Source organism: Xenopus laevis, chromosome 1L (genome assembly GCF_017654675.1).
Source record: "Xenopus laevis strain J_2021 chromosome 1L, Xenopus_laevis_v10.1, whole genome shotgun sequence".
NCBI classification, from domain to species: Eukaryota; Metazoa; Chordata; class Amphibia; order Anura; family Pipidae; genus Xenopus; species Xenopus laevis.
Window position 1 is genome coordinate 194576064 of NC_054371.1, and position 72089 is coordinate 194648152.

Consider the following 72089-nt stretch of genomic DNA (forward strand, 5'->3'; position numbering starts at 1 on the left):
AATCCATTTCTCAAATAAGCAGAATTTTTTATATTCAATTTTGAAATCTGACATGGGGCTAGACATATTGTCAATTTCCTTGCTGCCCCTGGTCATGTGACTTGTGCTCTGATAAACTTCAATCACTCTTTACTGCTGTACTGCAAGTTGGATTGATATCACCCCCCTCCCTTTTCCCCCCCCAGCAGCCAAACAAAAGAACAATAGGAAGGTAACCAGATAGCAGCTCCCTAACTCAAGATAACAGCTGCCTGGTAGATCTAAGAACAACACTCAATAGTAAAAACCCATGTCCCACTGAGACACATTCACTTACATTGAGAAGGAAAAACAGCAGCCTGCCAGAAAGCATTTCTCTCCTAAAGTGCAGGCACAAGTCACATGACATGGGGCAGCTGGGAAATTGACAAAATGTCTAGCCCCATGTCAGATTTCAAAATTGAATATAAGAAAATCTGTTTGCTCTTTTGAGAAATGGATTTCAGTGCAGAAGTCTGCTGGAGCAGCACTATTAACCGATTCATTTTGAAAAAATAATTTTTCCCCATGACAGTATCCCTTTAAGTAATTATAGCGTGTTATTCAGCAACAGCTCTCAAGTTTGCAATTTCGTCAATCTGACCATGAATAAGATTTTGGAATATGAATAGGAGAGGACCTGAATAGACAGAGGAGTAATTAAAAGTTGCATAAACTTTACATTTAGGGTAGAACTACATAGTGCACTTCAGTGCGTTCCGACGCGATGAGAGGAAATGCAGGCGTCATGACGGATGCACCGAATCTAATGTAAGTAACACAAATGTCGCATGTAGAAGCTGATTGCATCCGACATGAAGACGCAACATGCAGCGTTCTCATCAGACAGTCGTGTACAGGTCGGTTATGGGTTGAGGAAAACATCGATCACTATTACAGAGCATTTCTTTTTTAAATGGGTTCAGTGACCCCCCATTTGAAAGCTGGAATGACATTTGGGCAGAAAAACTGAATTAGACAGCTGTTTTCATGGATCTAAAACCTCAGTATGAGCTCCTAACCAAACGCTGAGCCACAAGTAGACCAAAAAGTCAAAATAAAACCACCCCTTTGTGATAAACACCACTAGCACCAACACAGTTATAGAGAACCTATATTAAAGAAGTAAATTAAAATGCAGCAGGTACCAAGACATATTCACAATGTAAAACAGATTTGCCTTCTTTCAGCTTGGTGTGTGCCAGGTGGAACCAAGATGTCGAGTCTGCTTTCAGTTCTCTGTATTTATACACAACTACAGTTCTGTGCTAAGTAGTATCCAATATATTAATTGTACCTACTTTGTTTTGCAGCTTTTACGCCCATATAATATGGAAGACTTTTCACCGTTTTTCGCAATTCTTGTTTTAATGCGAGCATATAATCTTGATCCTCTCCTATTCTCAGTGGTACAGGTTTGTATTCTATAGACTATGAAAAAAAACAGACAGAAATGATTTCGTTTTCCTCTTACCTTTACCACTGCATGCATGTGTGTCTGAGTCAGTTACCCCAGTTAATAATAATACTCAGCGATCTAATAAAAACACTGTTCTGTTATAAAGCATGGGGTTCATTTATAAACAGTGGGCAAATTTGCACCTGGGCAATAACCCATCAGGGATTATCTTTTTTTCAGGCAGCTGCAGGTTGAGAACTGAAAATTGTTTGATTGGTTGCCATGGGTTACTGCCCTGGTACAAATGTGGCCATTGTTTATAAATGAGCCCCATGGTGTGTGTAACCCCAGACTGCTTTATTACAGTTATTTCTGTGAGATGCATGCACTGCCATCAAACTGTTATTGGCTGCAATAAAGCAAACTCTCCATCTTCCTGATGAGTTAGCGTAAACAGCCTTCAGCATGGGATCTTTCTCATTTTCATAGTCTGTTTCTCAAACTTTATTAAGGGGCATATTAAACATCTGTAGAAAAATAAAGCAAAAACAAAAATGATTTCCATTAATAGCTGTGAAGTCAAAATTTGTACTAAAATGCATGCAAGCCTGGAAAATGTGTGGAAAAACAGGCACACCATATCATGGCCATAAAATTCTCAGGTATGTTAATGCAATGGTTTGCCTGGATAAGGACTGTAAAATGAAAAAGGATTAGACAGGGCAGATGGCTGTACTGCTATGTCTGGCTAGGCAATGCATAATGAATTAATAATACACAACAGCCAATTCATCCATTTTAAAGTTAAAGAACACAGGTTTTATAGTGGGCATTTTCTAAACTTTATTGGCCATGGGAATTATCGTTCAAAGTCTAAGACTTTTTTGAGGTTTCGATCCCCCTTTGAAGCCAACATTTGGTCCCTTTAGCTCATAACACAGTAATCAAAAATATGTTTTAACCCAATTGTCACCTTAACTAACATTCAGTTAGGGGCCAGGAATACATAGAAGAAATAGTCATTGTCCCAATCAAACCCACCTCTTTGGAGTGGGGGCAGCCGCCTACATTTGCTGAAATGAAAGAAAACCACTGAAAATGTATTTTCTTGCATTACATAATCCATATATAAAGATTACTTACAGGAAAGATTGGCAAGGGTGTTAGCTGAGTCTCTGGCAGAGTTTCACCTCTTGAAAAGCCAATTGCTTGGATGTCAAATGTGAAGGCAGCCCTTCCTCTCCCTTTGCCAGCCATTACTAATGTATGGAAAAGAACAAATAATAACAATACAAATTAGATTAAAACTCACTCTGATAACTAAACGGTTATGTGTTATAAGGTTTGTGCAGGATTTTTTGGCCTTGAGCAATCAAGTGGCTTCTGAAACCTTAAATTTTTTAAAAAAAATTCTTTATATAGGAACATTTCCCAGGGCCCTTTTACCTGAATTAGGTCTACCTGGGCACCTGAAATGTAACAACGGATGGCAATATTTCCTGTTTGCACATCTGCACTTTATTTTGATAAAATGATACAGTTACTTAACTCTATGGGCTATAGACAAAATCCAGAAGCACACCAAAAAATAGTTGCTGTGTGAAAACAGGTGATTTATTTAGCCCATAAGCATTTCACAGACAAGGCAACGTTTCGGACCCCTCCGCACCCTTTATCAAGCCTTGTTTGGAGTGCTTCTGAATTTTGTCTATACTGACTTCTTTCCCCGTGCAAGGAAAGGGATTTCTGGTTGAGCACCCACCACTTTCAACAAGTCGAAACATCACAGGTAGAGCACTCAATTATGCAGCATTAACTCTATGGGCTAAGCATCCATGGTGCTGCCCTGTCCTGTTAACTAAGTGCAAAAATCCATACCTTCTTCTACCCAGTTCCCTGAACCACCACTAAAGTTGCAACAGATTTTTAGGTCATCCAAATGATCAGCCCAGTGACCAAATGGTTACTATCCAGTATGGTAGTGCATATTGGTGTTCCATACTGAAAACACATCATAGGATAATTAAACCTTAGCGGTCGCTCCCCTCCCGTGCAAGCTGTGTAGCTTTTAGTAGCCTGGTAAATGTAAAACAAAATAAGTGTCTGTGACTGTGGTGGATCAGGGTGTGGCAATTCCCATTCTATTTGTTGGTAGCGCACTCTGCCCAGGGACCAAGGTGACAAATGGGTTAATAATTGGGGCCCCTTGGGCAGAAGGGCCCTGCTAACTCAATAGTATGTGGCCCTGTAAATTCTGATGGCAACCCTGGCCCAGCCCATCACAAGAGCAACAGGGAAGCTTCAAGGATTGAAGTATAGCCCATTACACTAAATTTTTCATTTACCTACTGTGAAAAAAGAAAGTCCATATTTAAGAGTGAAACTAGTGCAATATAGTAGCTTAGTCCGCTTGTTTCTGTGCTAATAACAAACATTATATGGCAGTTTGGTTAAATATACAAAATTACATTTAAAATATGATGGGGAAGATATAGCTAAAATAAACAGTATGGGATCCATTATCCAGAAAACTTTGAACTACAGAAAGGCCCTCTCCCATAGACCCTATTTTATCCAAATAAAATGGTTTCCTTTTTCCCTGTAATTATAAAACAGTAGCTTGTACTTGATCCCAACTAAGTTATAATTCATTCTTATTTGAAGTAAAACCAGCCTATTGGGTTTATATAACGTTTACATGATTTTCAAGTAGTCGTAAGGTATGAAGATCCAAGTTATGGAAAGATCCATTATCAAGAAAATCCCAGGTCCTGAGCATTCTGGATAACAGATCCTATACCTGTGTTTATGAAAAAAGGTCCTGGCAGCTGCAATTCTGTGCAGCTCATGGTAGTATGAACAAAACAACAAAGTCTGACTTTTCTCATTAAAGCACATTGATTCCACAAAATCGTGTGATGTTGAGTGCTGTTACATATTGCAAGTCTATATGACCAACGTCTCCTGTGCAGTTCTGCCCTCAGAGAAAAAGATGGCTTGTGTCAATGTATGAAGGCATACACTATAAACATATAGAATATAGGTGTGCCCTAAATGCAGCCCCCCAGCTCTTCAATTACATAGCTTTCCCTTTAAAATAAACACTTTAAAAAAAAAGTGTCCAATATCTGTAAAGTTCTAATCAGGTGTATTTATTTCAACTTCCCCTTTAAGTGGCCACAATGAAATACACCTGCTGGGGTCTGCACCTATTTAAGCACACCAGATACAGCTGCTAGAATCTCCTGGAAGTCGTCAGCTGATGTTGAGGTTCTAGTTTAAACAAAACCAGAAGGGGCAAAGGCAACATGGTAAATATTAAAACCTGTACAGGTATGGGATCCGTTATCTAGAAACCCATTATTCAAAAGGATGTCTGCCATAGACTCCATTTTATCCAAATTCTGAAAAATTATTTTTCTTTGTAATAAAACAGTAGCTTGTACTTGATCCCAACTGAGATATAATTAATCATTATTGGAAGCAAAACCAGCCTATTGGGTTTATTTAATGTTTGCATGATTTTCTAGTAGACTTAAATATGAAGATTACAAATTATGGAAAGATCCATTATCCAGAACACCCCAGGTCCCAAGTATTCTAGATAACAGGCCCCATACCTGTATATAAGAATATACATTTTTAAAATGAATTATATATTTGTACTTTTTCCAAGGATATGTTAAGACTAATGGCCTTCTCTGTCTTGCCATAAAGCATTCCCTGTCACTCTCAAATAACTTCACTCAGCTGAGTTGCATTCCATCAGCCGGAGGACCCTAGTTGTACTAGAATTAGATATGTTTTAGCAAAGCTGTTCCAAGGAATTAAATTAAAAGGGCAAAAAATTAAAAGCAAAAATTAAAAGAGCAATTATTTTCATAGGTACAGTTTAGTCAAATAAGCTTTACCCTCATTAAATAACACATTTAGATATGTTTTAACAAACCAGCAGCTACAGCAGAAGCCAAAAGGTGCTTGTCCCAATGTATGGATCTGTGCCAATAGTACTAAATATAATTCATTTAACTATAACTGATTTTAAAATGTGTTACAATGTGCTTATATTACCTCATAAACATAATATTGCATTAGAACACTGAGTGATATCATTTTACCTTCAGTCTGATATAATTTCCTGCTGATGAATGACACATAGAACTCTGTGCCGGCTCAGTCGACTAATCTGTGTTCCAATGATACTCACAAGTGAATCATTCACGAGTAAATCCTGGTGCAGAGGGATAAACTAGTGGGGCTCAGCAAGTCCTAACGAGCATCAGGCAGTGTAACCTTTTGTAAACCAATTAGGTTCTGCTCAGTAGTGAATAGGGTAGAGCTTCTCTTTGTCAGTATTCAGGCTTAATAAACACAACATTAAGCAGATCCCAGTGGGGGCTGTACATCCATAGTTATGTGGTCTTAGAGCTGGTGTACCAGCAACTATCAGCAGTTAGCTCTAATAACTTCATTCTACAGCAGCCATCAGTGAGGCTGGAGCCCAAAAAACAAATGCATTATATTTTACAATATGTCTAAAGATAACATGGTGTTAACTGTTTTTCTACTTCAGAAAATCATCAAATGACAAATTCATCTGAATGTTAACTTTTTCCTTTTAAAGCCACAATGGGTTTTTTTTTTCATTAAAAGTTGAAACTTTGCTAGTTTAACTTCATCTTTCTGAATTTAACACTGTTAGCTACATCAACATGGTGTTAAAGGAAAAGTAAACTGTTTGCACAGCAGTGACGATAATAGTCTCTGGGAAGGGACTGTGACTGTGGGATAGCAGTTATATAGCAAGAGATGGTGCCTATAGTAACAGTGGGATAATAGTCTCTGGGAAGGGACTGTGGGATAGCAGTTATAGTAGCGAGAGATGGTGCCTATAGTAGCAGTGGGATAATAGTCTCTGGAAAGGTAGTGTGACTGTGGGATAGCAGGTATAGTAGGGAGAGATGGTGGGGTGCCTATAGTAGCAGTGGATAATAGTCTCTGGGAAGGGAGTGTGACTGTGGGATAGCAGGTATAGTAGGGAGAGATGGTGCCTTTAGTAACAGTGGGATAATAGTCTCTGGGAAAGGAATGTGGCTGTGGGATATCCGATATAGTAGGGAGAGATGGTGCCTATAGTAGCAGTGGATAATAGTCTCTGGGAAGGGACTGTGGTATAGTAAGGAGAGATGGAGCCTATAGTAGCAGTGGGATAATAGTCTCTGGAAAGGGAGTGGGATAGCAGGTATAGTAGGGAGAGATGGTGGGGTGCCTATAGTAGCAGTGGATAATAGTCTCTGGGAAGGGACTATGGTATAGTAGGGAGAGATTGTGCCTATAGTAACAGTGTCATAGTCTCTGGGAAGGGGCTGTGGCTATAAGATATCATGTATAGTAGGGAGAGATTGTGCCTTTAGTAGCAGTGGTATAACAGTCTCTGGGAAGGGACTGTGGCTGTGGGGTAGCAGGTATAGTAGGGAGAGATGGTGCCTATAGTAACAGTGGATAATAGTCTCTGGGAAAGGGCTGTGGCTATAAGATATCGGGTATAGTAGGGAGATGTGGTGCCTATAGTAGCAGTGGGATAATAGTTTCTGGGAAGGGACTGTGGGATAGCAGGTATAGTAGGGAGAGATGGCACCTATAGTAGCAGGATAACAAACTCTGGGAAGGGACTGTGACATAGCAGGCATAGGGAGAGATGGTGCGTTTAGTATCAGTGAATAATAGTCTCTGGGAAGGGACTGTGGTTGTGGGATAGCAGGTATAGTAGCAAGAGATGGTGCCTATAGTAGAAGTGTGATAGTATCTGGGAAGAGACTGTGGCTATGGGATAGCTACAGCACAGTGAGATTGTTAAGTTACATCTTGCCTCACTGTCTTTATAATTTCTTATGTCCAGAGAGAAGAATGATAGTGATATGTTTGCAGTCTGCTTTCTCCTTCCACTGTACCATGACTTATTCTTTATTACTGGCAGCAAGAATATTGATACTGCAACTCATTTGTTATGTTGTGTGTGCTCATCCAATCCACAATTCCAGTAAGGTGGAAAATCGATGAAATAGGCCTTTTTTAAAGTAAATCATATTTTCAGTAATTCAGTTCTCGTATTCTGTCATATTCAGTTACACTACCATATATAAAGGGTTAATACCATGGCATAAACCATATTGTTTTTGAATAATATACCAGTTATGGCTCAATAAATGTTTTTTTACCATTCTTCTAAAATATGTTTTAAAAATTAACTAACTAGTTTTAATCCCCCCATTAGGGATGTAGCGAACGTCGGAAAAAAAGTTCGCGAACATATTCGCGAACTTGCGCAAAAATGCGAGCGGTTCGCGAACGGTTCGCGAACCCCATAGACTTCAATGGGAAGGCGAACTTTAACATCTAGAAAAGACATTTCTGGCCAGAAAAATGATTTTAAAGTTGTTTAAAGGGTGCAACGACCTGGACAGTGGCATGCCAGAGGGGGATCAAGGGCAAAAATGTATCTGAAAAATCTGCCTGTGTGTGCTTGGAAGAGATAGTGTAGGGGGAGAGCTGTTAGTGATTTCAGGGACAGATGATAGTAAGTTTGCTGGCTAGTAATCTGCTTGATACTGCTCTGTATTGGAGGGACAGAAGTCTGCAGGGATTTGAGGGACATTTTAGCTTAGGTAGCTTTGCTGGCTAGTAATCTACTGTTCTCTTTAAACAACTGCCATACGTTGACCTTGTAGGCATTGTTTGCCCAGTTTTTTTGGACGCAGCCACTGAAGCACAGTTGCCATAAAAAATATGCCATATAAATGCTGAAAATAGTAATTTTTCGCCATACGTTGACCTTGTAGACATTGTTTGCCCAGTTTTTTTGGTTGCAGCCACTGAAGCACAGTTGCCAGAAAAAATATGCCATATAAATGCTGAAAATAGTCATTTTTTGCCATACGTTGACCTTGTAGGCATTGTTTGCCCAGTTTTTTTGGTCGCAGCCACTGAAGCACAGTTGCCAGAAAAAATATGCCATATAAATGCTGAAAATAGTAATTTTTTGCCATATACGTTGAGTCAACGTATGGCAAAAAATGACTATTTTCAGCATTTATATGGCATATTTCTTCTGGCCTCTGTGCTTCAGTGGCTGCGGCCAAAAAAACTGGGCAAACAATGCCTACAAGGTCAACGTATACACTACAACAGCGGTGGATACGGATTACGTAAAATATATTATGGCTGCTTGAAAAAAGTCACTCCGGTGTTTTTTCTGGAGACGGTAATATTATGGATATTTAGACAGAATGTGAACAAGGTCACACAGCTAGATGGCGGGTTGAAGAAAACAGTGTGCAAATAATGCCTACAGGGCAAATAATGCCTAAAAGGTCAACTTATACACTACTACAGCGGTAGTAAAATAAAAAAAAGTAAAATAAAAAAAAAATGAATTTTAAAAAAAAAAATTAAAGTTGGTGCTGCTGAACTACTAGGAGCAGCAGATTAGCACACCAGTCCCACTCCCCAACACTGCTAGACTAATAGCACTGGGCTCTTATAATAGTAGTAGTAGTAGTAAAACAACAAAAAAATAAATAAAAGCAGTCCTTACAAGGACTACTGTTATTGCAGCAGTCAGCAGATGAGATCAGAAGCAGGACAGCTGCCCACTGCAGCTACATACAGAGCACTGCAGTAGAAGGTAGATTACTAGCCAGCAAAGCTACCTAAGCTTAAATGTCCCTCAAACCCCTGCAGACTTCTGTCCCTCCAATAACAGAGCAGTATCAAAACGATTACTAGCCAGCAAACTTTCAACTGTCCCTGAAATCACTAACAGGCAGCAGCTCTCTCCCTACACTATCTCTTCAGCACACACAGGCAGAGTGAAAAAACGCTGCAGGGCTTCGGTTTTTATAGGGAAGGGGAGTGGTCCAGGGGAGAGCTTCCTGATTGGCTGCCATGTACCTGCTGGTCTGGGGTGAGAGGGCAAAAAAAAGCGCCAACAATGGCGAACCCAAAATGGCGAACGTCGCGCGACGTTCGCGAACTTCCGGCGAGCGCGAACACCCGATGTTCGCGCGAACAAGTTCGCCGGCGAACAGTTCGCGACATCTCTACCCCCCATATGACTTCCAGCAGCAGTTCAGTAAGCCTTGACTCTACGTTGGATTAGATGCTGCCATTTTTCAGCAGTAGCTTCAGTCCCTACTGAGCAACAAATAATTTGATACATTAGTTGCTGGCATCTTCCTGATGCTGCTGACAGATGCCCGTGTAACTATTGTATTGGGCTGTAACAGTTTAGATATTAAGGGATCAGGTTTACAGAGCTGCTATTGGCAAATAAATGGGGTTGGGAACTAAATGTAAACTTTTGAAAAAATGGGGTAAAAGGATAAAAAAGGCAAAGCAATTATATATATAAAAAAAAAATTTTCTTGGTGATCTGTTTGAAAATAGTAAACTTCCTGTATGTGAACTTAGTTCAGTTTTATTTTAGATTGTAAGCTCTTGTGTTTCCCTGTATGTATAATGTATACACCCATGTATTATACAACGGTGTGAAATATGTTGGTGTTTTATTAATACCAGTTATCCAGAAAGCTTCCTATTATAGGAAGGTCATCTCCCATAGGCTCTATTTTAATCAAATATTTACAATTTTTAAAAATGATTTACTTTTTCTCTGTACAGGTATGAGATCCGTCATCTGGAAACCTGTTTCTCTGTACAGGTATGAGATCCGTCATCTGGAAACCTGTTATCTGCAAAGCTCTGAATTACGGACATTTTTTTTAAAATCACTTTTTTTCTCTGTAACAATAAAACAGTACCTTGTACTTGATCCCGAATAAGATATAATTAATCCTTATTGGAAGCATAACCAGCCTATTGGGTTTTTTTAATGTTTACGTGATTTTCTGGTATAAAGATCCAAATTATGGAAAGACCCATTAACCGGAAAACCCCAGTTCCCAAGCATTCTGGATAACCGGTTCCATACCTGTAATAATAAAACAGAACCTTGTACTTTATCCTAAGAAATAATTTATTCCTACTGGAGGCAAAACAATCATATCAGGTTTAATTTGTTTACATTTTTTTAGTAAACTTAAGACATGGAGATCCAAAAGATGGAACGACCCCTTATCCAGAAAACGCAAGGTTCAGAGTATTCTGGATAACAGGTGCCAAACCTGTAATAATCATAGGCTTCAAACTATCCAGTAACCGCTACTGATGTCCCTGCTATTACATACACTACTCTGGAATTCAGTCTGCCTTCTGTGATATCCTCCTCCCAGTGAGCTGCCATCTGGTCTGCCACCCCCACAATATGTTACTGCCATGCCCTTTAATCTGACAGCTCCCTTTATACACCCCCCCCTTCCATCCACACAACTATAAAGAGAGCCAAAGAGAAAGAGAGACGTACAAAGAGAGCTGAAACCTGTAGTGAATATTAGGAATGTTGTTGTTGTTTAATCCCAAATAAAATACCTAACGATACTACCTCTTCATTAAATTGTATTTGGGTAAGTGAATAGGTGAGCTTCTTCTGCTGTTTTCACAACTACAGGAAATTAAAATTTGCTATTCCCTTACATTCTCCCAGGTTGCACAGAAAGAAATATAGAGAGCAAAAATAAGGGGGGGATTAGTGAAATCACTGTATTAAGACTGCTACCAAACGCTGCTTCTTCATCTTCTAATAGGTAATGATTATAATGTATTTGAGAAGTCAAGTTGCTGCTTTGCTAATTTCTTCCAGAGAGATGATGTTTCAGCCCAAGAAGTTGTCCCAGCCCTTGTGGAGCATTCAGAAATCAGAATCATTGGAGAATCTCTTCAGTAACGTAACTAGAGGGGGGCGGGCCCTGGTGCGGGACACGCAGCCGGGCCCCCTTCCCCCCTCTGTACGCGATTTTCGGCCCGTATTTCAGTGGCGCGAGCTGCCGGGGGGTGCGGACCCTGGTCCACTCGCACCCCCTGCACCCCCGGTAGTTCCACCACTGGATCTCTTCACTTCAGCTGGGTAACAGTAATTACAGCACTCATGACCCATCTTGCTATGATGGCAGCCTTTATATCTCTTCTTTTACTCCCATAAATGATCAAGAAATGTTTACAATCCAGCAATCGTTGTTTCTAAATATACAGTTCACCAGGCAGTCCAGAATCTGGGAGACCTGGTTCAGCCCATGCTCCAGTGTAACTGTTGGCAATAGTCCCTGTGCTCCTGCAGAGAGAGAGAAAACCAGAAGAGAACCGTGCTATGGATGCATCTGGTGTTTTCATGTATGTTTAATGTATACACCTATGTATTATACAACGCTGTATTATACAACACTGTGGAATATGTCGGCGTTTTAGGAATACATGTTAATAATAATACCGGTATGAGAGCCATTATCCCGAAACCAGTTATCCAGAAAGCTTCGTATTGTAGGAATGTCATCTCACAGACTCTATTTTAATCAAATACTTACAATTTTTACATTTTTTCTTTCTTTTTCTCAGTACAGGTATGGAATCGGTTATCCGGAAACTCATTATCTGGAAAGCTCCGAATTACAGAAAGGCCGGCTCCCATAGACTCTATTTTATCCAAATTTTTAAAAATGATTTCCTATTTTTCTATAATAATGGAACAGTATCTTGTACTTGATCCAAACTAATCTTTGGGTCTTCTTCCGGCGCTTCGGCAATTTCCGTGACTTTCGGTGCATGTGCAGTTGTAGTGAAACAGAAGATTGCTCCAACTAGGGATGCGCTGTTACGCAGAAGAGAAGAAGATGGCGAATTCGAATGCACTGAATCCATACCGAGGGGTAAGTAAAGACTTAGGGGCATTTCGCAAAGGTACCACCTAGGCTGGGGGGGAGTCTACATAGGGTAGGGGGGTATGGGTTTTTATTATCAAAGGTTTGGTTCTCCTTTAAGTGAAAGTTTAGTATGTTATAGAATGGCAATTTCTAAGCAACTTTTCATTTGGTCTTCATTCTTTTTTTAATAGATTATTAAAATATTGACCTTCTTCTTCAGACTCTTTCCAGCTTTCACATGGGGGTCACTGATCCCATCTAAAAAACAAATTCTCTGTAAGGCTACACATTTATTGTTATTGCTACTTTGTATTACTCATTTTTCTATTCCGACCCTTTCCTATTCATATTCCAGTCTCTTATTCAAATCAATGCATGGTTGCTAGGGTAATTTGGCCCCTAGCAGCCAGATTGCTGAAATTGCAAACTGGAGAGCTGCTGAAAAAACCACACAAATAATAAAAAATGAAAACCAATTGCAAATTGCCTGGAATATCACTCTCTACATCATACTAAAAGTTAACTCAAAGGTGAACAACCCCTTTTAAAGGAGAACCAAACCCTTTTATATTAAAATCCTGTATCCTACATAGACCCCCTCCCTGCTCCCCCCCAGTCTAGGTGTTACCCTCGGTAAATGCCCCTAACTCTTTACTTCCCCCCTCGTTGCAGATTCAGTGTATCGGAGTACACGGGTGTCATCTTCTTCTCTTCAGCAATCTTCATGAAGTAAGCGCCGTATCTGCACATGGGCAGTTGGAGCAGACTTCGGGTTTATTAACAACTGCGCACACGCCGAAACTCACTTAAATTTCCAAAGCGCAGGAAGAAAACCCGAAGATTACCGAAAAGAAGAAGATGGCTTTTTATAACATACTAAAAGTTAACTTAAAGGGATCCTGTCATCAGAAAACACGTTTTTTTCCAAAACATATCAGTTAATAGTGCTACTCCAGTTCTGCACTGAAATCCATTTCTCAAAAGAGCAAACAGATTTTTTTATGTTCAATTTTTAAATCTGATATGGGGCTAGACATTTTGTCAATTTCCCAGCTGCCCCTGGTCATGTGACTTGTGCCTGCACTTTAGGAGAGAAATGCTTTCTGGCAGGCTGCTGTTCTTCCTTCTCAATGTAACTGAAGGAGTCTCAGTGGGACATGGGTTTTTACTATTGAGTGTTGTTCTTAGATCTACCAGGCAGCTGTTATCTTGTGTTAGGGAGCTGTTATCTGGTTACCTTCCCATTGTTCTTTTGTTTGGCTGCTGGGGGGGAAAGGGAGGGGGTGATATCACTCCAACTTGCATTAAAGAGTGATTGAAGTTTATCAGAGCACAAGTCACATGACTTGGGGCAGCTGGGAAATTGATAATATGTCTAGCCCCATGTCAGATTTCAAAATTGAATATAAAAAAATCTGTTTGCTCTTTTGTGAAATTGATTTCAGTGCAGAATTCTGCTGGAGCAGCACTATTAACTGATTCATTTTGAAAAATGTTTTTTTCCCATGACAGTTTCCCTTTAAAACATGAACCACCCCTTTAAACCCCACTCACAATGAGATCAGAGCAAGGACAGTTCACCTAAAGCTGAAGGCACTTTACTGGCAGACGGCAGTTGCTCAACACCTGACAGCTGAATTCACTGCTTCCCTTTGAATATGAGTGTTTGGATGAGTCTGGTCTGGTTTCTCTCAACAACCACAGTGCCAGGGGTGCAGAATCGCTCACAAGTCTCAAGAATTGTTGCGCTGGGCACTACCTTATGATTTGATACCCCCACATAGGGGTAAATGTGATTCCAAAACAGCTGTAAGAGATCAGGCGCGACACGCTTGTTTCCCCCTCAGAAACTTAGACATGCTTGTTTTCCTCTTAGAGTGGCGGCGCAGTGATTGGCAGATAAACGGGGCGCTTCCTTTTCCTCATTCTAATTGGACGTCAGCACTGTGACGCGTCAAACGCTCTTGAGTCTTATTGGCTAGGAATGTTTGTGAAGCCAGAGGCTCTTGGCAGTTGTGTGGGCGCTGCCCAAGGTGCTGAGTGCGTGACAGAGAGTCCCCCCAGCAACAGGCAGCGGCTAGAGAAAAGCTGCTCTCCGGCTGTGCGGGAGTCATGACCGCCTTGGATTGGTACGCGCATAAGGCCCTGGGGGACGGCGTTTTCTGGATCCAGGAGCGGTACTATGAATCGGGAAACCGAGCCAACATCTGGTTAGTTCGTGGCTCCCACCAGGACCTGGTAATTGATACGGGGCTGGGGCTGCGGAGCCTGCCGGACTACCTGTGCGCTTCCGGGCTGCTCCCTCACGGGCACGATGGGGGGTCGGGGCGGAGGCCTCTGATGGCGGTGGCAACTCACGTCCACTTCGATCACGCGGGAGGGCTGCACCAGTTCGGCCAAGTAGCGGTGCACAGGCAGGAGGCCGAGGCCCTGACCCGGGGAGATAACTTCGAGACAGTGACGTGGCTGTCGGACAGTGAGGTGGTGAAAGCCCCGAGCCCGGGCTGGAGCGCCAGTCAGTACAAGGTTCAGTCTGTGAAACCCACTCACGTCCTGGAAGACGGTAATCGCATTTGTACTGATACTAATCCACTGAGCTTTATCTGTTGTTCAACTGCAGCTCTCACCGTCTGACATGTACTTGTACATAGCTTTATATAGTGTCACTGATCTAGCACAGGCCTCCCAACCTTTGTCCCCTGCCTTCAGCCACATTTACATGCAGAGAAATTCATGCAAACATTTCCTAGGGAAGCCACATATGGGCTGTGATTGGCAATTGGATACACACAGCCTACCAGGAGCTCTGATTACCTGTACAAATGGTTCTATGCAATTAAAGGAGAAGGAAACCCTTTTGCAAACACGGTGGTGTTGTACCCAAAGCTGCAGAGCCCTGTTTAGTTTAATGGCTACACTAGATGCAATGGGGCTTTATAGTTAGGCAGGAGTGCCCCAGAGGTCTCTGTTTTTCAGTAAGTGCCATGGAACCGTGTAAGAGGTATTTTACCCCATCCCCTCCATTGCTAAGGATAACTGTTGCACAGCCAAAGTTCTTTCCACAAAAAGAGATGTACAGTATGTGTTCATTGAGGGCCCAAGAAAGAGTGAAACCCAGACTCGTCACCCCAACTTCTATCCCCTCTATAAGTTCTTGTAGTGTGTCCATCCCTTCAGGGTCGGACTCCGGGGCCCACCAGGGCTACCGGTCCAGGGCCCCCTCTGGCCTCCCCTGCCTTTCCGACCCGTGGCACCCGGCTTGTGCACGACGCTTAATATGCGCCCAATTTTTTTACGGGGACCACCCTACAAAGGGAGGTCGCGGCATTACAGCGTGGCCCACAAGAGCCCTGGGCCCACCGGGTTTTTTCCCAGTGTCCCGCCGTCCCAGTCCGACCCTGCATTCCTTTATTATGTAAGCAAGTATTTTATTTACCTTACTGCCCTAAAATAAGAGCTAAAGCTGTCTTGGTAGGAAGCGGAATAGGTGTACATATGACTATCTGCATATTTTCCTATGGCCAGTAAGCAATTGGCAATACTTAATTTTGCCCTGCAGTGCAGGGGTGATAGGCCTGGATGTTGTAGAGTAATAGGGCCCCATATTTGCAGTAATGATATTTGACATGTACATGGAGTGTGATGCATAATTGTTATTTAATACAATTCTCATGTTTAGCTTAAGCCCCAGAATAAGGTTTAATATAGAATATATGATGCTGCCCAGTTATCCTTGCCACTGTCTACATTGAAATCAACATGAATGATGTTCAGCGAGAAATACAATACACTTGGGATCTCCAGCGTTCAGTCCTCCAGCATTTACTGACAGTAAAAATGTCAGTGTCTGCGGACATGGATCTGAATCCCTTAGCTCTCCAGCTGTTCCAGGACTACAGTTTTCAGCATGCAGGTCATAACAGGAGGTGCAGTTCTATATCAACTTCAGAGCCATCAATAATGCACCTAAGGTCTGTGTGAGTGATGTCAAGGGCATAAAACAAATTAGCTGTAATACGTTTTTATAGGGATCAACAGAGGATTAATTTTATTGGATTGTCACTTAAATAAATTTGCAACTTGGAAGAACTAGAGAAGTAATTTTCCTGTGCTGATGAAGGGTTTATCAGGCCTTTGCCAGTTCGATAGGTTGTAGTGAAAGAGCCGGAAGTGCAAGCAGTGTAAAAAAAGTAGTTTGGGATTTTGTATTTTGTCTTGCTCGCTTTTTGTCCAAATGAACTAGCATTCTTACCTTCAGTTGTAAGGTAAAAGTCTTAATTTTTTGGAACTCAAAGAGGCATCATATGATCCTGATACTGGAAGCTTGTCTGCACCTTTAGCTCTAAAAGATTTGGAGGATTTGATTGGCAGTTACAGCAATCCACTAAGAAGTGTAGTGTTATCCTGTATCTAAAGCTGGCCATAGACACAAAGATCCGATCGTTCGAATCATCGAACAATCAGACGTCCCCATCTCCCGACCTGCCACTAACCTTCAGTTAAAAAAGAACAGATAAGGCGATGTTAAACATGACAAGTTACCGGCCGCTCCATCTCCCTGCTGACGTCTTCTCATCTGACTGGCACCGGGGAGACTTTCTCTGCGTACCGGGACGCGTGTCTTCTACCGGAGGCCTAGTGAGGGGGTTTGTTAGAGGGCAGGATGGATGGCAGAGGGGATCCCACCACCATCCCTTCTATAAAAGAGCACAAGCTCAGTCATGGTATTCTCCATTTTTATTTTCTAACTATCACACGGGGCTGCAGGTAGGGTCGGGGGGAACAATAGGGGACGGGGAGAGACAGGGGACCCGACAGGGATGCAAGTGCGGCGCCCCCTAAAGACTTGCACCTAACCCAGCCCTCCTCTCATTCACTGCACTTCAACTACAGCTCTCTGCTTCAGCCGGCAATTCTCCCACTGAAGATCGTCAGATTGGCAATACACGCATAGATATTATTGGCAGCCAACAGAAATTTTCTAACCTGTCCGATCGACAGAGTGACCCATCTGCATGGCACGACAGATCTCGGGACACTCCACACACGATTCCGAATCGGATCTTTGCATCTATGGCCAGCTAAAGGGTAGGACTACATGGACGTTTCCAGTGCAATCCGACACGCTGCGACAAGTCGCATGCGACAGAAATAAGGCAAGAGATAGAAATGTCGGATGAAGTCGAAGTGTTGTTCCGACACAACACCACTGTCGGATGTAGATGCTGCGTCTGCATCCGACAGTCGTGCCGTGTCAGATCAACGATGCAACTTCATTCTATCTCTTGCCCTATTTCTGTCGCAGGCATTTTGTCGGATCCCACCGAAAACGTCCATGTAGTCCTACCCTAAGGGTATACAAAATATGTCAGGCAATCCCCTTTACCACCCAAAAATTCATTTAGAATCCAATTTGTATTGGATTAAAACCACACTTTTATATTGTAAGAAGAAATTGAATGGGATCATGAACACAGCTGGGTGTGATTGGGCAGACACACCTAAAATGCAGTATGTAAGACTCTACTTATCATATTATGACTTGTATTCTGTTTTGATGCAGTGATCAGCACATTTTCCAGGAAGCTTTCATACAATGAGACATTAGCAGACGATACACCAGAGGATCACTAAGCACTTCGCTTACATTACATGATGCACTTTTCTGCAACAGGATCTTTTAATCATTGATGGATTTACCCGATATTATTCTGGTGATGAACTGGTGCCAGTGATGCCCATTTCATACACTTTTTCCCACAGCTTTCTGTCAGTTGTTAGTGCAGTAAAATGTAAAAGTGTTTAAAGCAAGTGTTGGCATTGATTGAATAATTAAAAAAAAAAGCTGAGTTTATAAGTGTCACTAGTAACCAACAGCATATATCCTTATAAATACACAAAGCCATGAATATCTTGTAAATGATATCTTTATAAACGTCATCAGTTATAAACGGTGAGTAGTGATGTCATTTTTGTCACATGGCTCACTAAAACTTGTGTATTATTATAAATCGAGTACCCCTTGTTGGAAAATATGAGGATATTAGAAGTAATTTAGGAGTTCCATGAACTGTATAAAAGCCTTCGGCCTTGTGTTTTTATATGGTCATGGAACTGTATCCTTATATTTTACAATAGGGGGTACTTTATTCACTATTGCAGAGCAAAGAGTCCATTACAATTGTGCATTTCCCATGATCATGCTACTAGTAATGGGTGATGTAGGACCTGTTTTTGCACTTAGCACCTTGTCCAAGAAAAGTGGAGTGAGCCCAAAACTGAAGTTCATGCAAGTGAAATAGGTAAAAAACACACCAGCTGTGTTACATTGTTCTAAAAATACCACTATACACAAATAAAGAGTTACATTGCCTAACAGAATATTGAGAGTGAAGGTCCAGTTGTACAGGCCAGTGGGAATCAGGTGCATCTTGGCATAGGTCAGTTTTAATTGAAGCAGAATTTAATATAAAGTCAGACGTGTTTACCAACCAAAAAATCGCTCAGAACTAGGCACTCCATAACACACCAAAAGCCAACCCAAAGGTGAACCACCACTTTTTACTCCTACAGAGCACAAAGGGAAAGTTCACCAATTTTTGCCCAATAAAAGAAAATACAGGTATTGGACCTGTTATCCAGAATGCTTGGGACCTGGGGTTTTCCAGATAAAGGATCTTTCCATAATTTGGAAAATACCTTAAATCTACTAGTACATCTTGTAAACATTATATAAACCAAATGAACTGGTTTTGCTCCCAATAAGGATTAATTATATCTTCGTTTGGATCAAGTACAAGGTACTGTTTTATTATTACAGAGAAAGAAAATCTGGATTATTTGGATAAAATTGAGTCTATTGGAGAGCCTTTCCGTAATTTGGAGCTTTCTAGATAACAGGTTTCCAGAAAACGGATCCCATACATGTATATTGAAATGTTTAATGGTTTAGAATTGTTATTGGAAACACTCCCTGTCCCCTTCTATTTATCACAATGCAGTGTCTGACTCTTGCAACAATGTAAAAGAAGCTTGATTATTAAAGGAGAACTAAACCCTTAATTAAAAAAACCCTAACCCCCTACCCTACATTGACCCTGCTTCCCCCAAGCCTAGCTGTTACCCCTGATAAATGCCCCTAACTCTTTACTTACCCCTCGGTGCAGATTCAGGGCATCTGGAGTTCATGGGTGCCATCTTCTTCTCTTCGGTAATCTTCGGTTCTTCTTCTGGCGCTTCGGCAATTTCCTTCAGTTTCAGTGCATACACAGTTGTCAAAAACTCAAAGACTGCTCCAACTTTAGGAGTCAGAACCAGAGAACTGAAGGGGATAAATAAATTCTGCTTCCACTTGCAATTCCATTTACAAATAATAATAATTTATATTTACATCAATATTTATTAGGAAGTTACTTTGTCATTTTGCAAAAAAAATATTTTTGGGCAAAGCAAAGTTTTTTTTAACAGGGGGTTGAGAGGGGTTCAGTACATTGAGAGACCATTCTGTTGGTCATACTGGGCTGGGAGCAGTGCATTCCCCTTATAGGGTTAGAGGAGCATTCTTAAAATAAAAAAAAAATCATAAACCAGGAATCCTTTCAAAGTGATACTGACCCATATTCTGGTATTGATATGAATGTGTCTGGATCACTTTAATAGTTGAACATTCAAAAGCACCTGGTGTGATACCCACACAAATCTGGTACTAATACGTAACTGCCGGAAGAATGTAAAAATACTCTTGCGTAGGCAGCAAGTGCATATATTTAATAGCGTGACTGCAGATGACGCACAGCTTGAAACATGTATTTAGTTATATAAATGTATTGCCACTTAATCACTGCCTACACAAGTGCATTTTTACTTGCTGTCCTTCTACAGCTTAACTCTTATTTATCTGTAATAATAAAACGGTACCTTGTACTTGATTCCAGCTAAAATATGCTTAATCCTTATTGGAGGCAAAGCAAGCCTATTGGGGTTAATTAAGTGATTTTTTAGTAGACTTGAGGTATGGAGAAAACACTAGGGATGTACAGAATCCACTATTTTGGATTTGGCCAAACCCCTGAATCCTTTGCGAAAGATTCGGCCGAATGCCAAACTGAATCTGAATCTAAATTTGCATATGCAAATTAGGGGTGGGAAGGGGAAAACATTTTATACTTCCTTGTTTTGTGACAAAAATTCACGTGAAATCCCTCCCCGTCACTAATTTGCATATGCAAATTATGATTCAGATTCGGTTCGGCCTGGAAGAAGGATTCGGTCGAATCTGAATCCTGCTGAAAAAGGCCGAATCCTGGATTCGGTGCATCCCTAAAAAACACATTATCCAGAAAACCCCAGGTCCCAAGCATTCTGGATAACAGGTCCCCTACCTGTACAGCTATATAACATTACTTATACAGGCACCTAACTATAGGTCCTTGAATTCCCTGGTCAGCATTTAAAGAGTACACTGAGCACTCCACCCACATAACTGGGCTCCCAACTTCATTCAAATGCTTATGGTTAGCTAAGGGCTGCTGTTAACTAATACAAAAGTTAAAGCAGCCCTGCACAAGTGAGCTTACATCCTGCTATTAAAAGGGTGGTTCACCTTTAAGTTAACTTTTAGTATGTTATAGAATGGCAAATTCTAAGCATCTTTTCAATTGGTCTTCATTATTTTTGTTACAGTTTTTCAATAATTTGCCTTTTTCTACGGATTCTTTCCGGATTTCAAAAACTGACCCCATCTAAAAACAAATGCTCTGTAAGGCTACAAATTTATTGTTATTGCTACTTTGTATTATTCTTCTTTCTATTCAGGCCTCTCCTATTCATATTTCAGTCTCTTATTAAAATCAACGCATGGTTTCTAGGGTACAAGTGCCACAAGTGTTGTCAGACTGAACATATTAATACAATATAAATAGACCGGATGAGCTGAAATCCAGTATCTTACTGCCACGAGTGTGAGGAGGGCAATAGAGAATGTAGCTACTGAAATGACAATCCATGCTAGCTTTACCCAACCCATGTACTCCAGAGCTTTGTGTATTAGGGTCAGGGCACACAGGCAGATTTGGGGAGATTAGTTGCCCGGCGACAAATCTCCTCTTCGTCAGGGCGACTAATCTCCCCGAACTGCCTTCCTGCCGGGTAAAACGAAAATCGTACTCGGAGCGATTCTTTTTCCCAAGTCGCCTGAAGTTTCCTTGTGAGGCAATTTGGGGCGACTTCGGAAAACGATTTACATTTTAGCCGGCGGGAAGGCAGATCTGGGGAGATAAGTCACCCTGAAGAAGAGGAGATTTGTCACCGGTTGACTAATCTCCCCCCGAATCTGCCTGTGTGCCCTGACCCACAGGCAACGCAAATTAAGTCATTTTTATGGAGTCAATTTATTTAAATAAAACACTATTGACCAATGAACACTTCCAGTTAATGATATGTTTAGATACTCCTATCATACAGTATTACTACTCTCTTATCTGTCACAGTTACAATGCCTTAATCATCTAGATGCAGAACTTCAGAGGAAGTCATGACTGCTGTAGGTGTTTGCAGTAAGTCTAACAGCCTTATCATGATATGATTATTTGTTTTTTGCAGGTGATATAATCAGCCTGGGAGACAGACAGCTCACTGTGTTACATATGCCCGGCCACTCTCGAGGAAGTATTTGCTTGCACGACAGAGACCGGAAAATCCTTTTCAGTGGGGATGTTGCATATGATGGATCAATGATCGACTGGCTTCCTTACAGCAGTATCCCTGAATATGTCCAATCGTGTGAGCGGCTGAAAGAATTAGTGGACAGAGGCCTTGTAGAGAAGGTGCTGCCTGGGCATTTTAACACATTCGGGGCTGAAAGGCTTCATCGCTTGGCCTCCAACTATATATCAAATGCTGGTGTTTGCCATAAAGTTTCAACATGTGCAGTGAGATCTTTTGCAAGTTTGGCCCTGCGTGTAACTAACTCAAGGAGAACTTAGATCGGTCACAAACTAATGTCAGGAAAGAACTGAAAATAAGTGTTTGCTATGCAAAAATTCTGTTTATCAAACCAAACAATCTAACAGACATTCAGAACATATTATTCTCTGCACTATTTACCACAGTGAAATGTATTTTTGGTGACTGAGTGCTTTGCAGACATATGACTTGGGTACGCATGCAGACTGGATAAGCACTTATTGAAATGCAGTGTGTTTATTTGTATGAGTGTGTGTGTGTGTGTGTGTGTGTGTGTGTGTGTATATATATATATATATGTGTGTGTGTGTGTATATATATATATATATATATTATATTATCACAACAGTACAAAATTAACTCTGCAAACACTTCAAAAAGGGAGACAATGTGCAGAATAATTATTTATTGTAGCCAAAAAATTATTGTTGCACTCTGGGGACTTGCTTCAAACAAGTGTATTTTATTTCATATTAACCTTTGTCAAAATGATACAATCCAATAATAAATGAATAAATAGACGCACTGAAGATAAAAAGGCTATGGGCCACACTTTCAGATTCATGGGTATATACACAATACACCATTCTTGTATGATACTCTAGTGGGAAACCTGCTGGATCCAGAAACTCAATACAGTATTCCCTAGGGGACTTAATTAGGGATGCACCGAATCCACTATTTTGGATTCGGCCGAACCCCTGAATCCTTTGCGATGGTTCTACTGAACCGGAATTTGCATATGCAAATTAGGGGTGGGAAAGGGAAAACATTTTTTACTTCCTTGTTTTGTGACAAAAAGTCACACGATCTCCCTCCCCATCCCTAATTTGCATATGCAAATTCGGGTTTGGTTCGGCCGGGCAGAAGCCTGCTGAAAAGGCTGAATCCCGAACCAAATCCTGAATTCGGTGCATCCCTAGTCTTAATGAATATTTGTCATCAAGGGTTGAATTTCGAATTCAAGTGAGTTTATTTAAAACTCCCATGAACTTGAAATTCGACTAATCTAAATGTATTCATAAAATCTAATTTTTAAAACTCGGATGAATAGAATTGGCCCGAAAACTCAAATCTAATTCAATACGAATTTTAAAAAAACTGCATTTGAGTTTCTTTTCTCCAAAAAAAAAAACTCGAACGGCAGGAAGGCTGCAAACAGCTCAAAATTGATCCCTGGACCTCTCCCATTGACTTAAACAGCAATTGGGCAGGTTTTAGGTGGCGAATAGTCAAATTCGAGTTCTTAAAGGGCCAGAGTATGATAAATCTCGAAATTCCAATTTAAATTCTTTAAAAAACTCCAATTGAATTCGAATAACTCCCTAGTCAAATTTGACAGTTTTGACCTTAAAAAAAAAACTCATTCAAATTTGCAATTCGACCCATGATAAATCTGCCCCATACTCTTTACAGTCTATTTATTCATTGTTATTATTGGATTGTATCATCTTGACAAAGGCAGCTGAAATGTTGATAAAAATTAAAACACCTGTTTGAAGCAAGTTTCCAGAGTGCAGCAATATCTTTTTTGGATATATATATATATATTATATACACATGCATATACAGTATATATTTAAAAATGAAGGATATATATTTATTATTTATTAAGCAGAGGGCCGGGGCACTATCTGCAAGATGTTTGACTGTTCGCCCTGTGGTCACATGGGTTTTCAGATGAATGTAAATACGAATGAGACCTTAGATTGTAGGGATTCACCGAATCCACTATTTTGGATTTGGCAGAACCCCCGAATCCTTTGTGAAAAATTTGGGCGAATACCGAACCGAATCTGAACCCTAATTGCATATGCAAATCAGTGAGGGGGAGGGAAAAAGAAGGATTGAGGATACAGATTTGGTTCGGCCAGGCACAAGGATTCGGCCGAATCCTGCTAAAAAATGGAATCCTGGCCGAATGCAAAACCTGATTCCTGGATTCGGTGCATCCCTATTAGAGTGTAAGCTCCACTGGGGCAGGGACTGATTTACAATCTTTCCAAAGCACTACAGTATATTTTGGCACTATATAAAGAAAAACATGCAAAATGGCTCTTATCTTTTTGTTCTTAGCAAAGGCTAAAAAATTTAGTGGTGAGAATTTAGTGCTTCAGGTTTGGAAATAAAGGTGGGTTCCTGTTTCTTTGATTAAATTGAATTAGCTGGAGCTGCAGTGAACTAAACTAAACTTAATCTTCCAAATAATTTCAAGACATCTATAGCTAGTGATGAACTACTTGTTTCATTGTATCAATTAACTACTGTTATGAATTAATACTGTGGTCCTTGCAGTGCAGTATATAATCTACTATATGATTCGTTATGAAGTCAAGGAAGAGTGGTTGCCAGTAGTGGAAGTGACAATTGTTCTTCCTGACCTATGAGAGAAAAGTATAATCTTTCGGTTTTATTCAATGTTCACATGGCTTTATTGTGTTATGCAGATGTATAACTTACTTTATATTGGAACAAGTCTATATTTGTATTGTGGATGTATAACCTACAGAAATAAATGCTTCATACTAGAGTCCTGCAGTGGGTCGGGTACCTGCGGGTTACATGCAAAAAAAAGCAGGCACCCTGCGGAATCAGAGGAGGATTTTCAGGTGCGGGTCGGGTTGCCAGTCTCATCCCAATTTCTTATCTTATGTAATATTGTCTATATTTTACTACTTTTATAGTTTTACAAAACATGTTTCTGTCCCTGCCCATTTTTGACGATGTCACTTCCGGTTTGCAGCACCATCACTTCCTGTTTGATGGTGGTCGGCAGATAAGGCAGTTGCCGGTCCGGGTAGCAGATCAAAGTGGGTAAATATGCGGGATCTGGTTGGATCCGGGTGTAAAAAATTGGTTCTGCCCAGGACTCTACTTCATACACTAGTATGAGATGGCCCTAAGACACCTAAGGACAGTAGTCCATGTGCCTTCTAAGTGCATGGGACTGTTGTAGGTTCTCCCGCATACAGACAACTAGTGCACCTAAACTAGTCAGATCTTCTCCCAGGGTCCGACTGAGCTGGTGGGACACCGGGGAAAAAACCCAGTGGGCCCTGCAGGCCCAGAACCAAGCCCCACGCCACTGATCTCCCTCTAATTTATGCTTGCTCAGGGAAGGGTGGTTGGCGGCAGCCCCCTTAGGGGGGATGTGGGGCTCTGCAGAGGCCCCTGCAGTTTTGGTGCTGTGCTGTCTGTTTAAGTTGCCTTGTGATGGCATCTTGCTCCGGGGCTAGATAAGAATACATATTCAGGTTTGGAACTAAAGTTACAGAACCATTATGAAGGGGAAATGGCAAGACGGTACCTTTACTTTTATTGGGCTACTTTTCATGCCAAAAGGCCAGCAGTGGTGTGCTCTAAGAAAAGGATAAGGGCAATATTTTTATGGCACACGATATTTAAAGCAGCAACAAAATGGCAAGTTTTTGAAATAATTATGACTTAGTAGGTTGAGAAGGGTGCTCGTGGCATGGGTGCCTTTGAACCAATACGCCTTCTGGCCATGGCTCAGTGAATTCAGAATTTATAAGGGGGAGGGGCTGCAAAGAATGTTCAACAGGTAAATATATTCCTGTTTTATCATACAAACAAAATGCTATGAGTAGGCACAGATAAACTGGGAATTCCCAGACTTCTTATTTATATACAGGTATGGGACCTGTTATCCAGAATGCTTAATATTAAATAAACCCAATAAGATGGCTTTGCTTTCAATAAGGATTAATTATATCATAGTTGGGATCAAGTACAAGCTACTGTTTTATTATTACAGTGAAAAGGTAAATCAATTTTTAAAAGTTGGATTATTTGAATAAAATTGAGTCTATGGGAGACTGGCTTTCTGTAATTCGGAGCTTTCTGGATAACTGGTTTCTGGTTAACGGGTCCCATACCTGTATGTATATGCTTGTCCTCATTTCAACCATCCTATAGCGCTACATGAGTGCACGGTTATGAAACACCACTGTGATGGAGAGAGCATTCATGCAGCTATGGAGATGGAACGGCCCTCATACACTGTACTTAAAGTTGAAGTCAACTTTTTCATTATATTTTTATTAATATATATTTTAGTGTTCCAAATTATGCGATTAAGTAAACTCCCAATGATAGAAACCATCTGCTCTCCAGATTCTGTAGCGAGAGATGCTTCCAACGCCTAAAGGAGGATTTAGATTTTAGAGACCATATTCTGCGAATGTCTTGTATGTTTGTGAAGATTGACTTATTTCTACAGACATGCTAATGTTCTGCATAGGTTTTAATGACAGCAGTATTTGATTAGACTGGAGGCCTTGATGTTCCTCTTACAGTGTTGTGATGGTTGCTAAAATGTTATTGTCCATGTAGGCAGTGAATTCATATAGGGATATATAGTTGAGTAGAACTGGGGTTGTTCTCTTTAACCTCAAAAAAAAATTAAAGGGGTGGTTCGCCTTTAAGGTAACTTTTATTATGTTCTAGAACTGCCAATTCTAAGCAACTTTTAAATTAGTTTTTATTATTTATTTTTTATATTTATTTGCCTTTTTCTTCTGAGTCGCTGACTCCCTTGTAAAAAAACAAATGATCAGTAAGGCAACAAATGTATTGTTATTGCAACTTTTTATTACTGATCCTTCTATTCAAGCTCTCTCCTGTTCATATTCCAGTCTCTTATTCAAATCAATGCATGGTTGCTAGGGTAATTTGGACCCTAGTTACCAGATTGGTTTAGATGCAAACTAAAGAGCTGCTGAATAAAAAGCTAAATAACTCAAAAAAACTTCAATGATAAAAAATGAAAACAAATTGCAAATTGTCTCAGAGTACTCTCTACATCGTACTAAAAGGTATATCAAAGGTGAACAACCCCTTTAAATAAAATAAAAATGATCTAGGGATTGGTCTGATTGCAATCTTGGAGTCAGGAAGGAATTTGTACCCCTCTTTGGCAAATTACAGTTGTTTCAGATATTTATAGATATAAAAGGTTGATCTTGATGGACATGTGGCTTTTTTTAACCTAACTCACAATTTTCCCTTAGCTGTGATGTCATAGGGGCTGTCATACTGGTCTGTAAGGATACAGGGTACTAGAGAAAGCTACATTAGGTAGACTTTTAAGTAGCCAGTGTGGCCCTTGCCTTCTGCAACAGTTCATTTCAAAATGTAAAAATATATATATATATATATTATTGAAAGCTTACAACTCATATTATTTTCTGCCACAAAGGGCAGTTAAAACAATCCTGACACTGTGCTTTCTTTCCCATAATAAAGTGCTCGTCGTTGTTATATTGCATAGTAACAGATCTCTGCCATCAAGATATCTTATTAAAACCTATTATTATTATTAATAAAATATATATATTCTTTATATAATGAAGTGTGCAATTTTAAGATGTATCTAAAGGATGCTCTGATTTTATTAAAAACAATGTGTGTGGTTAAAGAGCTTACTCCTGCTTGTTTCCATAGGCTAACTGAATATACCAGAGAATGGATTTCTGAATGTATTTTATACAGATGCAAACAATGACGTGGCTTTGTTATACAACGTGTGCATTTACTTTTTTCATGTACGTGAACCCCTTTTACTGTATGTGCTAATACAATTAAACTGCACTATATCATCTGAATATAATTTCTATGTACATCCAATCATTTATAGGATTATACATGTTAATTAAAGCAAAACTCTGAAAATAACTATATTGTCTATTAGAGACATCCATATTCATAGGGAGGCTGATTGATAAGACCTGACTAGGATACATACTTTTGTGTATAGGTTGCGGGGACTTGAATTGAAGCCCCCTGCTTTCTGAGAGCTGCCGACTTTGGGAAGGCAGGGTGGGAGCACAGTGGAAGGTATCTTTTGTCCATTCCTTTCCCTTATTGGTCACAGGGTTTAAGTCCCAGTTGAGCTGCTCAGGGATTGGATATCTGAGGTTTGAACGTCCCCTCCAGCTCATCCAATCACCATGCAGCTTTACCGAAACTTGGAATTCTGTGACCAATAAGGGAAGAAAATACTGTCACTGGAAGAAGATGCAGCCACCTGTGCTCCCCTCCATCCTTCTGAAGTTGGCAGCTCACTTACAGCAGGTGGGCCACACTAATGAAGTAAGTGCAACATGGCAGGGCCCCCTTTGCGGTCCCTGTTGTGTGTGTGTGTGGGGGGGGGCCCTGGGCACCAATGTTTTTATAACGTGGTGGGGCCATTGACACCAATTTTTTTTTTACCGTGTGGGGTCCTAGCCACCAATATTTTTTAATGGGGGGCCCTGACCACAAATGTTTTTTTTATGGGGGGCCCTGACCACAAATGTTTTTTATTTTTTTATTAACATGTGGGGACCCTAGCCACCAATGTTTTTTTTTGTTGTTTTTTTTTAGTGTGTGGTAGGGGGTGGACCTGTGGGGTGGGGCTTATGGTGGGCGCAGCCCAGGGGGCCCAGGAAATTTTGTCATAAGGGGACCTGTGATTTCTGATGGTGGCCCCACCTATACCTTCTGCCGCCCCCTGTAGTTACATCCCTTGTGACTGGCAAATCTGTCCCATTTTGCTTCATGGAAAAATTTGTGAAACAGTGAAAAATTCACATATATTCATTTATTTTTTTAGACTTTTTTTTCCACTGCACATGTGCTATTTTTGGGCTACTTTTGAAGTGACTCTTGGCTAGTTTTGGGCTGGTTTTGTAGCCGACTTTGGCTGGTTTTGGAAATTAGACCTGGTAACCCTGGCACCAAGCCAATCAGCATCAGGCTGTTGAGGTCACTGCACAAATGAAAATAGAACAAATGGAAGCTATTTTGGAGTGAGTGTAACTGATCCATACCGAGTAGTGTAGAAAGCATGAGTTTATACAGGGTTGCTGTTTGGAGAAAAAGGGTTACTATTATATTTCCCAGCTGACATCGTTAGTTTCCTTTTACTCGTACTTTACATTATTTTAAGCTTCCCGCCTCAAGTCACACGAGAAGCGCCTTGCTACGTCACTGCCTAGTAACCATCTCATTTTCCGGCACCTCCTCCAAGCGCCTCACTGCTCTCCAATCGCAAGGTGCTGTTAGTGCCGGGCTGACCCTGTTGCTAGGGGAGAAGTTGTAACGGTAGCCAATCGGTGGCGCTGCCCGTTGTTTACGAGGTGGCGCGTAGGAAGTGGGACGGTGGCCTGGGCTGACCAAGGGACTAGGTGCGGGGCAGCGCTGTGCGGCTGTAACGGAGAGATGAGCCTGGCTGTGAGGTGGGTGCTCGGGAAGCAGAGAAGCTTATGGACAAAGGGAGGTGGCTGCCAGGCGCAGTACCTCCAGCTTTTGTTATACTACAACTCTCAGCGCCACATGGAGATGGGGGTAGTTGCTGTTGGACAACAGCTGGAGGGCAGCACCTTGGACCCCCCCTGATTAATAAACTGAAAATAGAAGTGAAACATTAGAGTATATCCTTTGTCACGTTCCCTGATTTGTAAGATGAGGGTATTGCTCATGTACGTGACCTGAAAACCCAGTTGCTGCTGCTGCTGTGGGTAGTGATGTTGAATTAGTGGAATCTTACAGCTGCAGCTTAATCTCCTCTTCTTCCGGCGTCTAATCTCCCTGAACTGCCTCCCGCCGGCTGGAATGTAAATCTCTGGCACTCTGTGCGCTTCGTTTTCCGAAGTTGCCTCACGAGGAAACTTCGGGCGACTTTGCAAAACGAAGCGCTCCAAGTTACATCCCGCCGGTGGGGAGGCAGTTCGGGAAGATAAGTCGCCCTATGAAGAGAAGATTTGTCGCTGGGCGACTAATCTCCCTGAATTGCCACGTGTCTCTGCCCTATCGAGGCAACTTTGGAAAACGAATCATTCCGAGTGCCAGAATGAAAATCGCTGCAGGGGAGGCATTTCTGTAAGATTAATCGCCCCAAAGAAGAGGCGATTTAACGCCAGGCGACTAAATCTCCCCGAATCTAGAATGGCCAGTTCTAAGCAACTTTTCAATTGTCTTCTTTTTTTTTTTTTTTATATAGTTTTTATTATTTGCTTTCTTCTCACTCTTTCCAGCTTTCAAATGGGGGTCACTCGGGCGATTTTGGGGCTGTTGCCTCATATGCCACTCCCACCTCTCCTGCTCCGCTCTTAAAAATCAGTGTGGGAGCAGGTCAAAGGGGAGCAGCATCGCTAGTGCAATAGTGCTCTCTGCACTAACGGAGCTGAATTCCCAGTTTAAAACCCGGGAATTTGGCTCTTAAAGTTACAAGAGGCGTTTTTTTTGCCGCCCCTTGTAACTGGTTGCTCGTTGCAGCCTGAGGCAAGGTTCTCATCTTGCCTTATGGCAGGAGCGGACCTGGGGTCACTGACCCCATCTGATAACAAATGCTCTGTAAGGCTACAAATGTATCATTATTGCTATTTTTTATCTTTCTATTCAGGCCCTCTGCTATTCATATTCCAGTCTCTTAATTCATTTGGCCCCTAGCAACCAGACTGCTGAAACTGCAAAGAGCGGATGAATAAAAAGCTAAATCATACTAGACATACATCATACTAGAATTTAACTCAGAGGTGAACAACCCCTTTAAAACTTTGCTGCTTGATCTTGACTTGCCATTGAATACACAGGCTGGTTAGAAGCATTACACATAGGGGCCTATTTCTGATGCTGTGTAAAATTGTAGGTGACTGTTAATCTAATTGCTGATTGGTTGCTATGGGCAACATCACCAGTAATGGCTTTACACAGCATGATAAATAAGCCCCTTTGTGTGAACATTCATGCATAATAAGTGGGCCAATGACCGCATACAGTGGTATAGATGATCCTGCAATGATTATACTGTAAAACACCTATATATTTTTAGAAGTAATACAGTAGTGTTTTCAGATGTATGTTATCTTATTAGGTAAGAGGGGGCCTTGCCAAATACTGAGCTTCAGTTTGGTGCTTGGACCAAATAATTCTTAAAAACTGCTACTCTAGGTATTTATTATAGATTAGGGACACCCCCCCGAATCTTTCGCAAAAGATTAGGCCGAATACCAAACCGAATCCGAATTAGCATATGCAATTTTTTTTTTTTACGTCCTTGTTTTGTGACAAAAAGTCATGCAATTTCCCTCCCTGCCCCTAATTTGGTCTGGCTGGGCAGAAGGATTCAGCCGAATCCCGAACCGAATCCTGGATTTGATGCATCTCTAATATAGATATGTAGAGCCTTGAAATTAAACACATTGTGTAACAGTTGTGTCCCATATTAGAACAAAACACTTGCTTTCCAGCATTCTGGAATCCTCAGTTCTAGCTTTGTAATAATTGGAGAACCACAAACTGACCCTCACTCAAATAGCATTCGCAACAGCAGCCTTTAATGTTTTAGAAACGTGTATTCTAGGAAACTTCCAACATCCGTGTAGCCATAAATGTTATTCCGTAGATACTAGCACACCATGTGTTTAATGGCAACAGGCAGTGTAGGAAGAGCAAAAGAACACCGTATACAAAGGGTTAAACAGTGCAACTGCCACCAGGCCATTGTTACAGGAAAATACAGTTCAATAGTATGTGCTTTGTACATTTCATGTTAGTAACTCACTTCTTTCGCAGGACTGATGTAGCAGTTGACAAAATGAAACGAAAGAAAAGAAGAGAATTGACAGAAGAACAAAAACAAGAAATCAAAGATGCATTTGAATTATTCGATACCGATAAAGATAAAGCCATAGATTATCATGAATTAAAGGTAACTTTTTCCAAGATTTAGACGTCTCCTTGGGGGCATATTTATTAAGCATACCTGTCTGTGGTTGGGTCTTTTGACTGCAGAAAAACCAACCGCTTTCCTGAACTCACTTGATTTTTTTTCTGCACTCGAACTAACATCTTGAAAAAAAAAGTTTTTTTCTTACATGAGAGGATTTTACACAAAAATAAAGAAAAGTCCACCTAATGCCTGACAGTGGTAGTATTTTCTTTTCTATGCCTTGGCGCTACACCATCCTGAAATATCAGCACTTTATTGTTTGTGAAGAATTAGCAATTGTTTACCTATACATTAACTTTTAGTATGATGTAGAGACTGATATTCTGATTATTTCGCTTTTTATTCAGCAACTCCAGTTTGCAATTTCAGCCATCTGGTTGCTAGGATCTAAATAATTCTAGCAACTGTGCATTGATTTAAATGGGAGAGTGGAATATTAACAGGAGAGGCCTAAATAGAAACATGAGCAATAACAATAAATGTGTAGCCTTACAGAGAATTTGTTGTTTAAATGGGGTCAGTGACTCCCATGTGAAAGCTTGAGAGAGTCAGGAGAAGGCAATTCATTCAAAAAGTATAACAAAAAATAATGAAGACCAATTGAAAAGTTGCGTAAAATAGTCCATTCTATAACATGCTTAAAGTTAACTTGAAGGTGAACCACCCCTTTAAATAACACATTATACTCCAAAGTAGTTATGGATACTGATAAGGGCCCAGTTAAAGCCCTAAACCTTAGTTCCAATAAGAATCTTGGACAGTATTTATAAACTGGGGTGCACAGGCATAAGTTGTACTTTATGAATATATATTTAATTAAAGGGGTTGTTCACCTTCCAACACTTTTTTCAGTTCACTTGATTGTTCACCAGAAATAAAGACTTTTCTCAATTAGTTTCTACTTTTTATATGACCATTTTTCTAATATTGAAGTTTAATTTTTCACCTTCTAAAGCAGCTCTGGGAGGGGGGGGGGTCACCGACTCTTTAAACTTTTATAAATTGATACATTTAGTTAATACATTTCTTATCTTTGTCCCTGCTGAGCAGAATCCCTGAGTTTCATTACAGGCAGCTGTTAGAATTGATACAATAGTTTCTAATACTCCAAAGATGCTGCTGAGAAATGGATCAACTAAATGTTGCAAAATTGGAACAGTTCAGAATCTGCACCTGAATTACTGAGCTGCCAGACTCAAAGTGATAGAGATATATATATATATATATAGATATATATATATATATATATATATATATATATATATATAGATATATATAGATATATATAGATATATATAGATATATATAGATATATATAGATATATATAGATATATATAGATATATAGATATATATATATATATATATATATATATATATATATATATATATATATATATATATATATATATATATATAGCGAGAGAGAGGATAATGACTTCTGTATATCTTTCAGCTGCTTAATTATGTTCCTTATTTACAGGTAGCCATGAGAGCTCTCGGATTTGATGTGAAGAAAGCAGATGTTCTAAAAATCCTTAAAGACTATGATGGTGAAACAACAGGCAAAATTACATTTGATGATTTTAATGAAGTTGGTAAGTTAGAAAACTGAAAAGTGTACACTGTTTTTCAGTGGGTGAAACATGGATCACTTTTGCCAGCTATGGGAATATACATATATTTGGCCTTTGTTGGTCGCAATTTGTTTTTTCAATACTGTTCTCTGAAGGACAAGAAAAGCTAGCTTCATTGGGCATTGCCACCCCTTCAATGAAAACAATCGCTACGTTTTTTTTTTCTGTGGCCAGCCCAGAGGGAAAAAGTAGCACAGCACCACCGTTCCACTTTCCCAGACTTCGCTAGCACAGGCTAGACTCATACATGCACTGTAGAGAATTTTTAAAACATTACTCTCCTTCAGGAGACTTAAGGGGGTTATTTACTTTTTAAAAAAAAATCATTAATTTTTCGGAATTTATTAAACCCCGAGGATGGAAAAGTCCAAATCTGAAAATCTGGCATCTTAGACCTGTCGAGGTTGCATATAAGTCGATGGGAGAAGTCCCAATAACTTTTTGATGTGCGCTGGGTTTCGTGCAATAACCCAAAGTTTTCGGAGTTTTCAGGTGAAAATTCTGGAAATCGTGAAAATCAGATGAAAAAATCATGAAAATCTGTTTTTTTTTTTTACTGCAAATCAAACTTTTATGAAAATGTAATAATAAATAAGCGTAAAAAACACGAGTGGATTTGATTGGAGTTTGTAGCAGACAATATTGAGATAAATTTGGACTTTGATAAATAACCCCCCAAGTCTGCAGAAGGTCACCTGGGAAATGTAAAAGGTGGCACTGTGGTGCTGTGTTCTTTTTTCCAAGGGCCAGTGCATTTTTTTTTAATCCTAAAAAAGGAGCATCTTGGCTATAAGTTTCAATGCGTGCGCCTAACCTATTGTCCCCTTCTATCCACCACCTGCTGTAGTTCATTCTGAGGAAGCAGCCATGTATAAACACTTTCCATCATGGGGTATATTTATCAAAGAGTGAAGTTATACATGGATACAGTTCGCTACAGTGAAATTCCGCCTCTCTCCATTCATTTCTATGGGATTTTTAAAAGAGTATTTATCAATGGGTAAAAGTGAAAGTTCATCCTTTGATAAATACGCCTTTCAAAATCCCATAGAAATGAATGGAGAGAGGCGGAATTTCACTCTAGCGGACTGTAGTGATCTCTAACTTCACTCTTTGATACATTTAACCCAATGTCTGTAAGTCACTAAAAGTAGCAGCTTCCAGGCAGAGCAAGTTTGAATGTATAAGAAACAAGATTGTACAGCACATGCCCAAAAATAAATGTGTCAAATGTTTCAAATATGTTCGCAGGGCTTGTCATTGCTGTAATTTCATACTATGCATGGACTGAGCTAACAGATGTTTGGATGGATATAGACAGAAGGTCTTTCATCCACTTGGATTTGGATCATGTCCAGTTTCCACAATGTTCCTTTTATGTGCTGCATTTTGTAGTACATGTATGGGGCCTGTTATGCAGAATGCTCGGGACCTGGGGTTTTCTGGATAACAGATCTTTCTGAAATTTGGTTTTTCATACATTATGTCCACAAATAAATCATTTAAACATTAAATAAACCCAATTACATTATTTTACCTTCAATTAGGATTAATTATATCTCAGTTTGGATCAAATACAAGGGACTGTTATTATCACAGAAAAAGGAAATTGTTTTTAAAAATATAGGTAAAATGGAATTCATGGGAGACTGCCCTTCCGTAATTCGTAGCTTCCTAGATAGCGGGTTTCCGGATAACGAATCACATACCTGTACCAGTTCTAGTCCCGTCACTGACAAAATAACTCATTTTATGAAAGTATCTTACTGTTATCATTGGGCTTACTCTTGGTTTCATTAAATGTTCATTAAATGTTCACACTCGTCTCACTTTCAGTATTAGTAGAAACCTATTTTGACCAATATGGGAGTAACAGTAGGATGTCTCAGGCTGTCCCTTATATCATTGTGTTCTATCTATATAAGGCTTTTTAAATGGTTAGTTCACATTTAGGTTAAATTTATCTAATGTTATGTAATGTCTCCTATTTTTTGGCAAATTCCAGTTGTTCTTAATTTTTTATGGCAAAGTAATACTCTTCTGCCTCTTTCCATCTTGAATTTTATATTGCTGGATGTTGGGGGTTACTGACTAGCAGAAAAAGAATTGTCTGTGCAGCTACAGTTTAATTGTTATTGCTGCTTTTTTATTATTTTTCAATTCAAGCCTTCACCTATTCATCTTCCAGTCTGTTGTTCAAAACCCTAGCAACCAGATTGCTGATAAAATGTCAACTGGAGAGTTGCTTAATAAAATATTTTTTTAAAACTGCATATTAAAATGAAGAACAATTGCAAATTGTCTCAGATTATGACTTGTCTACATCATGTTAAAAGTTATATAAAGGTGAACTACCCTTTTACCTACTGAAATCTGCCAGGCATGTTCCTATCTTGTTGAGTGACATGTCGTGTCCCTTTTGGCCCACTACATTGCCAATAGAACGAGCAATGCTGAATTAACTCCCGGTGAATTATATGATGCTGAGGAAGAATGTTTTTATGAGATTTGGAGGATAGCGGCAATTAAAATGCTCTGTGTGTTTAATGGGTCTAATGCACATCATCTCCTGTGACTGTAAACTTCAAAGAGAATAATTTGATATGGTTAGAGGCCAGAATTGGAAAGGAATGAGTACCAACAAGAACCCCTTTTGAGGTACTCGTTGCTACAGCCATTCTTTATTTTGTACGCATATATTATTTATATATTCCTAAAATTGTTTCAGTCACAGACTTAATACTTGACCGGGATCCACAAGAGGAAATTCTGAAAGCTTTTAAATTATTTGACGATGACGACTCCGGCAAAATAAGCTTAAGAAATCTTCGTCGGGTTGCAAGAGAACTCGGGGAAACAATGGCAGATGAAGAATTGCGTGCCATGATTGAGGAGTTTGATAAGGATGGAGATGGAGAAAGTAAGTGGAGTCGGTGCATATAGGGTCTTGTAGTTGGCAGGGTTAGACTATCAGGGTAGGACTACATGGACGTTTTCAGCGCGATGCGACAAGTCACCTGAGACAGAAATAAGGTAAGAGATAGAAATGACGGGTGATGTTGCAGCGTTGATCCGACAGTCTTGTTGCGTCGGAGCAACGCTGCGACATCATCTGACATTTCTATCTCTTATTTCTGTCACATGCGACTTGTCGCAGCACGTCGGATTGCGCCGGAAACGTCCATGTAGTCCTACCCCTCATGTAGGGGATAATTTATTAAAATCTGAATGTTAAATTCTTGAAAAATTTGAATTTTTCGAGTGAAGCTGCAAAAAGCCAGAATCGGAAAATCTGCCATCTCAGACCTGTTGAGGTCCTGTATAAGGCAATGGGAGATGCACCTATCTCAATTTGAAGTTTTTGTGGTCTGCGCTGGGTTTATCCTGAAAATCCAAGTATTTAGGGTCTTTGGACAAAAAGATAAAACATTTGAGCGATTCAGGGCAAAGAGCTTTAAAAATTCAAGGAATTCAGGTAAAAGCCAAAAAAATTCAAACAATTTGGGGGGAAAAAGCCTAAAAAATAGGAGTGATTTGAGTTTTCGCTAGATTTTATCAAGTTTTTCCGCAATACGATTAAATAATTTTTTTTATTAATAAATAAACTAAAATCAGGCATGGGAGTTTGTTTGTGTTTTTTTTTTATAAAATAGAGATAAATTCCGATTTTATTAAATAACCCTCTTAGAGTCATGTTTAATACTGTAAGCCAGCAGGAGGATTGACAGAATAGGAGCAATTTTTCATTTCATCTATTAGTCCTCAATAAGCTAAAATCAGGCATGTTCGTAATTTTTTTTTTTTTTTTTTATAACAGAAATTCAGATTTTAGTATAAAAAAAACCTTAGTCATGTTTAATACTGTAAGCCAGCAGGAGCAGTGACAGAAGAAAAAATTTCACAACCGGGTATTTTGTTTGTCGTCTCGTTGTTTCCTGTGAGTCTGGTAGTTGTGCATTGCTGCCATGTAGTGAGCCATAATACAGTTCACAAAGTTTTTGTTTTGTTTTTTCTTTTAGTTTGTAAACTATTTTGAAGTGGTTTCAATTTTGCTTTAACGTTTCAAACATTTACATAAACTCTTTTCTTATTTTATGCAGTAAATCAAGAGGAATTCCTTTCCATAATGACCGGAGATCTTTAGCACTTTTTTTTAGAGGGGGAAGAGACCAGGTTTTCTGCATGCTGAATTCTGCAGTGTGATGTATTTCATTTTTTTCCACCAAGGACCAAGATTAAAGACATTGAGTGTCTGTATTTTGTAGCTAATGATTTTACATTGTAATATTTATCAACATTTTGAGTATAGTTTTTTTGTAAAATAGTTTTCTATGCTGTTCTAAAATTAAATGTTTCTTTGGAAATTCATGTGTTTATTTGCTTGCATAGAATCATTGGATCAAAAAATGTGTAAAAAAAAAAAAAAACTGCATGAAATAATAGCTTAGGCAAAAAAGACTGCATCGCTTTTAATGCTTCATTCCATGACATTTAAAGGGTTTTTAACTGATGGAAAAAATGCAGCCCTCTGGGCTTTCATCTGTAGATATGTAGCAATACTTTAGATCATATTATGTCATATGGCATTCCGTTAAAGGAGAAACAAACCCTTTGCCAAAAAAAACCCTGCCCCGGCCCCCCCGGGGAATACCCCTTTTTACTTACACCTCGGTGCAGAGTGACAGCATTGGAGTTCACTGCAGCATCTTCCGGGTCTTCGGTAAGCTGAGATGGAGACTGGCGAAGTAGCGCATGCGCAGTTGGAGCAATTTACCGGTTTGCGACAACTGTGCATGCGCTGAAATGGGCGGAAGACGACACGAAGACCCGGAAGATGGCTGCGATGAACTCCGAAGTGGTGACTCTGCACGAGGGGTAAGTTAAAAAGTTAGGGGCATTTCCCCAGGGGGGGGGGGGCAGCTAGGCTGGGGGGAAGGAGGGAGGAGGACTACATAGGTTAGGGTTTTTTTTTGAGGTGAAAACACAAGCAAAGAATAAACACGCACTCCTGCAGCCAGCCGGTAGGATAAAATCAAAGCTTTATTCCATGTTACTAAAAGTTAGGCTAACTTATTGTATTAATCCGAAGGTGTCGGGGTTTTCACACCCAGGTCACTTCTCCCATCGGATGAGCTGCAGTTAACATTTAACTTTGCAGCCATTTACATAGCTCAGACATATATGGTTCTGTGCTTGTCTTTTTCATGAGACTTGGGGATTAGAGCCGGCTAATAAGAATTTTTGCTTTTTTTAGTTAAGGGTTGAATTCTCCTTTAAAGGAGAAGGAATAGCATTTTACACTTGTGGATGCCAAAAGTTAGGCACCCTCAAGTGACTACTTTTACTTACCTGACACCCTGGGCCGGAAGAGGATCTCTCCATGGTGCTCTCTAGAAGAACCTTGGGCCAGTGCGGTGTTCTGCTGATTGGAGCACTGGGCCGAGGTGTCAGGTAAGTAAAAATAGTCACTTGGGGGTGCCTAACTTTTGGCACCCCAATTGTAAAATGATATTCCTTCTCCTTTAAAGGAGTTTTAAACCCATTAAGCAAAAATCCCCCATCCCCATTCCTCCATTGGCCCCCTTCCTGCTTTCTCCCTCCATAGCACCTTCCTTAAAAAACTGTCCCTGGCATTAACATTGGCATATTCATGCAGAGTAGCACAGTGGAGCTCATGGGTGCCATATTCAGTATCTTCAAATTCCTCATGTAAGTGCGCACCGACACGGAGCTTTTTCGCACATGCGCAGTTTTTACAAGTCTGGTATTCGTGCCTACAGTGTGCAGTCAACACCGTGAAACAGAGTGGAGGAAGCCCAGAGGCTGCAGAAACGGAGTGTGACTTAATGGGTAAGATCTATTCTGAGCAGAGTTATTATTGCAGGTGCAGTATTAACTATAGGAGATTGTAGCATGTGACTCTGAGCTACATCTCCGCTAATTTGCCTCTAGCACGTTAATATCAGCAGCTATCCACCAATCATAAGAGGTCTGCACATTTATTCTTGTAAATGTACAGTCTTCAATAATCTAGTAGTTAATGGAGCCTGAATTTATTATCACCAATATGCTCAATATTGGTGATAATAAATTCAGGCTCCATTAACTACTAGATTTTCATTGTGCTGCCTTGTTCTAAATTAATTTCTCCCCTCCCTCCTTCTCTCTGTTTTTAAATATAGTATGTACTAGTAGGCTGGGCATCCTCGTAATATTCTTTTAATAAATGTCATTTTAATAGGGAAGAGGTAATTTTCCTATTAGAGAACAACCTTGGTTGGGAGTTAAAGATTATTCTGGATATTCCCCTAACACTATCACCTCTTCTGGGTTACACTATTGAGTCTGTTTTTTGCAATTTAGTGGGCATTTACAAAAGTTGGGCTTGCCCTTTAAGAGAACCAGGGATGGCTTTAGTTAACACAAAATGAAAAAGCCAATAGTGTAGTCTAGTGAAGTAACGGCTATGTATAGGAGACTGACGTTTTCTGCTTGGCATCACAGAAGCTAAACCTCCTTTCCGTGTAACTAAATGACTGCTTATAAAATTAGCTAATATATGTACATGTATGGGATCCATTATCCGGAAACCCATATACAGAAAGCTCCGAATTACAGGATGGCCTTCTTCCATAGGCTCCATTTTATCCAAATAATCCAAATTTTTACAAATTATTTCCTTTTTCTCTGTAATAATAAAACAGTACCTTGTACTTGATCCCAACTAAGATATAATTAATCCTTATTGGAAGCAAATCCAGCCTATTGGGGTTATTTAATATGAAGATCCAATTTACAAAAAGATGCGTTATCTTGAAAACACCAGGTCCTGAGCATTCCGTAACAGATCCCATACCTGTATTTCATATTCACTGCAAGAGGTTCTATTGCAAGCCAGTATTTGGCAGTGTTTTCAACATATTTAATTCTTGCCTCTGCGGAGACAGCAGTATTATTTTAAGAACACTGAGCATTGTTACATTAATTTATTTTAGAGGTTTAAATTTCCTTGAATCAGGTAACCGGTAAATGCTACCTGCTGGATGGATTCTATGGGTCAGTTTTTTTTTTTCGAGTATTGACTCATCTGTGATCAAGTGAAAATAGAACCTTGAAATCGGGGGATGTGTAGCCAGTTTGGATTTGAGGAGCAGATTTATAGAATATAGTTTTTCAGGCCAAATACTAGAGGTTTTCTCTTGCAATCCACAGTAAGGCCACAAGATGTCACCAATCACACATTGACCACAAATTACATTTAGAGATCCTGTAAAAGTTACTGCAGTTTGTGCTGCCAAGTTGCCATATATTGATGTATTAGGTTTACAATATTGTATTTATTTCAGCTCATTTTTGCCCCCAATATTGTTTATTGCCCAATTATGCAGATATATATGGAGTCAATTGTTAACAGACATTTTTTCCCTGGTAACAGGAATTGAGTTTGCAGCATAGATCAAAGAGAAAGGTACTTTGTACTTAATGATCTGCAGCAGGTCAGGGGTTAAAATAGAACTAAAGATACAAATACAAGTCGATTTTAAAATAAAAATACATGAATATCTCTCCATACTTCAATACACTGTTCAGTCTGAGGTTTCCTTTTACTGTTGCATCCTTCTGCCTAATAGTAACAAAGACTAAGCTGTCCATTCCATCTGCAAATTCACTCCCAATAAGCACTTTTGTTTCCCACTGCCACTTAGCCCTGTCCGTCACATCTCCAGTTTGGGATCATTACCCAATTGCTTTTTGATCTCCAAATATACAGACCACAACTAGCAATTCCATCTTCCGCTTCATATAAAGCCATTTATTTTTGTCTCTGCAGTCATACACATCCTCCCTTTCCTCGCGGTCACCTACTGCAAGAAACCTAATGGGAGGGCTGGGTGCAGGGGACAGAAGTCAAAATGAAACCTATAGGATTAGGTACTGAATTCCAGGCTTGTATTCCCTGCTTTTAGAAAAAGAAGTCTTTAAGGGCCCTGTTTTAAACAAGATTAGGAGGACAAGGGATGATTGTATCATACTTACCGTGATCTTCCATTCCTTGTTGAACTCCATGTCAGTACTCACCAGAATAGTCCCTCCCCCCTGCTTCCATCAGAACGACCCTCCCAAATCTTTATAAGGCCAACCACTTACCGGTGTCTTTGTAACAAGCTTATAAAGACTACCATGAAAGGGTGGGCCGTATGGACATGAAGTTCATTGAAGAAAATGATCACGGTAAGTATAATACAATCTTCGTTTTCCCTCTCGCTGTGTCCTTCTCATTGGATTTCGGATGTGTGTGCGTTCATTTTTCACTTGACCAGATCCATGTCAGGGTGTAGCAAGCTACTCTTTCCCAATGGGAGGGTAATAGTCTCTTAACAGGAACCTGTAATCAGAAATGACACAGTGAACATAGAGACTCCAGGTGAAAACACCAGAAATAAGAAGTTTACAAGGATAAGAATAATTCTACAGTAATCCTTTAGTATAGATATCAAACTGACAGAGTGAGGAAAAAGTGAGCCCAATAGCTTACCAGCTTGACACTCCCAGTAGAGAGGGATAAAGACATTGGTCATTGCAGTAATTTCCAGAAGGCTACTCCACTGTTACTCAGAAAGGCACTGACTTATAAGAGGAGGCAAGAGTCAAATCACCTAGCCATCTGGTATGCAAGAACAACAAGCCCTGGATACTGAATACCCAATAACCAAAACATTAGACACAGACAATGGTAACAAAGAAAAGTATCAGGACGCAGTAAGATTCAGGCCCCTTACTAATTACACATAGTTAGTGACTGACCAAAAACTAACTGCCACCTTCCTAGCCAATCTGTAAAAATAAAAAAGAGTGTAGGGTCACACACAGCACTGCCACTGGGTGATTTTTGGGTAGGTCTGGGGGGACAAGTACTTGACAGCAATAAGGAAGGCAACTGAAACACAGCAGACATCTGATATCAAACACTGCACACCAGTGCCCTACCTGATCCAGAAGCTGAAGCCCAGAAGACTCTTAAAATATTAGGTAATGTGCTGGGGAACAAAATGGTCCCAAGGACCAAAAACGACAGACAAAAAAAGATGCCGGCAGGTGGGTATTGTTGGCCTTTCAAAAGGTTTCTGCAGGGTCTTTCTGATGGGAGCAGGGAGGGAACTATCCCAGTAAGTACTGACACTGTCAAGGGAAATCAATGAGCTGAATATGGGGAATTGGAGCTGGGTGCTGCTTTCTCCTAATGCTGGAAGTCCCACGTAATGACATGTGGGGAAGGGAATCAGGGTAGAATTACACAGACGTTTTCGGCGCGATCCGACTCATGCTGTGTCTGCATCCAACAGTCGTGTCGCCTCGGATCAACGCTGCGACAACCATCCGACAATGCATTCACTCACCTTATTTCCGTCGCATGCAATTTGATGCCGGCATTTTGTCGCAGCACGTCGGATCGCGCCGAAAACGTCCGTGTAGTTCTACCCTTAAAGTGTGGGGAATAAAATGAACCTAAACATTTTGTATAATTCAGTTTTGCATTTTATTTAAATCTTTTTCAAGCTGATGGTGCCCAGTATGTCGCTATGTGCTATAGAGACTAGTGCCTAGTGATGCAGCTTTTTGCAAATTTTTCACAGTTTCGCGAATTTCACAGGAAATTTGTGAACAAAAATTGTGAATTTGTGGACAAATTCACCCATCACTAATAGAGACCTGTCATGTTGTTTTTTTGTTTTTTTTTGTACAAAATTGGGGGGTTGTGGAAGCACTCCTAAGGCTAAATCAAAGTATATTTAAGTATAATGGAAGTGCTACTTAATTTTTGTTTTTTTTTACCTAACACGGTTGTGTTGTGTATCACGATATAAAGTGTTTGTTCACCTTCCAAACACTTTTCTCAATTGAATTATTTTGAGATTGCTCAACAGAAAAAAAAAAGTCTTTCCCTAGACGTACTCCATGTCAGTACGTTACGGGATAGCCCCTCCTCCCTGCTCCAATTAGAAGGAACCTCCCCAAGCCTTTAAAAGGCCAACCACACCCACCTACCGGCGTCTTTTTTTTCCTTCTCTTATGCTCTTGGCTTTGTTCTCTGAACAAAGGCCTCAATCATTAGAAGCAAATTTTTGTTTTTCTCTTTTACGCCTAGGAAAGCATTAGGCCTGCCCGGAAGGCGTCCTAGGGACAGGGGTTTTGGTCCATGGGACCTTTTTTCCCCCCAGCACACTACCTCAGACCTGGAGTCTTCTGAACTTCAGCTTTTGAATCAGGTAAGGCACTGAGGTGCAATGTTTGCTACTCCTTGTCTGCCTGTATTTCAGTTGCCTTCCTGTATTGCTATCAAGAGCATTGGGTGGCAGGTGCTTGTCCCCCCATTCGTGTGCCCTCCCGACCTGCCCAGAGGGCCTCAGGCGGCACTGGTGTATGTGGCCCCTACACCCCATTTTTACGAATGGGCGAGGGAGGTGGCAGTTAACTTAGGCTAATTAGTTAGGGGCCTGAACCTTACTGCCCCCTGTTACCTTTGTTTTATTTTTGTTTTAATGGGGGCAGGTCATGGCCAACTGCCTCCCTCAACAGACTTTCCTAAGGTGGAGGTAGTTAAAATAATAATAAAAAATAAAAAATATAAAAAAAGTTTCGCTATAGGCTTCATATTATAGCAAACTTGGGCCTGTGCAGGAAGCACCAACACTAATTATCCAATTCGCCTCAGTATAACCTACGCAGTTGCTTTGGGTTCCCTGCCTATGCAGACACCAGCTGAGTATAATCAACCCCCCACTGAGTGCAGACACCAGCTGAGTATAATCAGGTCCAGCTAAAGCAAGTGGAGATGGCCCCGCCCACTCTCTAACTCAGCAAGCTAGGAAGCTGCAGCCTCAGGTAAGTCCTGCTGTTGTCAGTAAACTTGTGAGGCCTGTTTTCCCGTTAACAATAGAGTGTCCTGGAATTTGTGGCATTAAAGGGTCTGCTTCCAGCCTTGCATAATGAGCAGCAGGTAAGGAGTGTGTCCATATGCTGTTCTGCAGTGTACTAAAGTCTAACTAACTGCTTGCATGCTATATATTCATATGCTTATCTGCACTGTGCCTGGTTATGATTGTTTCCTGCCTGAAAGCACAAGCCATTTACAAATAGGACACCAGTAGCCCTATTGAATATGGATCACTGGGCTGGGGGGGCTGCTAGGCTCTGATATATACTTGCTATAAACATCAGATAATCCATAATATGTATTGCACTATTTTTGTTCTGCATTCTATGTTTTGGCTATTGCTCACATAGAACAGGTAGCCATAATAGAGGTCGAGCAAAGGTCTGGCTGAATGCTAGGGCCTGATATAAGCTTGCTCTATGCAGCAGCTAATCTAAACTATGGACCTCATGTTTCCGTGATTGTACCTGTGCTCCTATTTTATTCTACAGCTTAAGCTCTGGCTATTGCTCACAGGTAAAACGTGGCCCTACAGGATGTAGAGCACAGGTCTGGCTGGCAGCTAGGCCCTGAGACATGCTTGCTCGAAGCAGCAGCTAATCTAACTATGTATTTCATATTGCTGTGATTGTACCTGTGCTACTATTTTGTTATACAGCTTATGCTCTGGCTATTGCTCACAAAGAACACGTAGCCCTGTGAGATGTAGAGCACAGATCTGTCTTGCTGCTAGGTCCTGATACATGCTTGCTATAAGCAGCAGCTAACCTAACGATGTACTACAGGTTTTCTGCAGTTTGAGTTGGCTATTTCTCTCATGGAACAAGTAGCCCTAATGGATGTAGAGCACAGGCCTTTTGAGTTGCTAGGCCCTGAGATATGCTTGCACTAAGCAGCAGCTAATATAAACTATGTATTTCATGTTACTGTGATTGAATCTGTGCTTATATTTTCTTCTGCAGTATATACCCTGGCTATGGCTCACCTGGAATAGGTAGCCCTAAGGTATGTAAAGCACAGGCCTGGGAACGGCTAGGACCAGATTTACGCTTGCCCTAAGCAGTAGCTAATATTTTATGTATTACATGTTGCTGTGATCATATCGGTATGCTCCTATTCTCTGCAGTATGATATGCTCTAATTATTGCTCACCTTGAACCAGTAGCTCTAATAGATGTAGATCACTGGACTGGGTGGCTATGAAGGTCGGATATAGGTTTGCTCTGACTGCAGCTAACCTAAACTATGCATTACATGGGGTTGTAATTGTTTCTGGGGTACATTCCGGTTTAATCCAGATGACTACTGATAGGAATACCTACATATGAATGTCTTTTCATTCCATGGCATTGCTCCTGGGATAAGATATGGCTTAATAAATTAGACACTAGGCAATATTTTTTCCCGATGGCAGGTAAGCTTAACTTTGTCTTGATAAACACTACAGGAGTTCTGAAGCCTGTCTGTCATAAGGATTGCTGGGTTAACAATAACCACAGGTATGTACTACTTTTGGGACCATTGAATGTACATTTTTCCAGATTCAGCAGCCTTGTATCACCGATCACTGCCTGAACGAATGGAGGACCAGATAATTGCTTTGCCCAGTCAATTGTGCAGTTTATTATTACCCACGCAGCTCGAGCTCTGGGGTCGGGTACTGTGCTCTACCAGGAGCTTAGGACTCTGACCGAGGTACATATTATTATCACATATTTTAATATATGCTTGCACCATGGCCCACATCCTGCAGGGGGATTCTACTGCCTTCAGAAAAAATGCTCAATTAATGGATAAACTCCATAATACAACTGGTCTACCAAGCAACATATATGTTTGCATCTATAAGAGGGCCATAGGCAGGTGCATATATTTTAATACTAAGGCATGTATATGAGTGTGTATATATGTTTGCACAGATATCTATATATGATTTGTGTCCTTGGGATGGGTTCTTTTTTGGAACCAGAAACGTTGGCTCAATAAACCTATATTTTTATGCAACATATAGTATTTTTGAAGATTCCTGGAACAATCAGTACTTGAACTCTTCATCCATAAGTTTCACTATAGCAGCCAGGACATCTGGCTAGTTTCTAGGGGTGCAACCTGTGGAAATTCCATATTCATAGGTTTAAGGAAGAACAAGGTATACAGTTCTCTATGCTTGGCTGAAGGATCCCCAGATGTATTTCTACCATTTTCTAGGGTGACTCCTTAGTGCCTCCTACAAATTAGAGAGGGGAGCCACTACCCAGTGTTATTCCTATACTATTTCTACTGATATTCTTAATGTCAGGATAGATGGGACATTTTATCTGCCAATACAGGGTGTCTATAGAGACAGGGTACACATACATATCAGGCCACTGGGAATTTGCATAAGGTATATATCTCAAACCAAGGGTTTTCAGGCTATAGGAGTCCTCAAAGTGTCTTGTTAGTCCATAGAGATGACCTCTGTTCAAGTCTGGCCCAGGATAGGGATATTCTGCTTATACTACCTTATACTATCATCAAAACGGTCTTTGTGACTTAAGGCTCTGTGTCCAGAAGGCACTTATTTTTTTTCTTCAATTTCTCAATCCCCTAGTTAGTGGTCTTTTAGAATACAGGGCTGGCTGTTCTTCCACACCAGATAGGTAACTGATTGGACAGCAGATGGAGGCGTCCTAGGAGCGTTAATTATTTTCCCTCTCTATGTCTGTGCCCTCTTGGAACACCAGCAGTTTTGGATCTTTCCTCCTTACAGTTACATACTGCAGTTGCTACTTGTCCTATTGTTTCGGCCGAAAATGTACTTGGCTCTTCTGAGCAGGATCATAGTCTTCCCTTAAGTGGGACGGTTGCAGTCATTACAGTAGAGTGTAATCTCTTACCACTTCTAGTCATTAATTTCATTGAGAATGAATTAAGTATATTTTATGTATCTGTCATACAGGTTTGTCTAGCTTCAAATGGGATGCTTGGAAGTATTTTTTTTTTTTTGTCTGTTTTGACCATGTCTGTCACATTATTCCCTATGCTAGGGGGATTACATTTACACCTGCTGAAAATTGTGTCTGAAACATTCGCACAGAGCTCATTGTCCAGGTAACTTCCAGATACAACACTCCTATTATCCTGGTTTGTTCTCGGATTCACATTCCTGCGCCACTCCTGATACATATGACCCAGCATGACTCTAGTAGATCAGAGGCCCTTCTGACACTTACGGGAACATCCATAGCGTCCCTCCAGTTCCAAGGTCAGCCTCAACGATTAAATATGTAGTATAGTTGATTCCACATATAAGTGGGTCCCTTATGGGTAGAGAGAACACAGGTTTGTGGGTGACTAGAAACATTTATCCAGGGCATATAATCTGCCTCCATAAATCTTGGAATTAGTCCTTTAGTTGCACTGTGGTTATTGGGATCTGTAACCTTAGGGGTATTCAGTTATACCTCTCAGAGTACTAGGTTGGGTCAACCAACAGGGGCTCTTTCTTAGGTACTGGAGTTGCTCAACTCTTTACAGTTAATTGAGTCTGCCTCATCACAGGACCTTACACAGGGTAAGGAATTCTAATCCCAATTATTTTGTCAGGTGCCCTTGTCTCCGATCTTTAGGATCTGCTTTCGGTTAGAACAGTCCTGACTAACATGCATTCTGATATGAAGATATTTATGGTACTGGCCTTGGGTACCTCAGGGTTCATTGGATATCCTACATTTATGGATATATCCTAAGTAGATCATTTCTATATTGTGTCTGTTTTGGGTTCTTACTCCTACCAAGTGTTTCTTACAGGTACCTTGCAATTTGCACTGAATTTAGGCATACATGTGATGAATGCTATTTGGTGAGTAGGAGAGTAAGTATTTCAGCTTGCTGAATTCGCCTTTTACAGGACTGTCTTCCTCTCTCTCTCTCTTCTGGAGGGTGAAGTGGTGGTTAGTGAGCTAACTTGTTCCTCACTCTCAGTGGGCTAACATCTCTCTCTCGCGCTCTCTCTCTCTTTCTCTATAGTATATGCTATACTATAGCTCTATTCTTAGCCTGGTGAACTTATTCTGGGGTTTTCACCTGGACTCTCTATATTAAGGTAAGGAGTTTGCATGATGGTGGACTATCTAGTCAGAGATACTCCTTTCCTTATTACAGTTTCTTCTTAAAGCATATTCCCTCCCATGGGATAACGTTAACTTGCTATGTCCCGTAACGTACTGACATGGAGTACGTCTAGGGAAAAAGGAAGATTATTTCATACTTACCGAGATCTTCCTTTCCTAGACGTACTCCATGTCAGTACACCCGCCCTTTCTTTTCCGGTAATTTAAGAGCTTGTTACAAAGACGCCGGTAGGTGGGTGTGGTTGGCCTTTTAAAGGCTTGGGGAGGTTCCTTCTAATTGGAGCAGGGAGGAGGGGCTATCCCGTAACGTACTGACATGGAGTACGTCTAGGAAAGGAAGATCTCGGTAAGTATGAAATAATCTTCCTTTTTTTTCAACTGCTTTCCTTTTTTTTTATATTTTTACCAACATTTTGTTTCCCCAAAATTTTATTTTAAAGTTGAATGTTCCTGTCTTTGATGTTTCAGTCTGGCAGCTCAGTGATCATGGGGAAGATGTGGAACTGTTACAATTTGCTACATTAGTTGATGCATTTCTCAGCAGCATCTGTGTAATAACTATTGTATCTATTCTGCTCGTCAGGGCCAAAGGTTAAAAAAATTAACTAATGAATTCATTTAGTCGGTGACCCCTTCTCCTAGAGCTGCTTCAGAAAGACATAAGGGAAAAATCCAACTTTAAACTTCAATATTAGAAAAACAGTCAATAATAGTATATCGGAAGTAATTGAAAAAAACTATTATTTCTGTTGAACTATTTAAAAACAACTGAACTGGAAAAAGTGTTGGAAAGTGAACAGCCCCTTTAAAATCCTTTGTTCTTGGGATTCTTGCCCATTGTTCTGTATACTGAGTGCCTATATCCTGTGATCTCCTTGTGTGTGCCAATCCTTGATCTGCCTGTCTTCTTAGTTTGCCTGAGTTCTGCCCTTATGCCATGCTGTTTCTGAAATAATCAAGTTTATCTTTGCTATTCTCAGCATCTGTTTCTCTTCATTCTCTCTTCATGCAGCAGTTGTGTGTCAGATAATCATAGACAGTTTGATCCAATATATCTTATAGGGGGAGGGCTCCTTTTGCTTAGCAGATGTATTAGAGCTCACTCTATTAAAATCACCAGAAATCCTGTCTCTCTACATGCAGAATTTGTGCAAAAGGCAACTGCACAAATTCTGCATGTAGAGAGAGAGGATTTTGTTAGATTTTGTTTGTACTGGAATCAGTTATTTGAGTGAGCTCTAATACATCTACTAGGAGAGGAAGCCTCATCTATAAGATATATAGGATCTAACTGTCAATGAATATCTGACAACCAACTGCTACATGAAATAGATGCTGAGAGAGAGGGATAGTGAAAATAAACTTGATTCTTTAAGAAATTATGCAATATTTAATTGATTGTATTTACAAAGTTTCTTATTTCAGTATGCTGAAGATTATATTAAATTTTCATTTTTGTGATAGTTCCCCTTAAAGGCCTGTATTCAGCTTTTTTCTTCACACTATCAATATCTGCAAGGTTGAATGAGAACAATTATATTGAAAGCCGTGCCGTAAAACACACTGTAACCCACCCAAGGCTACCAGTGGCTATGAGCCTTTAGTTCTTCTTTAACACGGTTGATGTCGGTCATAGTATTAAACTCTACAGTATAAACATAGTTTTAGCTGTTTTGTACAGAAAACTTTTAATGATGAATCAGTAAACAAAATGAAATAGATGCGGTGCCAGATTTCCTACTAGAAATTGCAAGTTGGGAATGCTACAACACCAGCTGCCATGGCTAGAGAATTACAGTTTGAAACACACATTTTTCATGTATTTCTCCAGTGGGTGCATCTGTGAGTGTTACATCCTGCAGTGGAATGAAAATGTACTATATTATATCACTCTTTACGTAGTTTTTTTTTTTATGCTTTCCTTGGAGACATAGTCCTTTGTGGAGGCTGTAGAAATGACATTTAGAATGTGCAGTTTGAGAGCTTCTAGCTGTTGTTGATCTACAATTACCATTATCCTAGAAAAGTGTTTTCTTTCTTTTAAGCTATCCACAGACCTAATCATTTGTCATTTAATCTTTCCTTACTTTTTTGCACTCTGCTAGAGGAAGGTCTGAGGGGAAAAATCACAAAGCATAAGTGCAAATGTTTCTCGTTCCATGCAAAGGAAGCTCAGTGGGTGCTCTTCAGTATACTCACATTGTAATTGCCTTGATCCTGCTGGTACAACTATGGCTCTAAAATGGTCACTGCTGTGTTTTGGAGTGACAATCACTTGACCAGATAGCGCCTACTGCATAAAAAAAACGCTGTCTGCATTCTGCACTGTATTCAAGAAGGCCACAATGCTCTGTGCCTGCTACAAGGTACAAAGTAGAAGGCGGAAGGTGGGACATCTACATACCTCTGCCCGTCTGTCCCTGACTAAAGCTGACTATAAACTTGAAGGTGGGTGATCCGATTATTGGGACCTATGGCCCAACAATCGGATCACAACAAAGTCAATACAAGTGGTCAGAGTGGGGACCACATCAATGAACCAAACCGGTCCTCACTCTGATGATATTTTTAAACTTGACCAATTGAAACCTGGATATACCTGTAGGTCAAGGAACACATCATAGGGTCCCATACAACAAGGGCCAATAAGCTGCCAACATCATCTGTCGGCAGCTTTTATCGGCCCACGTATGCGCACCTTAATGCAGTGCTGACTAACTGCATTACTAAAGGTCTCTGCACTACGAAAAAGAGCTATTTGCACAATGGAGCTTCTTCTTCTTCTTCTTTTTTTTTTTTTTTTTTTTTTGCACTCTTCTTGGTGAACTGTAAATGAGCCCTATGGTGTGTAGATCACTTGTGATGGTGTACATAAGCATACCTGCCAACTGTCCGTTTTCAGCAGGACTTCACACTTTTGACATCTCAACCAGCAGTCCCGCGTTTGCACTGGAAAGTCCCGACTTTCTCTACACTGAACAGCCAGAAAAAGATTTTCCAACTTAATTGGCTTTTGGCAGAGAGCCCAGAACAGCTACCAGGTGCACATAAGATACTTTGTAACAATTTTGAGATAAGAAAATAAGTAATTTTAACAATTTAGATAAGGAGGTCCCTTGGGAAAAGTGAGACTCGCAGCTTAAAGGGCAATTCACCTTCGTTAGCAAAACTGTAATAAATGGAAAAAAAAACCACAGAAATATGTTCAAACTTTCATAACCTGCCAAATTTTGTAAAATGAACATGGTAATTAGAGGATAAGCAAACCTTTAAAAAAGTTAACGTGAAAGTAATGCTATTCTAAGCACTTTTGCAATGTACATTCATTATTTATTTATTTTTAATTCCAAGATATTAAAGGAGACATGTAATATTAATATGAATGGATTTTGTGACAACAGAGCCACCTGCTGGTCAGTTTCCCACCAGTCTGACCACCAAGTAGTCAACGAAGTTGTCAGGAGGAAGAAATAGGGCTGGTCTGATGTTCATCTGGTTAAGAAAAATTTTTAAACCTCTAAAATCTTTCCTAACCAGAAGAACATCAGAGCAGGCTTCTTTCTTTTCAGTGACCAGTGAACATATGGGGAATCCCATGAATAGCAAACTCCTTTTTTGTTCTGGAGAATCTGCATATTTATTTTTCTGGGTACTCCTGCTTCCTCCCTCACTTCAAAAACAGAGGCAGGTTAATTGGCTTCTAATACAATTGCCACTATTGTGTGTAAATGTTATATATTGTAAGCTCCACTGGAACAGGGACTGAGCTGAATGATGAACAGTATAGTATTTGCTGTGGGATATTCAGCACAATATAAAAAGAGAATAATAATAATAATGCCATAGGCACAAATGCTGAATATGTAAGGGGATCCCATGCAGGTAACACTTGCAGCATCTTTTTTACTTGTGTTTGTGTTTTTTTTAGGGGGAATTGGGGGTGCAGTACAGTCCTTTTGACTATGTAGCCATTAAGTTCCAGTCCTCCCTAAACTTGGCTCTAGTTCCTGGGGTGAAGTTTTGGAGGACCCTTTGTAGAAAGGCACTCTTCTTAGTTATAAGGTGAAGAAGAGTCTGAAGACCCTTGTCCTTTAGTGCCTTTTGGCCTAAAGGTCAGGAATTAAAGGGGCTCACCATAGCCTTTGGCCAAAGGTGAGTCCATAGATTCTTGATTACCTTTTGGCCTGGGATTTTTCAAGAGTTGTTTTTAGGACCCATGTCTTTAAAGGACTGATTGCACCCTACACTACACACTTTGTTTATGTGTACTGTGCACTTTTTGGGGTGATGAAAGCACAACCTCAAGCTTTCCATAATAAATTGGTCCCCGCAAGCTGGTGGCGAAAACTGTTCTGTTGGATGCTATGGAGCCCTTTACTCAATGCCATCCATATAGAAGCTCCCAGTGCAAACTAGAGCACTTTCAGGGGATGTCCATGTGCCACCCATTCTGTATGCGGTGCCACCAAAACAGGCAGTGCTGTATACAAATGAGGCAGAACTCAGAGCTTGAATAGTTGTATCATATGGCACAACCCTTAAAATCTTTTAGAATCTTGCAATGACCTGTAACTTACTTTGTGCATAACTGCCTTTTTTTCAAGGTTGTAAAGAACATTATGTACAACCAGCATCATCCAGGTGCAAACTAGGCAAAGCAAGGCTAGGCAAGCCTTAAAGCCTATGCAAGGCTAAAAATGCAAGCTGAACCCATAACACTTTTATACAATCTAGAAGTGAAGGGAAGACCGCAGCACATTCATGCTTAAAAAAAGTTTTTAAAAACTGAAGGTGGCCATTTTTTCAAAAAAATGTTGGCGCATTTAATTTTCAGCATTTTATGAAGATCTAAGGTGTTTCAGTCTTTTCTTTACATTAAGATACTGCAGTTAGTTAGGCAGCAAGGGGTTTATTATTATGGTATTTCCTTTATGAATTCCGCACAAGCCAAAGATTTACTATATATACACTAATTGTGCAGACAATCACTTTGTATTTATACTTTTGGGGATTTTCTAGGAACATTGTACAGGAATGATTTGCAGTGGTGTCACTTCTTCAGTTAAAATGTAAAACTAAATAATAATGGCTCACTGAACACAATAGTTACTGATTTTAGCAATGCTTTCTTGTTTTTTTTTTTTTTTTTTAGAAAACCACTGAGATTAGAAAACATTCATTCAGGTTTATTTGTTGGAAATTGCTTTGAACAAACGAAAATAGTGAATTAAAGTTGTGAAACAAATCTGAAATTTTGTATAAGTGTAAAAATAACGTTTGGGTTATTGACGAGCGCAAGTAGATTGTATGTTTGGTAGCAAAACCTGTTTTCTCTTTGCCTTTGCTGTTATATGCAAACAAATGAATAGATCCGAATTTTCATGTGTATCTTGTGGTTAACAATAAGTGGAAATTAGCTGCCGTTTGTGTATTTTTAGTCTTTGTTTTGTGGCTGTATATCAATTACTCTAAAATATACACTGCAAAAATGCAGGAATTATATTTAGACATCTTTAAGGAAATTATAACAGTACATGCTCTATAATTTAAGTTACATCATAATGCAGGATATGTTTCTGAATACTTTCAGGCACCTTACAATACAATTAACCTCGCAAAGGTCCTTGCTCAGTTAGCCAAATTGTATAAATCCATAAAAGTATTCAGCCTATCCCATGAAGTTGCTATAATTATATAGGAAGTACATCTTCTAGGGAAAAATTGCACCTTATTTAAAAATAGAGGTTATCATTTACATATGTCGCTTAATAAATACAGTAAGGCATGAGCCAATTGCACATTCTTATTATGCAGTTGTTGCCAATCCTTAGTGTCCATTTCTGGTATGTGTGATACACTGTTACACATTGAAGATCTGCTTTGTTGCTTTGTGCAGGTGAGACAGGCTCCATAAACCTCAGAAGAACATTTTTGAGTGTTAGTAAACCTGCTCTTTAATGTCAACAACAACACTCTCATCTCCAATCCAACCCTGCTTCTTATGGTAGGTTCACCCCATGCAGGACTACCACTTTCTAATGGTGAATCTAGCAACGAAAAGGAGCTGCAAATGGCAGCAGTTCCTAGATGCCAAAACACTGGTTGCTTCCTTTACAAAATACAGGGATGACATTTGAAGAATTTGCATGACATGCTCATCAACTGCCTGCAGTTTTTATTATTTTATTTACTGTATATACCATGTTCTCATTGATATTGTCTTGATACATCTTGCCTATGTCTGTTGGCTATATGTGGTTGCCCAGTTTAGTTATTGTGTGCTGAGGATGGTGGGGCCAGGTATTCCCCACGTAGCCTTGATACGAGATATACTATAGTACTGTCTAATGTTTAACAGAACAAAGAATAATAAGAGGGTCATTTTGATTTTAAAGGTGGAGAGTCAGAATGAATTTGGGGTGTGAAAAGGAAGGAATCCCAAGTAATTGTAATCACTTACCTGATACCCTGGGCTGGTGCTTCTGTTAGCAGAAAACTGGCCCAATCTGGGGTTCTTCTCAGCAAGCACCACAGAGCAATCCTCTTCTTCCCCGGGGGAAATTTTCTTCTGATACGAGCTGATAAGGGAATACAATGACGGGGAGGGGTGGGTTCCTAATTTTTGGCACCTCCAGTGATTTTTGCTTTTCCTTCTCCTTTAAAGGGAGATATACTTTGAATGGGGGGACAGCAATGCCAACAAGTGCACTGAAGTTGCTGCATTTCGGTTATGAGGCTGCACCACCACCTGGGACAGTTACATTTGTCCGCATACAGTACAACAGCATACAGCGTATCTTGTTAAAGATCTCATAAAAACATAGGAATAAGTGGGAAATCTGTAAACAACAATGTATATCTCCTGGCCACAAATCGGCCAAATGTTAGGGGCCTATTTATTAAACCTCAGTTTTTTTCTGGTCGAGTTTTTAAAGAGGAAAACTAAAATTTATAAGGATTTATTATATTCCAAAGCTGCTAAAAATCCAAAAAAACAGCCAATACGGTCATGTAGAAGTCAAAGGCTGATGTCCTTTTTACAATTTGAAGGGGTTGAGATCTGTGCTGGGTTTAATTCGACAATCCAAAAAATTCAGGGTTTTTGGGCGACAACTTTAAAAAAATCTAGCGATTCAGACATTTGTAAAATTTGAATTTCCATTGAATTTTGTCAAGACTTTACTCACGCTGATTTTTTTCGAGCTGATTATTTAATAAATGAGTTAAATTCATGGATGGGAGTTAGGCAGACTTCGTTTTAATAAAAAATTAGATAAATTCGAGTTTTGGTAAATTCCCCCTTTGATGTGGAATTTGTAAATTGTGAATGCAACAATAGGCTAAATACTATGTTCAGCAGGAAGCTTGTTGCTCTGGTCCTTGTTATGTTTTAAATCTGAGTCTTTTCATTGAGGCAGTAATTGTATTGCAGCTTGGGCACCCTCTTATTCATTATTAGGCATAGTTATTTTCAAATGTGTTCAAAAGACTATATATCAGAATATTAAGGGGGTTATTTACTAACATCTGAATTTATCTCATTGTCCCAGTAAAAAAAAAGCTCGCCCTAACTATCATGCACGAATTTGACTTATTTATTATTAAATAAAGTAAAATACAAGAACAAAAACCCGCTTTTCTCCTGAAAAGCTCGATTTTTTTTTTTTGAGTTTTTGCCCAAAAACCCTGAAAAAGTGGATTTGGGGCAAAACCCGGCGCAGACCATGATAACTTCAAAATGGGATAGATGCCTCTCTCATTGACTTAACTAGGACTTTAAAGGTCTGAGATAGTGAATTTTCAGATTAGGGCTTTTTGCAGCATTGAGGTATAAAACATTTAGAAAAATTCTATTTTTTTTCTTGGAATTTCTTTTTCCCCAAAAAGCACAACCAGATAAATTTGAGGTTTAGAAAATAACCCCTAAAAGACTCCAAAAAGAAAATGCTTCTGATATGTATGATGCAAGTTTGTTGGATTCTTTATAAAGTGCCTCAACATATTGCTTTAGTACGTTGGGTATTGTACATTATTTTGTATTAAGATCCAAGACAAGGCATGACTGATACTGCACCACATGACATGCAAATTACTTGAAATCTGCACCAGCCTCTGTTTTTGTAACAGACTTAATTAAGGAAGATTGAATATTTCATTTGAAAAGGCCATTTAAACAATGCATGGAGAAGAGGACCAAGCTGTTTGGCATTAGAGAGTTGAATGACAAGTGACATTTTATACTTTAACCTGCCTTGATCCTCAGACATTGTTCATCTTCTCATGAGCTTGGCATTCCTGAGTTGTCAATTAATCACTAACACGAGAGCTCTTGGAAATCTTGTAATGCACTTTAAATACAAGTCCGGCTAACATGCCTAGCCAAAGCCTCCTCACAGGGGAAGATTAGACAAGCGAAGAAGGAAAGTCATTTTTACTTGGGGTTGCTAAAAGTTAGGCACCCCCAAGTGATCACATTTACTTACCTGACACCCCGGGTTGTTTCACCTATCAGGAAAAAACTTCACCAGCCCAGGGTTATTCCAGCGAATACCACAGATCGATCCTCTTCCTGCTTCTTCTTTCTTCAAAATTCCCAGGGCAGACGCATTCGCAGTAGAACGAAATAGGTGACTTTTTTATTAAAGTTTGGCTTTGCGCTCTATTGCACAGAAGAAAGAAGAAGCAGGAAGATGATCTCCTGATTCTCCTGATGGTGTGGTGTCTAGTAATTAAATGTGATCCCTTAGGGGTGCCTACATTTTCCTTCTCCTATTAGTACTCCTATTAGTACTGATGTTTCTCAGTATCAGGACAACAAGCCTGGTCAGCATCTCTCTAAATTTTTGATAAATTAATTTAAGTTGTATGAAGAGTCAGTCTCCTATAAGTGGTAGTAATTTCAAATCTTAATTCAGTTTTGGAATTCATGTTCATTTATCAGGAATAAACCCAACACAAGCTGGCAAGTTGTACTGCTGAATTAGTTAGAAAATGAAGACAGCACCATGTAAGTCACAGGAAGGAAGTGCAGCTTGACAACCAGTTGCAGCTCATTCTGCTGCTTTTTCAGTAAAATGTTACATTTAGCCACAAAAGTCATTGTTTCCCAGAATGACGTTGATCCAGAAATTTGCAACCAATAGTATTGCAAGGGTTCACATCTCTGTGAGTAGCCAGAGCACTGGCTCAGCCCACATCATCAGGTGTAACACAGGGGATGTCCATAACCCTAGTGACTTAATAGGGTAAAAAGGTGTACATTCTGTGGGGAGTTATAAAACCGGTATTACACATAATTAAAGGAGACAAAAATGAAAGTAAATTTGCTCAGTGTGCCATTTAAGTTTCTTTTTCTTTATTTCACTGTTATTAGCTATTAGCTTAGAACCTTTCTTTCTAAAGGATGTTATGCTGATGGCTGCTGAGGTTTATTGAATATGCATTCTGTATATTGGATCTGTGCAACAGCTTGAAGAATTGTGTTGTGCCAATGCTGAACTCATGCATTGTAGTATCAATTTCTGTAGGACAAACTGTTGGGATGGTACTTTTTGGCCAATAAATAATTTGCCAACTGGTTTATGGTAAGATATTTAATCCCACACTGTTTTCAAAGACTTCAGTTATTCTTCTAAAATGGAGAGGCCCATCTATTGAAGGTAACATTTTAGTGGTTATAGAGGTTTATGAAAACACAATTAAACTTTATTTCTCTAAAATCATGAATGCCATGAAAGTTATTTAAAGATCCAAACAGAAAAGATCCGAAAACCTAGTCGATCCACTAAAAAATACAAAAATCTCTAATACCTTTAAAAAATATCTTTAAAAAAAGGTACATTTTTGTAAAAAAAAGTAAACAGTTTTTCAGAGGATTTCTAGTGAAAAAATCTAAAATCTAAAAGTCAGAATTGATTAAAAATGGTCCAATAGGATCATCGCAGCTTCAACTTAATAGATCTCAATTTTTTTGAGTTTTATAGAAATAAAATAAACATGAATCTGTAGAGAAAATTGGCCTCTTAGGGTTGTATTTACCAACATGTAAAACTGGAACAAATTCTATGTAAAAGCATATACATATTTCCCCTTAACGTTAGTTGCCAATTTACAATAGAATAAAAACAATGGCAATGGGTAAGAAAGGACATATAAATCAGATGGAATGCTATAAAAAAAAAAAACAATTGATGGATATTTTCCTTGACTCCTGACGCCTTGTTAACCCGGAGTTTATACCCTTGACCGACCATGTTTAGGCTGTACCCAACATTGGGCTCCAATGGGGGTTGCAAAAGTCTGGGAAGTTTGCTTAACGAGCAACGCAGAAAGATAGTCGCAAAAATGAGTCCAATACTGCTCTATCAATTTGGCTAAACAAATAATGCTAGAAATTAAAATCAGAATATTCATGTTTAATTCAAGTCTTTCTTTTTGTTTACATGGATGATATTCAAATAATAGTATAGTAAATCTCTCTCTCTCTATCTCTCTCTCTCTCTCTCTCTCTCTCTCTCTCTCTCTCTCTCTCCTGTATATATAAAAATTATTTTTTTTCATACATTGTCACTGTATCCTGTTATAGATGCTTCATGAAATTTGGATAATTTTAACCAGAAGGGGGAACTATGAGCCTGTGTTAATGTAATCCGATAATAATCATGTCCATGTGCTTACATTGCTGCAAGTATAGGAAGCCTTACGCTCACAACTGAAAGATGCCGTTAGAAATCTGTCAAGGAATGCAGCTACACTTTCTACTGACATTTTTGGCTGTAAATAAAGTAATGCTTTCTAAAAAAGTTAAACTTTTCAAAATAATTTTGAATATGTGCATTATTCTGAATTTGCGGCATATCTACATGTCAGTTTTTATTAATCCCATTTGCTTTGCTTAACCTGTATGTCTGATCGCTAGATCAGAGGTAAATTAATTAGATATTACAAGTAATGAGAATCTCATAGCAGGCTGGAAAAATATGTAATTTCAGTCATTCAAGTAAAAATAGATTTCTAGTTAGCAACCTGCTTTATGTAGTAATATCCTGTATTAAGTTTCTTTTCTTAACAATTTATCATTTTCAATAAGTTCTAACTCAGTGCCAAAATAATACCACTAGTATAAGTCTTGTATTCTATTTATGCAAATTGAGCAAGGATTTTGAATTGTAAACAAAAAAAATCTTTTTGCCAAATTTCCTACCAGACATTTTCACATTAATTTTCAAGGTAATGCAATGCTGTTATTTAGCAAGTGAATTTGTATTATTCTTATATATATCAGTTTATATTTAAACTTTTTATGACATGATGTGGATAAAAAACAAAAATCGTCTCATCAATATTAAACAGATTTAGAGGCATAAGAGACACAGGTATCCAGGGGATCCAGCATCCGGAAACCCAGTATCCAGAAAGGTGAGAATTACGGAAAGGCTATTTCTCCTAAACTCCATTTTATAAAAAATGTCCAAATTTCTAAAAATGATTTCCTTTTCCTCAGTAATAATAAAACTGTACCTTGTACTTGATCCAAACTAAAGGTGGCCATAGACGCACAGATAATATCGTATGAAACAAATTTTCGTCCGATATCGTATTGTATGGTAGAAAAAAAAACGACCGATATTGGCAGAAGACTTGGATATCAGTCGGCTTGTCGCTTGGGCTGGACGGAAAATTTTGATTGGGTGCCTTTGAAGGGACCCAAACATCGGCCATTGTTAGTGCTGAATCGTCAGATACAGGTAGAATTCTATTGTTTCTTCCCGTATATCTACCTGTATATCTGACGATTCAGCTCTACACGTTTGTATTGAAACAAACGATCTTTCTTGGAAAGATCTTTTCCAAGAAAGATCGTAATTGTTACGTCTATGGCCACCTTAAGATATTTTGGATTATTTAATCTTTACATGATTTTCTAGTAGATGCAAATTATGAAATTAGAGGCATATGAGATACAGGTATGGGATCCAGTATCCGGAAATTCAGTATCCAGAAAGATGAGAATTATGGAAAGGCAATTTCTCTTAGACTCCATTTTATCAAATTTTTCCTAATTTTTAAAAATAATTTCCTTTTCCTCAGTAATAATAAAACTGTACCTTGTACTTGATCCATACTAAGATATTTTGGAAGCAAAACCAGCCTATTTGATATTTTGGAAAACCAGTTGATTTAATCTTTACATGATTTTCTAGTAGACCTACGGTAAAAAGATCCAAATTATGGAAAAATCTGTTATGCTGAAAACCTCAGGTCCCGAGCATTCTGGATCACAGGTGCTATACCTGTAATTGTAATATTTATAAATGTGTGTATTTTTGTGTCAGTATTTTACACCACCTCATACCTGGTGTTGGTGAAGACAATAAAATGGTGTAAAGAGCAGTGGCACTAAAACCCTGTTTTTAATGTGGCATAGTGCTTGGCATACCTGAGTTGTTTTTAATTGCTTACACGAGAGCTCTTGGAAATCTTGTAATGTTTTTATCACTGTGGAATCACTTTAAATACAAGTCCGGCTCACAAGGCTAGCCAAAGCCTTCTCACAGGGGACAGCTTTATGGATATGCAGCACTTTATAAGATGTATCATGGAGTTGAAATAGCCATGTCTGGTATATTTCAACACCACTTTTTATACTGCTTCTTTTGTATCTTGCCATGATAATTTCAAGTGAAAAAGACTAGGCAGGTGCCTTGCTGATGATACCAGAGCAGACAGAGTAGCCTTTCCAACACTTTCCCTTTGTATCTGTCCCTTGGTTTCATCATAACTCAACCATGCTGTGCATCAGTAGTGAAGTGCAAATTGCTGGAATCAGCCAGTTACCAATTGGTCAGTGACTTGCAGTTAGGTTGAGGAACACACAAATAATGGATACTAATTAAGAAACACATTTTTTCAATACTAACTACAGTTTAGTGATTTTGAAGGGCTATTTTAAGGGATCCTAGTTAGTGATGCGCAAAATATTTTGGCAGATTTTGCAGCGAAAAACGTCCATAGACTCTAATATATAATTAAAAAAAAAAGTAGCACAAAAAACTCCCATTAACATGGGAGGTGAATTTTTGAATTTCCAGCTATTTTTTGTGTACTTTGACTAGGGAATAGTCCAAATTAGATACGAATTTGAAATTCGAATATCAAAATTATGAACTGTCTCTTTAAAAATTCGACTACGACCATTTGCCATCTAAAACCTGCCGAATTTCCGTTTTAGCCCATGGGGGACCTCCTAGAATCTACATGGAGTCAATTGGTGGACTGAAAAATCCCCAAAAAAACTTTGAATCAAATTAGATCGAATGCATTATTCCTTCGATTCGTACAATATTCGATCGAAAACGAACCTATTCGACCAAAAAAAACTTCAACTTAATTTCGGTTGGTCTTTTTGAATTCGAGGTTTTTTGAATTCGAAATTCGACCCTTGATAAATATTCATTGATAAAAAGTGTCAGCTGGTAAAATAACTGTTGCATAAATCATCTATTCCCTCATTTATTGGTTCAATGTATTTGCCAATATACTGATGATGCAATGTAAAAAAATGTGGGCTATCGTTACCAGTATTAACACAACTAGATAACAATTGCTTTTTGGTCTGATTGAATCCCCAGAAGGCTCAGACAATATTATATAATGGTTTTGATCTCATTTTGATTCAAAGCTGGTGCTGTCCATATGAAAGTGTGGATATTATGAGCATTTCTGTTGCCCACCTGCTAATGACGTAATGGGGTAAACCAGGCCCCTCCTGCCAAAAAATTTTTCAGAGTGGCCGATGCGCATAACTGCCCCCATTTGCAACCCCTGCCACTTGCTTGCGCAGGCAAGAGCACAAACATTTAAATAAGAAAAGCAACAGAGAAGAGGATTTTAACGATATAGAGGAAGCCGACTAGCCACTGCCACCCCCCAATTGACTGGTATCACTATGTGTGCCATGGCACTTTAGGAGAAGTTCACCTTCACAAAATCATTGCCTTCAAAGACAGATTCTTATCCAGAAACCTGTTTCCAGAGCATTCTCTGCCCAGGCCCGGATTTGTGGAAAGGCCACCTAAGCCCGTGCCTAGGGCGGCAACATTTAAGGGGGCGGCATGCTGCCCAAACACACCCAGTGTTCAAAAACACTAGGGATGCGCTGGAGATACAATGATCTTTTAAATTTCCCATGTGCCAATCCCCTTTGCTCTGGTCCAGATGATGAAAATTTGCACAAATAAAGGGGAGGGGACAGGGGTGACTAACGGCATCGGGGAAGTCCCATAGACTCCTTTTTAAGCAAATAATTCTCATTTTTAAAAATGTTTCCTTTTTCTCTGTAATAATAAAGCAGTACCTTGTACTTAGTGGTAACTAATAGTGCATAAATCCATATTGGTGGCAAAACAATCATTTTCATGTTTAAATGATTTTTATCAGACGATGTTTGATGAGCCAAATCATGGAAATACCCATTATCTAGAAAACCTCAGATCCCAAGAATTCTAGTTAATAGATCCTATACCTGTATTACATCACAGGTCTGTCGAACAGTATAAAAATACAGACACACACAACTTTACTGAACTAGCTGTAGATTTTGGCATCACTCTAGGCCACTTTCCAAAAACACATCAAAAACAATTTGTAGGTTATAACTGCCCCTTTAATCTCAAGATCCATGTAAATGAGGCCTGATGCTGAAATACAATTTGTTATTTCAATATTCAGGTATGGCAGGTCAGCTAAATTATGTGACGAAAATAAATTCAAGGCTCTGTTCTACTAATTAAAGTCAGCGCAGAGATTATTTCCCAAATAAGTATATTTGTATGTCTATCTTACTCCTGATTACGCATTGTACACAAAGGAATAAAATAATCAACTGCTCAACTAAGGCGGCTTTTGATGTGATTACCGCACTTTTTTTCAAGATGGATTTGTTTCAGAAAAACAAACGGGGTAATGGAAGTTGGCACAAGATTGTTATCTGTCAATTTAAATAGAAAAATACAGGATCTTGCAAAGCCACTTGAGAAAACGGTAGCATAGAAAATAATACAAATGATTTAAAAGGAAAACATTCATTGTTTTAAAGTTTATTTTCTGTTTTATTGCATTAAAGGGGTACTCCTAAAAAGTTTTTTGGACACTAAAAGAATATGAAATGCTAAGTAAGTTTTCAATATACATTCATTAATCATTTTCTGTAGTTTTTTTTCCTAATAAATGTCATCATTGCAAGAAAGCAATATCATTCTGTCCCTTTCGAGTCTCTGCACTGCTGGTTCTGACACTTGAAACATTGACAGGCCTGGAGAAGAACTGATTTTGACTACATTATTTCAAGGGTCAAAACCAGAGAACAGGAAAAGAATAAACAAGTACAGCTTCCAGCAGCATTTCCATGTAGAAGTTACTTTAAAACCATTGAGCATTTTTAATGTATTTATATTGTAAAACTGCTTAGAATTACCTGCGATCCTTAGAGGCAAATTTATTACATTTCAAATTAAAGAATTTGTACGTTTTTATAGAATATAGGGCGACAATCTCCCCGAACTGCCTCAGCGTAAGGCAACTTCGGGCGATTACGGAAAACACAGCGCCACATGTGCTTTAGCACTGGCGACTTTTCATTATAGTCTATGGGAAGACACGCTGAGGCAGTTCGGGGAGATTGTCGACCAGAAGACGAGGCGATTAGTTGCCAGGCGACAAAATCTCCCCAAATCTCCTCGAGTGAACTAACCCTTAGAAGCCACTAGGAACAACATCCAAGGGATTGGTGAACAACATGTTGCTCACGAGCCACTAGTTGGGGATCACTGTTTAGATGCAAGTGTGCATTTTGAAGCAAATACCTTTAGGGGCACATTTACTATTGGTCGAATATCGAGGGTTAATTAACCCTCGATATTCGACCATCGATGTAAAATCCTTCTAATATCGAAGTCGAAGGAATTTACCGCATTTAGTACGATCGAACGATCAAAGGAAAAATCATTCGATTGAACGATTAAATCCTTCGAATCGAGTGCTCGGTAGGTTTTAGGTGGCTAGGTAGGTAGTCGAAGTTTTTTTTAAAGAGACAGTACTTCGACTAACGAATAGTCGAACGATTTTTAGTTTGAATCGTTCGAGTCAAAGTCGTAGTCGAAGGTCGAAGTCGCCAATTCGATGGTCGAAGTATCCAAAAAAAAACTTCGAGATTCGAAGTTTTTTTCATTCGAATTCTTCACTCAAGCTTAGTAAATGTGCCCCTTAAGGTATGCAACTGTGAAATTTGCACAACTGTGGTAGCAGGTCGTAAACGACCCCTTATAGTTTTATTATGGAATATCCGTAATTTGGTAGTGAGTAGAAAACAATTGCTGTTTTATCACATTCCCTACTGAATAAACCCAGATGATAGCTATTTTCCTGAAAATAAACTAAACCTTTATATATTACAGTCTTTTACAGTGTTTAAAAAAAATAAAAACATTTTCTCTTTACTCTAAATCTAATTTTTTGTTGAATTTACTCTTGTATCCTCTTAGGCCAAGGTGAACAGAACGGAAGTTTAAAAGTTCAGCTGCCTCTGTCATATGGTATCCTTCCACAATTCCACTTTTATCTGTTTATTTTATCTGTTTCAGAGAATTTTCCAGGCAGACAGTGGTCTAATATTGTCCAATGGCTTTAAATAAAGTTGAAATATAGAGAATATTTCAGCTAAACTAATTAAAGAGGAATGTCTTCACACACTGGCCCGGAGAGGGTGCTAACAATTCATTGACACATACGTCAAAGCAACGGCAAAAGCTGGCAGTAAAGTAAATGCACATTCTTTGTAACCTAGAGAAAATATTTGCTGTGTTTCCTAGGCAAAGAATACAGGATTACAACTATAACACATATTTCTGTTTTTCTTTTGTGGCATACATGGGCATTTTATATAGAAAAACACTTTTTAATCAGCTAATAAACTAATTAGGTTTTCAAAAGGTTTTTTTTCTCCTCTCATTACTTCCTTCCTGCTATCCAGAGTGGTACAAGTCATTTCAAAGGGGGCATCAGAAAGACCACTATACATCAGGAGTTTTGGATAAGTGGGAAAGACTTTTTATTTTTTTCTGAAAATCTTTGATTCACTGTTGGTTTGAGTCCAGATCATTAGTGTTTTCACACCATTTGTTCTAGTCATTCCCGCTGTCTTTATTTTATATGTCTGTAAGTATTTCTGACATCATTTAGTGGCACCAAGGTTTCAGAGGTGTTTAACATTTTTTTCACTTAATAAATTTCAAACATTATTTTTTAAAACCAACAATTTTTCAACAATTGTCGCTCAAAAATTTTTTGAATTGTGAAAAAATAGTTGAATGCTGATAAATAACCCCTTAATGTGAAAATGTAAAATTATTTTTTCGTTTTGAATCAGGCTAGAGTCTTCATCGGGACCCACCCTACACAGTGAGATTTTTACACAGATACCGAGGCCCATTTATCAAAGGTCAAATTTCGAATTCATGTGAATTTTTTTTTTTACTCAAATAAATTAGTATATACTCATAATGCTACTGGAAGGTTATTTAAGAAAAAACGTTCTAATATTCGATCGTATAGTTCTGACTCGAAAATTCAAATCGTATTCGAAGCGCATTCGAATACGTACAAATCGAGTTTTTCTTAGAAAAAAAACCTATTATTATTATAAATTTACTATTTGACACTTAATAAATCTGCCCCATACGATATATATGTGAAATCTTGATGCTGTGTAGTGATGAGCAAATCTAACCTGTTTACTTTGTAAAAAGGCCAAAAAATCGCCAAAACCAAGTCAATTCTTGTTTTTCTGCGCAACAATTTTTTAAACTGTGCAAATTTCTTTTTTACTAAACATTACAGTCTGTGAGCATTTTTTTGCAGCAAAATATTTGGCTCATCCCTGGGTGTGAATAAACTGTCTTTTTAAACTTGAAAAGTCTGCTAATTGTGAATCGTTCACCCTTCTCTGGGGCAGATTTACTAAAGGGCGAAGTGACTAACAATAGCGAAAATTTGCCAGCGTGACGTCATTTTGTTACTTTGCCGATTTACTAACGGGCGATTGCGTAACTTCGCTAGCGAAGGAGAGACTCTAGAAGTAATTCGCTCCCTTACACCTGGCGAAGTTGCGCTTTGGCGAAGGGACGTAAGTATGCAAATTCAATAAGATGCGGATTATACTGAACGTTACCTCTTGCGCCAGACTTGCCTTCACCAACTCAGACCAGGCGAAGTGCAATAGAGTAGATAGAAGTGCCTCAAAAAATTGTTGAAAATTTTTATAAGTCCCAAAAAACGCTGGCGACTTTTCATTTTTCAGGTTGCAAAAGATCGTAATTTTTTTCTGGGGTACCGGCTTCCCCTCTACATTTCCTAACATACGGCACATAAACTATACACTGGGATGTAGGGCAATATAACAACTCTATTTTATTTTATTAAGGTTTTCCGGGCTTGTGTAGTATAATGCATTAGCTGCAACTTATATGTCCATTCAACTTTAACTTTCTGCCGTATGCAAATTAGGCAACGCTAGCGCAACTTTGCTTCACTTGCCGCAGTAACACTTGCACAACTTCGCCAGTGTTCAGCGCCCTGGAGGCAATTTTGGATTTTAGTGAATTAGCATTTGTCCTGGCGAAATCTACAGTCACAGTACCACAATATATAAAGTGAATAAAGTAAATTATAAGGATATTATAAGTTACTGAGGAGTTTCATGACCATATAAAAACATGAGTCCGAAGGCCGAGTGTTTTTATAAAGGTCATGGAACTCCGAGGTACCTTCTAATATCCTCATATTTTGCAAGTGGGGGTACTTTATTTATTATAATACACTGGTTTCAGTGAGTCATGTGACAGAAATGACATCAGAACTCACTGTTTATAACTGATGACATCAGAACTCACAGTTTATAAGGATATCATTTACAAGATATTCATGGCTTTTGTGTATTTTATATATATATATATATAGGTCTTGCACAAAAACTTTTAGCAGTTTCAGTAACAAAAAATTGAACACAGTCTGCACAAGAACCAATCAGTACAGTACATTGTTTCTTTATGCAGTTATGGGATTGGTTATCTGCCATGTTTTTTGGATAAGAGATCTTAGCTATGGAGTATACCTTAAGGTCCCCATAGATGCAAAGATTTTTCTTTGACGAACGACCAATTTCAGGGCAATCCAACCAATCCATCAAATTATCATGAGGTTAGTGGGAATCAAACGATCGTGCATCTAACAATTTTTCATCTGACATTGGTCAGAAAATTGATTGGCCAGAAAATTGATTGGCCAGGTTAGAAAATTTTCATCAGTGACAGTGAAATCTGTCTATTGTCCAATTGTTTGCAGTGCCAAGCAGGCAGCTCCCCTCAGTTTTCATGGCTTTAACTAGACAACATCGCTTGAAATGGTCTTTTGTTGATGGACAAATCGTACATTTAAACGACTGTTTCAAGATAAGCTTGGTCTTACGATAACGAAAAGATCTTTTAAAAATCTTTACATCTATGGCAAGCTTTATGGTAGAACTCCACAAGTGTTTTTCGTCAGATCAACGCCAGGTGACAAAGCGCATGCCATAAGTCGGATGGAGTCGCATACGTTAAGATATAATTGGACTGAATGAAAATTCAGAGGTAACAACTACACAGTCCGACTGTCAGATGAAGACGCTGCTTTCTGTGTTGTGTCTCGTCGGATGTAATGTAGTTTTTACTTGTGACTTTTCATTCAGTCCAATTAGAATCTTGACGCCTTTGTCTCCATCCGACTTGTCTACATGTGTTTTGTCACAGGGCATCGATCCAGCGAAAAACGCTCGTGGAGTTCTACCCTTAATGCCATTAAAAAGTGCTGCCTGCTTGGCACTGCAAACAATTGGACAACAGATAGATTTCACTGTGACTGATGAAAATTTTCAAGCAAACATTAAGGAAACGTTTTTAATGTTTGCTTGTTTTGGATTTATTGGAACAGATGAAAAGCAGATCAGCTAAAAGAACAGCTTGTGTAAATGGGATCCTTCTGGATAACAGGTTTAAAGTAAAAAAAAGCATGTTTCCAATATACAGTAGTTTGCGAAAAATGTAATCTATAAAAGCTGGAGTGATTGCATGTCTAACATAATAGCTAAAACACCGCTTTTTACACTGAACAATTCCTTTACGGGTGAATTCAATGGTGGAAATTTACTAAAGGGTGAAGTGGCTAACGCTGGTCGAAAAACTTCGCCAATTTACTAAGGGTAGCTGGCGTAAATTCGCTGGTGTAATTGCCTCAAGGAGATAGACTCTGGCGCAACTTTCGCACTCTAACGCCAGGCGAATTTTCGGTCTGGCGAAAGAGCGTTACTACGCAAATTCTCTACGTTTTTAATTTTACTGACCATTACCTCTATTCGCCGGTTAGTGAATTTGCCCCATAATATGTCAATATATTGCATTACAGAGCTGCATGGGTATACTCCAAAGTTTTGAAGTAATTACAGATGCACCAAATTAATTTGTTACATCATTCAGCACAAAACGCACCATGCTAAAATATCAAAACAGCCATTTCAATAAAAATTAATCTTTGTTGCAATAGCTACTTTTCCCATCCACTTTAGACAGATGATGCATAAAACCTATTTAAATAATTTAAACACATGACCCTTTGTGGTTCTGTTGTGGTACTCTTCAAATCCTAATCCCCATAGTTCTCTGTAGGAATTAAATAGTTTGAATTCATATTGAAGCGGAATGTCAGGTTGAGTTTTTAGTTTTTATTACATTTTTAAAACAATGCCTATGATGATGCCTGTAAAAAATCATGCAACATTTTCTCTACAGGGTTCTTGCACGTAGAGCTATATAATACACAAAAGCCATGAATATCTTGTAAATTATATCCTTATAAACGGTGAGTACTGATGTCATCAGTTATAAACGGTGAGTTCTGATGTCATTTCTGTCACATGACCCACTAAAATTTGTGTATTATAATAAATAAAGTACCCCCAGTTGTAAAATATGAGGATATTATAAGTTACCTCGGAGTTCCATGACCTGTATAAAAACACTCGGCCTTCGGCCTCGTGTTTTTATATGGTCATGAAACTCCTCGGTAACTTATAATATCCTTATATTTTACAAGAGGGGGTACTTTATTCACTATATAATGAAGACAACCTGTGGTTTTTACCAGGTCAGTCGTCAGAACCAGTTTGTTCATCAGTATTTACATGTTCTTGTTTTGTTTGAAAATGCAAGAATTGTACAGTTTGTGCTGTACTTATTGGGTTTCTGCAGTCTTTAATAGACTTTAGTACAACAGATGAATACCTTCTAAACCAAATGTCAGCAGTAGAATAGAAAGCCAGATATTAACAATATTTTTAAAATACTGTAAAAGAAATTCTGATTTAATGATACAAGATAAACAGTATTGTAGACCATTAACATCTGAAAATCAGCTCTATATCAATAAATGATGATGATGAAGATCATTTTAGAAATACTAGGACTTACAAACATAAATGTTATTTGCAAATTGCTGAAATAGACTCATTAAAGCTATTCACAAAGGTACTTACATCCATATAGGCTCTTTAGCAACACCATGCTCTTATGAATTTCTAACAATTGTGTGCATGGATACAAGGGAACTCTTAAATTACTGGCAGCTTTGACCTAGCTGGTAATCCAGGGTTTTCCTAGAATGTTGCAACCACAGACTCAGTTTATATGAGGCAAGTATATTGGATGCTAATGCTGTTAGTGATGCCATCCCTACTATGTGACCAGAAACATTCACACCATTTACTAAAATGCCCACTTAGTTGGCGCAATGCACACAAATTGCAGGGAGACCTACTCAGTGAGTGACCACAATGGTGGTGCAATTCTGGGGATTAATCCTGAATAATGGGTAATAAAATGCACTATGCACTGTGTTTGTAAGCTGCTCAAAGAAAGAGCACAAAAGAATGTACACCATTTATGAGTGGGTTTTTTTCATGACTATGTGTTAATGCACCGTTTTTTTATACCACATAATAAATCTGAATCTTTGTTTTGGCCACACATGAAAGGCCTTGGACCCTTTTAGACTAAAGAAAAAATATTGGGGTCATTCAGAGAAACGTGTGGTCTTATACCAGAAATTGTTAGTGGTAATTAACTTGAAGGAATATTCCCTGGTTAAGGTCCCTAGTACATTGAAAGTATAGTATTCTTTCAAGTGTTGGCTACTTGCTTTCTACATCAGGAAATATACAGTAATAAATCCCTTAATCATAAGCAAATTTAATAGAAACGAGGTGCCAAAATGAAACCTCGTTGGCTTCAGACATTTTTCCAAACTCTCTTGAGCCCAGTGAATTAAATACACATGTCAAATCCCTTTCTTTTAAAATCAGAGATGCAGATACAGTATATATAATTATGCCTTCAGCCTGCATTTGGTCTTCCTTTTATTTCCCAAGTGCCTCTAAAATCCAATCTCTACTGAAGTGAGGAGCCACATTTATCTTATTTTTGGTTCAGAATCCTTCACGATCAAAATGATCAGACATCTTTACCATTCTTTGTTCTTTTCCCTTTTTTTAACCAGCCGGATAAAATGTTCTCTTCCTCGTGTTGCTGCAATCGTTTTAAGTACTAACAAGTGCTCCGTGGTTACAGGAAGATTTTATTTTCTTTTTTAGCTCCAGGGTTACCACCCTGGTAGGTGCGCAAAATCTTCCATCACTTTCGTTCTGACATGTGTTCCATCTACAAGGCAACTTGATTTAGCTAACAAAATGTAACATAAAATGCTGAGTGCGACTGCATCTTCTAAACTAAACTTCATAGGCTTTCATTGCTTTTATGTTCAAATGGAGAACTCACTTTGACCAAGAGTGAAGGTTTTGGTTGTGTCAAGCACAGCAAACTATTGATCTGCTTTTCCTTCCACTAAGAAACATATGTAGCTCACAACAAAGATTTCCTTTTTTCTCATGAAACATTGAGAAAGCACATTTATTTGTACCGAGCACATACTGTAATAATACAATTGTATGTTTAGGGTAAGTGATGTGTGACTTCAAACATCAGTTATCAATTGATTTTTAAGGGACAGATATTATTCGTACAAAATACGGATTCTGAAGACAATAAATGTGTAAGAATCTTGAGCATCCCTGTATCTGGAAGATGCTTTGTTCAAATGTCACTACTCGATGAGTCAATCTTATCGTGGCACTTTAGTTACTGGGGGACATGGATATTTAAGGGGTCAATTACGAACACACCTGAAAGTGCAGGTCTTCTAAAATGGACATAATGGAGATTATATTGCCACAATTATTTAAAATACATGTTTCCAAACATGCTTCTGCACTTCCACATGATTGCCAGTGCCTCCCTTCTGACTCTTCTGATGAAAGGTACACAGTTATATCTATTG

General features: G+C 39.2%; 3 protein-coding genes across 4 annotated transcripts in view; 2 read left to right on the top strand and 1 right to left on the bottom strand.

The window, feature by feature from the left end:
• polr3g.L (polymerase (RNA) III (DNA directed) polypeptide G (32kD) L homeolog) overlaps positions 1 to 5736 on the bottom strand; it is a 12194-nt gene extending 6458 nt beyond the window's left edge. The window contains exons 1-3 of one of the 2 annotated variants that reach the window (XM_018250696.2): positions 5536 to 5736; positions 2561 to 2676; positions 1320 to 1449 (exon numbers count right to left, since the gene is read on the bottom strand). In XM_018250696.2, coding sequence (XP_018106185.1) covers positions 1320 to 1449; positions 2561 to 2674 — 244 coding nt within the window. In that variant the 5' untranslated portion in view covers positions 2675 to 2676; positions 5536 to 5736. 2 annotated transcript variants of the gene reach the window in all.
• Positions 5737 to 13792: 8056 nt separating this feature from the next.
• mblac2.L (metallo-beta-lactamase domain containing 2 L homeolog) lies at positions 13793 to 22969 on the top strand. The gene is made up of 2 exons (XM_018264720.2): positions 13793 to 14791; positions 21829 to 22969. The coding sequence occupies exons 1-2, from the start codon at positions 14341 to 14343 to the stop codon at positions 22209 to 22211; spliced, it is 834 nt and encodes a 277-aa protein (XP_018120209.1). The 5' UTR covers positions 13793 to 14340; the 3' UTR covers positions 22212 to 22969.
• A 6390-nt stretch (positions 22970 to 29359) lies between these two features.
• Positions 29360 to 37924, top strand: cetn3.L (centrin 3 L homeolog). Its single transcript, NM_001090405.1, is given in 5 exon segments — positions 29360 to 29429; positions 31768 to 31903; positions 33407 to 33521; positions 36289 to 36480; positions 37661 to 37924. Coding segments are annotated over 5 exon segments (504 nt in total). The 5' UTR covers positions 29360 to 29412; the 3' UTR covers positions 37705 to 37924.
• The last annotated feature ends 34165 nt before the right edge of the window (positions 37925 to 72089 follow it).

Excerpts from the sequence above, each read along its gene's own strand:
- mblac2.L (XM_018264720.2), top strand. The coding sequence starts at position 14,341 with ATGACCGCCTTGGATTGGTACGCGCATAAGGCCCTGGGGGACGGCGTT. Across the intron at positions 14,792-21,828 it reads CACTCACGTCCTGGAAGACG|GTGATATAATCAGCCTGGGA; the intron begins GTAATCGCATTT and ends TGTTTTTTGCAG.